Source organism: Mustelus asterias, chromosome 19 (genome assembly GCF_964213995.1).
Source record: "Mustelus asterias chromosome 19, sMusAst1.hap1.1, whole genome shotgun sequence".
Taxonomy (NCBI): Eukaryota; Metazoa; Chordata; class Chondrichthyes; order Carcharhiniformes; family Triakidae; genus Mustelus; species Mustelus asterias.
In genome coordinates, this window is record NC_135819.1 from 54,906,087 (window position 1) to 54,978,175 (window position 72,089).

The 72,089-nt window shown below is 43.6% G+C and overlaps 1 protein-coding gene across 1 annotated transcript; it reads right to left on the reverse strand.

Annotated features, from left to right (window-relative positions):
* Positions 1-5,547: 5,547 nt before the first annotated feature.
* Positions 5,548-43,649, reverse strand: LOC144507965 (traB domain-containing protein-like). The gene is made up of 9 exons (XM_078235575.1): positions 43,578-43,649; positions 36,659-36,701; positions 31,672-31,835; positions 26,743-26,883; positions 22,733-22,843; positions 19,284-19,432; positions 14,936-15,105; positions 11,621-11,732; positions 5,548-8,007 (listed from the first exon to the last, which is right to left on the reverse strand). Exons 1-9 carry the CDS (start codon positions 43,578-43,580, stop codon positions 7,887-7,889), a joined length of 1,014 nt encoding a protein of 337 aa, XP_078091701.1. The 5' UTR covers positions 43,581-43,649; the 3' UTR covers positions 5,548-7,886.
* Between the last annotated feature and the right edge of the window lie 28,440 nt (positions 43,650-72,089).

Sequence of the window (72,089 nt, forward strand, 5' to 3'; positions counted from 1 at the left end):
CAGAGAGTACGAATCTCATCTCCTTTACCTATAATCTGGAAACCACATTATTGTGCATTGCAATGTTTTATAATTCTTAATTCCATCAGAAGAAAATGAATGTTTTTGATAGGGAACAAGAACAAAAGAGGACAGCCATCACTGCTGCTCATAATAGAGGATGAATACTTAACAGAATTGCTTGACATTGGTCTGATTATTTTTTAATGTAAGGTCATTAATTGGTTTCTTTTATGTTTATCCTATCAACTTGTATTACTATGGATAGATTACCGCCAAAATTTTGTTTCAATTCACGCCGATGGGATCTTACAGTCCTGACGATGATGCAACTTTCCCAGCAGTGAGGGGTGCGTTCAACAGGAATCCCCATTGATAGCGGTGGGACTCTAAGATCCCACTGCCAGCCAGTCCGCGCACCCTCCTGCTGCTGTGAAACACACAGCAGAATAGGAGAAGAAATCCTACCCTATACATAACTTCATACTTATAGGCCACAATTTCCCCTGAATTGCGACTAAGTGTCAGTTACTAAGTATAGTTACACCACTGGCATCTACCCAGCAAGGAGGGAAACTGCCCAGGTAGGTGTTGTCAACAAAAAGCAGAACAAATCCAAGCCGGCAAATTACAACCCCATCAGTGTACTCTTGATTATCAGCAAAGTGATGGGAATTGTCAAGAATGCCATCAAGTGGCACATACTCAGCAATAACCTGCTCAGTTTGGGTTCCACCAGGGCCATACAACTCCTGACCCCATTACAGCCTTGGTCCAAACATGGACAAAAGAGCTGAACTCAAGAGTTGAGTTGAGAGTAACTGCCCTTGACATCAATGATTGAATGTGTGTTATATATTTTTAAAAGGGTGCTGGGTGTTTTCAGAATTGATCACATGAGTTGATGGTGATGTCATTTGGGTGTGTGCTTCGGGTTCTGTTCTACTTTCAGTTTTTATTCTGATGCAGTGCAAAGAACAGCTCTTCAATAAACCTATTGTGTGTTTATTTGAATGTACATGTGCAAACCACATCTTTTCCTTCGGTTAAAACCCACAACCCCTAACATAGTTGGAACATTACGGTGTGGCATCAAGAAGTCCATAAAAATTGTTTCTGTCAATCAGGATCGGGGGAAAGTTCTCTACTGGTTGGAGTTATACCCAGCAGAAGGGAAGATGGTTTCGTTGTTGGAAAGCAATCATCTCAGTCGCAAGATATCAATGCAAGAGTTCCTCAGGGTAGTGTCCTAGGCTCAACCATCTTCAGCTGATTCACCTTCCTGCCCATCATAGGGTCAATTGTGGAGATGTTCACTGATGATTGCACAATGTTCAGAACCACTTGCAACTCCAAAGATACTGAATCAGTCCGTGCCCATACGTGGCAAGACATGGGCAATATTCAGGTTTGGGCTGATAAGTGGCAAGTAACATTTGTGCCACACAAGTGCTAGGCAATGACTATCTCCCACAAGACAGAATCCAAATGTCTCTCCTTTAATATGTGCAATAGATTCTATAATTCTATGATTCTAATATTCAATAAGAAGTCTCACAACACCAGGTTAAAGTCCAACAGGTTTATTTGGAATCATGAGCTTTCGGAGCGTTGCTCCTTCATCAGGTGAGTCCATGTTGGACTTTAACCTGGTGTTGTGAGAGTTCTTACTGTGCCCACTCCAGTTCAATGCTGGCATTTCCACATCATGGCTAACATTCAATGGCATTACCATTGCTAAATCCACCACTATCAACATCCTGGGAGTTATCATTGACTAGAGGCTGAGCTGGACTAGCCATATAAATGCTGGAGCTACGAGAGCACATTAGAGGCTGGGGATTTGGCAGTGAGTGACTCGCCTCCTGATTCCCCAAAGTCTGTCCACCATCTACAAGGCACATGCCAGGAGTGTGATGGAATACTCTTCACTTGCCTAGATGGGTGCAGCTCCAACAACACCCAAGAAGCTCAACACCAATCAGGACAAAGAATCCCAATGATTGGCACCCCATCCACCACCTCCAACATCCACTCCCTTCACCACAGATGCACAGTGGTAGCAGGGTGTACAAGATGCACTGCAGCAACTCACCAAGGCTCCATCTACAGCAGCTCCCAAACCCAGAATCCCTACCACCCAGAAGACAAAGGCAGCAGATATCTGGGAATACAACCATCTGGAAATTCCTTTCCAAGGCACACACCATCCTGACTTAGAACTGTATCACCCATTCCTTCACTCTTGCTGGTTCAAAATCCTGGAAGTCCCTCCCAAACAGCAGTGTGGGTGTACCTACATTTTGGGGACTGCAGCGGTCAAGAAGGCAGCTCAGCGCCATCTTCTCAAAGGCAACTAGAGATGGGCAAAAAATGCTGGCCAGACAGTGAAGTCCACATGCCATAAATGATTTTTTTTTAAACACATACCACATCGACTGCAGCAGTTCAAGAAGATGGCTCACCACCACTTTCTCAAGAGCAATTAGAGATTGACAATTAAAATGCTGCCTACCCCACATATTTATAAAATAGTTGTTAAAAATTCAAGGGGAGTGGGTGGGACCTGGCCAGTTTTGTGGGTGGGGCTGGGTTCCAGCATAATGTTTTAAAATGAGCACAAAAGATAACAGAATCTAGACTTATGCTGAACGTAACTTACATTAAAAGTTCACAATTCTTTTGCATCGATATGTCCAATTTCAAATGAATTCTGCTGGAAATACCAGCAGAACATAATGGAAACTCTGCCCCCACAGTTCCTCCTAAACTAAAGGCAAACCCCTTCGTACAGCTGCAAATGTGAAAATTTTGTGTATGTGTAGGTGGTGATTTTATCAGAATGAGACAAGGAGTTTCTCCAAGTCAGGGAAAGTTCACATTGGGCAATGCCATTTGAAATTGCACTGCTGGCCTATACTTGGGGACTGACAGTTTAATATGTCCATAAACAAGCCAAATAAGTTTCAGCACGGTGGCACAGTGGTTAGCACTGCTGCCTCACAGCTCTAGGGACCTGGGTTCAATTCCGGCCTCGGGTCACTGTCTGTGTGGAATTTGCACATTCTTCCCATGTCTGCGTGGGTTTCATCCGGGTGCTCCAGTTTCCTCCCACAGTCCAAAGGTGTGTAGGTTAGGTTGATTGGCCATGCTAAATTGACCCTAGTGTCAGGGGGGTTAGCGGGGTAAATACATGGGGTTGCGGGAATAGGGCCGGGGTGGGATTGTGGTCAGTGCAGACTCGATAGGCCAAATGGCCTCCTTCTGCACTGTAGGGATTCTATGATTCTCCAAAGGATTGCCTAAATGCTTTTAAAATGTGGCATCACAACTTACTGCATTGATATAAATTTAACTTTTAGTCCTGGTTTCAGGTTCGTCTTTCCACTGTTTGCTGAAAAAGTCAGGTTGCGTACCTAATATTTCACTTGGGAGTCAATATAGTCCCAACGTCACTTTGCATCAATACCAGTGTACCAACATCAAAGTCCAAAATTATTCTCCAACACTGAAAATGCTTTGAAGGGAGAACTCACATGTTCCTTTCACATTCTCAGAGTGTGCTCCAATAACAATATGGATTACTTATTACTGTTTAATTACTGCTATACCTTACTGCTAATTTGCACACAGCGAAATGTGCTAGAAACAGCAATGAGATAAATGACTGGTGAACCTGTTTTTGGTGATGTTGGCGGAGAATGCTAACCTGAGCACCAGGAAATGGGTTTTGACAGATAGTATCTCACTTGTCACCTCCATAAATGCAGCATTTCCTCAATACTCCATTCTAATGTCGATTAAGTCCTCAAATTCTAAAATGATGCTTGAATCTACACTATTATGACTAAGAGGTGAAAGTGTCGGAAAGCAGTAAAACTATAATTTCACTCTTTAAACTCTCTGATTCCCCTTCCTTAGAAATTTGCAATATTACTTCTATTTTTTGTAATCTGCAACAGTAGCATGTTAATATGTTCCAACACTTAGAAGCATACCTTGTATTAACTAAAGAGCTCAAAATATATCCATATTTGCGTACCAGTGTCTAAACATATATAAGAACATAAGAACATAAGAAATAGGAGCAGGAGTAGGCCATCTAGCCCCTCGAGCCTGCCCCGCCATTCAATAAGATCATGGCTGATCTGACGTGGATCAGTACCACTTACCCGCCTGATCCCCATAACCCTTAATTCCCTTACCGATCAGGAATCCATCCATCCGCGCTTTAAACATATTCAGCGAGGTAGCCTCCACCACCTCAGTGGGCAGAGAATTCCAGAGATTCACCACCCTCTGGGAGAAGAAGTTCCTCCTCAACTCTGTCTTAAACCGACCCCCCTTTATTTTGAGGCTGTGTCCTCTAGTTTTAACTTCCTTACTAAGTGGAAAGAATCTCTCCGCCTCCACCCTATCCAGCCCCCGCATTATCTTATAAGTCTCCATAAGATCCCCCCTCATCCTTCTAAACTCCAACGAGTACAAACCCAATCTCCTCAGCCTCTCCTCATAATCCAAACCCCTCATCTCCGGTATCAACCTGGGACAACATTTTCTCAAAATGCCTTGTGACAACGGTAAGAAAAACGTGGTGAACTGCATCGATCTCTCAGGTGTGCTCCACATCACAATCTTTCAACATTCACTCACTTTTTTAGAGAGTGGTGAGTTTTGCGCTGGTACTGAGGGGGGGCAAGGCCTAAACACGCCAGCGAGCCGGCTGCAGAAAGCTCGGGTGCCATTTGCAAGGGCACCCCGATCTCACAGTGCACTGGAAGACCCCCTCACTGACATGGGGACCCCACCTCATCGGTGGGCAGCGTGTCCCCCACCCCTGACACGGGATTCCCACATCGGGACATCAGGAATCTCAGCACACCCCTGTCCTGACCACTTCCAAGATCCACCACTGCATGACCCCCCCTCGCATAACCCCACCACCCCCCTCCCCCCGGCACTGCCCCTGACACACTGCCAGTGCCCAACTAGCGCCGCCAGGATGTCAAGTGGCCACTGCTGGGTGGTGGACAGCTCCAGAGTGCCAAGTGGGCACTGCCCGGCCATGCCCCTGACCACTCAGGAGATCTCAATGACCTCCACGCATGAGCATCACACCAGGTCTGCGCTAGTGGAGGCCTGCCCCGATTTTTGCCATCGTGGCGCCCTGCCCAAAGGCCGGAAAATTCCTTCTGGTGTGTTTCGAATGGGCTATGCATATTTAAATGCTACTTTAAATATGCTGATCTGGGTGTGTAGCGATTCACACCGTTGGAAAAGGGTCGGGAACATGGAAAACCATTTGGCTCTGGGCGCCAATCCGATTTTTGTAGTTGGCCGCTAGTTTCCCAGCTCGCCGTGCTTTTTGCCGGGTGAGGTGAGATGGTAAAACAGCGCCTGTGATGTTAATCCTACTGATGTTAAAAGCAAGGTACCCCCAAATTCCAGAAGGGAAACCTGGAACATCAGTTCTGAACTGTTTATTTTTCAAGTTAGTATCATGAGGAACAGGATGAAAACCAGAGAGGAAAGTTCCAATCTTGTTATAACCATTGAAGTAAAAAGCATTTATTGCACTTTAAAACACACAAGAAAGGCAACAACACAGAACAAAAATTACGCTTAACTACCTTAATGGGTATACATGCATTATAATTAATTTAAGCCCATTCCAAATCTACCTACCAAGACTCTGAGAATATACCTTCCCCATAGATTTTGACACTATGAGCCAAGTCCAGCCATAATTACCACATGTGACTTGTATCTCTCCTTGGAAAACTTCCTTCTCGTTTAGAGTAACCCACCTAGAGTAACCCACCTAGGACTTAAAAGAGCTGACTTCAAGCAACAGCTTGTTTTGGGAGAGCCCAGCTTCCAGTTGAGTGTGGCTCTGATCTTGGTCATCAGTCAGCAATCCCCTCCAGTTAAGGACCACTGATATACTGTTTATTCCTTTTGATGTTGTTGGCCGGAATTCTCCGGCCGTTCACGCCGGCCTGCCGGCAGCACACCCCCTTCCACGGGTTTTCCGCCGGTGTGGGGTGACATCAATGGGAATTCGCATTGACAGTGGCAGGACCAGAAAATCTCGCCACTGGCAAACAACACACCACATCCCACCAGCAAGAAACACGCGGCTGGGAGGCCGGAGAATCTCGCCCTTCTTATGTAAACAACTTGACTTAGAGGTCACTCTTTTAACATTTAAGTGCCACATCCATTCCCTTTCTCCCTTTTAGGACCTGAAATTCTATGCCCTATTGTTCTCCGCCTCACTTAGGTAAATATCTGTTCACCTGATTACCAGGCCAATCCGCATATCATAAACCCTCAATGCAGCTGAATCCTTATCAATTTCCTTTTCTCCAATTCTTTAATCTTTATTTGATCCCAGGTTCTTAACAATGTCAAGAGGTGAGTGCAAGCCATAAACTCATTGTCCTTCTTTCCACCCTTTCTTGTCAGGAGCCTTCAACTACTGCCTTGCAAAACCCATTCCCCCTCCAAACAATACAATTAAAATCAGGAGCTGCATTCAGCATGCACAATTTCCTTCTACCATAGGTAAAGAGTGAATCAGTCCAAATATTCCTTCATGTTACGATTAAATCCTCCTCCAAAAACTTATCAAAGATGCCTTAATTGTTTAAAATAGTCACAAAAAAGTTTTCATTTTGATTTGATTCACCATTGGCAATTTTTCAATCAAGGAAAGGTAGATTACTTTAGAAAGCAGAGTAACAAGAAGTATTGCATAACCCATAATCATCTCGGAATAAAAATTACACATAATTACCAGCTGGAATTCTCGGGTTGTTCACGCCCTGCAGCCGCTGCCAGAGGAGATGGAGAATTTGCCACTCAGCCAAATCTCTATTCACTGCAGCAGGATGGGAGAATCCTGTTGGCGTGAATGGCTGGAGAATTCTGCCCACTGTCTTGCATCTAATACTTGAGAAAGTAAACCTTTTTTCTGCAATGCAAAATAATGTAATTTTGATCGGAGTTTCTCAACATTTTAAAAAATTCATTCATGGGACATAGGCGTTGCTGGCTGGCCAGCATTTATTGGCCATCCCTAGTTGCCCTTGAGAAGGTGGTGGTGAGCTGCCTTCTTGAATCACTGCAGTCCATGTGCTGTGGGTTGACCCACAATGCCGTTAGGGAGGGAATTCCAGGATTTTGTCCCAGCGACTGCGAAGGAACGGCGATATATTTCCAAGTCAGGCTGGTGAGTGGCTTGGAGAGGAACTTGCAGGTGGTGGTGTTCCCATGTATCTGCTGCCCTTGTTCTTCTAGATGGAAGTGGTCATGGGTTTGGAAGGTGCTGTCTAAGGATCTTTGGAGAATTGCTGCAGTGCATCTTGTAGATAGTACACACCGCTGCTACTGAGCGTCGGGGTGGTGGAGGGAGTGGATGTTTGTAGATGTGGTGCCAATCATTCAACATGTTAATGAACGTACCATGGTGCTCAGCATGCCCATGATTTCCTGGCCTATGTCAGTCAGAAGCCGAGAATCCGCATTGCTAACACGCATTGGTAAATCATTTTACTCAGTAGAAAAAAAGGGCATTGCAATGTTCACAGTTTAAGTCATGACAGAGTGCAATGTTGTCACTAATTTTCCTCTGCCCATGACTAGCTATAGCACTGATTTGTTCCTTGCTGAATCTACCATTATCTTGCTTCTAATAGAAAAGCCCAATCACTATGGCAAATTATATTCTCACTTAACAGGAGAAAGTCATATGGCATTACAAACTAGAGTGATAGATCAGCAATCAACTTTTCATACAGAGGGTTATAGCAACAAAAATCTCATTCTTCATAAGGTTATACATTTGCAATGAACTTTCCTTGAAATTAATCAATCATCTGTGTTTAATAAAATAACCACATCAATGTTTGTGCAATTCTGTAATAGAAGAAGGTCTTCAGGCCATAAAACAGAGCAATAAAAAAAATCTTGAGAACTCTTGTAGTCAGAGAAGGATTTGGCAACCTGTAAATGAAAAGAACAATTATTAGACAACATTGAGAATGATACAGTTGTGAAACTGGAATCTGTGTTTTTAATTGAGACAAACTGACTAAGAGTTTCTGCTTTAAGTTCAAATGGGGATCAGAGAGAATTTGTTCTCAGAACTGTGGTAATTTTTGCAAAGTTAATTTGTTGTTCAAGTCCATTCCAGCTCAATTACATAGCCCAAAATCAAAAATCTTTCATGGATCAATGCAATCAGGCAGTGCTTTAGGAAGTAATTGAAAAAAATTCCTAAATTAAAAAGCATTCATTGATGTATGAAAGAGTGGTAGCTTTTGCAGTTGCAACAATGGTGAAAATGTCCATGTTCACTGTCGTTGCAACTTTCAACCTGCAATATCTTCCAACATGCAGACATATACAGTAAAACTAGAAATCACTCTCAGTGGCTTCCTGCTCCTCCATAGGGTACACTATGGATAGCAATCTTTAGAAACGATTGAACTGACAATGATTATCATAGAATCATTGAATCTCTACAGTGCAGGAAGAGGCCATTCTGCCCATCGAGCCTGCACCAACAAGAATCCCACCCAGGCCCTATCCCCATACCCCATGTTTTTACCCTGCTAATCCCCCTGACACTAAGAGGCAATTTAGCATGGCCAATCAACCTAACCTGCACAGCTTTGGAGTGTGGGAAGAAGCTGGAGCACCCGGAGGAAACCAATGCAGACACAGGGAGAACGTGCAGACTCTGCACAGACAGTGACCCAAGCTGAGAATAGAACCCAGGTCCCTGGCGCTGTGAAACAGCAGTGCTGACCACTGTGCCACTGTGACACCCATGGTTACAATAGAAAAACATGATTCCCCTCGCTGTTCCCTGTGAGGAAGAAAATAAATTCACTTTTCTATTCTTGTTCAGTTTCCAACCATTGCCCCAGTGGTAAATTAAATACTAACCAAACAAAGGAAGTCATATTCCACTTTAACATTATAAACTAGATTGATAAATCAGTAACTAGCTTTCATATTGAGGGTTATACCATCAAAAATACTGCAGCTATCACATGATTCTCAAAATTCTACATTTGCATTAAACTATGCTAAAAATAAGTCAAACATTTAAGCGATGATCTAAACTAGTTTTTGCACAATTTTACACTGTAATATCATAATATAAAAACCCTGAGAATTACACCTTGTTAAGAAGATGTAACTGTTTTAACCACAGACCATGTTATAACTACTGCTGAACAACCTCTCTGATCCTGAAAGATTTATTTTATTTTTGTTTAATTTCAAATTTTTCCTTTATGACAAATACTATATAAAAAGACTTTAAAAACATGCCTATCATTGCCCTTGCAACTAAAAATAAAGCTTATTTTGATGAGCTTCTTTGAAGAGTGCAATGGAAACCCATAATAGAATCATAGAATCCCTACAGTGCAGGAGGAGGCCATTCGGCCCATCGAGTCTGCACTGACCACAATCCCACCCAGGCCCTATCCCGTAACCCCACATATGTGCCCTGCTAATCCCCCTGACACTAAGGGGCAATTTAGCATGGCCAATGCACTTAACCTGCACATCTTTGGACTGTGGGAGGAAACTGGAGCACCCGGAGGAAACCCACGCAGACACAGGGAGAATGTACAAACTCCATATAGACAGTGTCCCGAGGCCGGAATTGAACCCAGGTCCTTAGTGCTGTGAGGCAACAGTGTTAACCACTGTGCCACTGTGCCGCCCCATAATGGTGATGTATTCAATTCAAGCGGCAAGGCCAGTTTTTTGGGCTGGGCAAGTTTTGTGGATGGAGTGACTTCCAGCATGTCCTTTTTCAAACTTGTGCAAAAGTTCATGGTCTCATTGAAGTTTCTTTTTACTCCTGTTTCTCTATGGCTGTTCGGGTGACAGAAACAGGAACTATTGTGGACAGCCCCCAGCAATTGGAAAGATCAGGAATTAGTTAGGGCGTGAGGGCAACTTGGAGTGCAGCAGTAAGGAGGGGAAGAGGGAGAGTTTGAGGGAGTGTGCAGATGTCACAGGGAGGGAGAAGAGATCATAGGGAGAAACTGGATCACGGGGGCAATCGAGGGGTAAACATCAGATGGAGGGGAGAGATTGCATGGGGAGAGATCATGGTGGGACAGATTGGATTGCGGTGAAGGAAGATCAGGAGGGAGAGGTTGTTGGGAATAAAATGCACAACAAATTTACTTGGGGAGCCACAGGAAGCACTCCTACTCTTCCTTGCCTACAAGCAGTGCTGTAAAAGCACTTACCTAATGGGCATGATTGTTCCTATCTCTCCTTAGCTGCCAGGTTTTTCTGGGAAACCTGGCCTTCAGCTGTTAAATCAAAATGGCTCCCAAAATCTTAGGAACAGACTCGCATTCACATATTAATCATTGGCCCACTTCTCCAGCACAGTTTACTCAGCCATCCCAATGTCCATAGGGTTTAACTGCGATGTAAACATATTCATGACATGTTTACTCATCTAACAACCTCCCACACCTCTCCCCACCCCTCTTTGACATGATCCATTCCTGGCTGTTTTGATAGGAGTGGAGTGGAGTGAGGTGAGGGCAGTGCAGTTAAAATTTCCCCAAGTATCAGTGAGAAATTGACTGCATGGTTTACTACTAGGATATCCATTTTTCTTTACTTTTAAATGACTAAACAAAATGAATACCGAACTTCCTGACAAGAATTCCTGAATAACATCCATTAAACGTTGTAGGAAGGATATCAAATGGCTAAGTCATTCTGGGGAACTGCAGGCATCAAACTAGGGAAAGTGACTGGTTTCTAAGGTGAGCCGGTTGGCAGGGTCAGGCCTGGGGAAGCGGGGAAGGAAGAAATTCCAGGGCTGGTGGCCTCCAATGGTCAGTATTGGACTTTCTGTTCCTTTTGGACTGACCAGAAATAATCCTGAAAGCTTCTCGAGCTGTTACTTTGAACATTCTTCAGTGGGCTCTTTAAATAACTCAATGCCTCAGTGGAAACAACATGCCGGGGGGCACAGGTCGCATACCTGTACCTGAAAACTGCACCTGAGCCTCTCAGAGCTGACATAGCCCTCTCTTTTGCTGATCAAACAATCACTCACCTGTTTGAGGTGAACAGACTGCTAGGCTTTTAGCAAAACCTGGCTAAAACATGCATCAGGCATTAATGAAGCAGCTGAAGAGCTTCCCCGTGTCCCCAGTGGCCTCCCCCCCACCCACGTATTTTCAGTTGCTAGCCACCTGTTTATTTAGGTGAGAAGTAGGTTGAGGCTTACATTGAAAATTGGCCTCTACAGGTTTCACAGCACAACATCCTAATTGTAATAAGCTATCTCATTTGTCCCTCAGTGAGCAATGTCATGGGTGAACTGTATTACATATAATGTAGCTGATCTACCATTAAATACCATTGTCATACATAAAACCAAGGGAGATCAACCTGCAAAGTTTTGATGCACTTCTTAGCAAGTTGCACAAGCCTGACAGTGTAATAATCCATGGTGCATGGCATGTGAAGAAGAGAAGAGGGTAATTTACAAATAAAATAAAAATAAATGAGAAGACTTAAACTACAAAACTTCAGTGAACAGAAATGCAAAATATATTACTTCATCAATTCTTGGGTATCTATTTGCTTGTTCCAGTTCTTTGTTATTCCAGCTACATGACCAAGTCCAACCACTCCGACCACAACTGATGGGATAACTTTCTGAGGATGAGCTGTTAACAGAAATGATAAGTCAGATCTTAAATAATTGTCCCATTGGAAAACTGTATTTTAAAAATACAGGGCGGCACATTGGTACAGTGGTTAGCACCGCTGCCTCACAGTGCCAGGGACCCGGGTTCGATTCCTGCCTTGGGTGACTGTCTGTGTGCAGTTTGCACGTTCACCCCATGTCTGCGTGGGTTTCCTCCGGGTGCTCTGGTTTCCTCCCGCAGTGTAAAGATGTGCAGGTTAGGTGGATTGGCCATGCTAAATTGTCCCTTAGTGTCCAAAGATGCGTAGGTTAGGGGGATTAGCCATGGTAACTGCACAGGGTTACAGGAATAGGGCAGGAGAGAGGGCCTGGGTAAGACAATGTGAGAGACTCAGTGCAGACTCGATGGGCTGAATGGCCTCCTCCTACACTGTAGGGATTCTATGAAATATATATTTAGGATTTGACCAAATTACTTCAAAGAATGGACAAGTATTGTTCGCAGAATTTAATACTAAAAGGAACAATTTTGATACGGCCATGTCAATGGTTTAGCAGTTTTTGCATGCTTCCCACCATAGTCCCCCTCTTTCTAGGCACTTAGCTTGAATATTGCAGCTAGCTGTGTTACTTCAATAACTTAGTGGCCAGTTGTTAAAACTAAATTTAAATTTCCTGCTGTGAAAATTGAAAATAGCTGGTGCTAAATTTAGTTTAACAACTGGCCACTAAGTTATTTAAGTAACACAGCTCGCTGCAATATTCAAGCTAAATGCCTAGAAAGAGGAGGACTATGGTGGGAAGCCCGCAAAAGGCAGCAATGAATCCTATTGGGAGACAGGATGTGAGAGGGGCTAACATCTGTATTCTTATTACGTGATTACATTAACTATCCAGAAAAAATGAACAATAACTATTTACCTGTAACATACTGGCTCCCCAGCATTAGATTTGGGGGATACACCAAAGATATAGTGGGGAATCCCTCTGAGAGGTTCCCAGGTAAGGGTTTACATGGCAATTGTCCAGAAATGCTAATTTCTCCTAGACAACTGCACTGCCCTGTGAAGCATGTGACAAAGCAATTTATATCGCGAACTTCAGATGGCTCTGACAGTTTTATGCCAATAGTTGCTTTGAAAGAGTTAGAAGAAATAAAAGCGCTTCTCACTTCAGTGTAACTATTTTAAATACCCAGACTGATTCCTGCACGGGTCATCCCCTTCACATTCTCCCCCCACCGCAACTAAGCAGCCCACTCCCATGGTATTCATCCCACCAACACCTCCTCGACCTGACCCCTGACCTGACCGAACCTGACCCCCCCCCTCCCCTGTCCCCACAATCTCTGACCCTCTCCCCAATTTCAGAGTCCTCGAGGCCCCAAACCATCCCCACCCCTGCATACCACTAACTTACCTTAGACACTTGCGTTCTTTAAGTTTAAAGTTTATTTATTAGTGTCAAAGTAGGCTTAACACTGCAATGAAATTACTGGGAAAATCGCCACACTCTGGCACCTGTTCGGGTACACTGAGGGAGAATTTAGCATGGCCAATGCGCCAACCGGCACGTCTCTTAGACTGTGAGAGGAAACCAGAGCACCCAGAGGAAAGCCACGCAGACACGGAGAGAACGTGCAGACTCTGCACAGACAGTGACTCAAGCTGGGAATCAAACCCGGGTCCCAGGCGCTGTAAGGCAGCAGTGCTAACCACTGTGCCACCGTGCCACCCCTCCCTGGCCTATTATTTTCAGTAGGACCTTTAAACTCACCTGCTTTACAGCAACTAGTGCTGTAAAAAAGCTGGTGTGTCCTCTTTTGCTTCAATTCTTTTACACTTCGACCTGAGTCAGGAAGATTGGGCGAGACAGGCGCTTAAGAATTTTAGTACAGGTTGAGTCGGTATGGAGTGGCAATCTGCCACTGATCCCCGTTCCGAGGAAGTTATAGAAATTATAACCGAATGCTTTTGGTCATAGAAATTAATTCATGGGTCTTTTAAATTATGAGTAACTTGTCATGGCTTCCCATTTCAATGTAATACTGGATGAATGAATACGTATATTTTTCTTTCATTTTAACTGTACGAGGAAGGTAATCTGCTGTTACTTTCCATTTTTTACCCTCCCTCATCTAATCAAGAGTAGATAATGCTAAAATTGGGTTCATGGTTCTTTATCAAACAGAGAAACAACACTACAAGATATGAATATCCAAATAGAATAACAGCCATTCCAAAAAATGGATATGATGGACAAACGGAATTTAGGAGTTCTTTGCAATGCAATATTAAGGACAGATAAACTATGATTTGATGACTCCATAAGGCCCTTACTTTCACATCTGCCCTTTGAAGCAACATTGCTAAGATGTTGCTTCGTGATGAGTTCCTCATGGTTTGTGCCATGTTTTCCAGATGTTCCACTGGAGCTGCACCCACAGTGAGACCCAGATTACCCAAAAAAAGACCTGGGCTAGGATTTTCCACTCCCGTTTGCATCGGGTGGATTCAGTGCTTGGGCAGTGCCAGGACAGTGCCTGCATAATGCCCAGGCAATGCCAAGGGGAGTTTCAGGGTTAACTGGTTTTGTCTCTGTGCGCTGGGGGGGGGGGGGGCTTTAAAATTGGCACCCCCATCTTTGCATTTCTAAGTTGCTGACAGGGTAGGTGAATCAGAGGCCGCTTTGCCAGCAATACATCATGGTATCGTCCCTTGGAGTTTTTCTTTCTAAGTCCTAGACGATGTGTTGGAGAAAGTCGCCATTGCTGTCGACAGTTTCAACGCCACTTTCCCTGCCTGACATCCCTGCCGATATCCGGGAAGATCCCGGCCATGGTACCATATTGCTTACTGTAAAGGAACACTGATCCCTCTCCAAATGGCTGAATCCCGTCCAGATGGATGGATTTCTGAATCAATTGCCCTTTGTTTTCCTGTACCTTCTGCACAACCAGATATTCAGTCCAAACCATTATTTTGTGATTTATGTGCCTGTTTAATCATTTGAGAGATGCACAATGATTAATATTATATGCATGTCTTGCTTGGACAGGTTTCTGAAGCTAATTAAACCCTGCTGAATGATCAGCACATTTCAATTCGGGTTCCATTTAAATTAGAAGAGGAGAGGCTTTTTGCGAGAAATCCAGTAAATTAATCTTCACTCTCACAGAAGTAGAGCCTTATGGTAAACAACCAGAACAGCTCATATACTTACATTGTAAAATTTTAGGCAGTATGATAGGCTTTGCCGCTTGTTTCAGTGATTGAGTTAGATAGGCATCCCGCTCCGATACAAAAATACGATATAACTCAGGAAATTCCTGCATTGCCATCATGACTTCCTCCAACCCATCCTTCTTCTTCAACTGCTTCATGATCATTTTGCTAAAACGCAACAACACTTGCAATTAAAACCTCATTAACGGATATTTGAGTGAAAATTGCTGTCAAAAAAAGAAGCCACCGAATTTTCTCGAATAGTCACTCAGAAAAGATGTACCACACATATTGTGAAACAATGGCCGGAATTCTGCCGGCACGCCCGCCCCGATTGCAGGGGCGGGCGAGGCTCGGAGAACGGCATTCTCCATTGGCCTGGGGCAGGATCGTACAAACCTTGGGCGAATGTAAAATTCTGCCCAATGTGTCCCAGTCCAGAGGGCAGGCATCAAACTGGTTACTCTTACAAAATTATTACTTTACTTTTTCCACACGGACTAAGATTTTATCCTGACTAGGCATGACTCATACCAGAGTAATTTCCACCCTTCAGACAAACAGTAGAGACTCATCGGGCGCTATCTTACCAACTCTCCACACTGGTCATTCGGCTTGGTGAGCCGAGAAGATTACGTGCGAGGCCAAGGGCATGATCTTACCAGGCGCGGCGAGGCAGTAAGATTGTGTGAGAGACGAAAAATCAAGTTTGCGCCCAGTTTTTCGCTGCTCACTATCTTGCCAGTCCTGTTTTGCCGACAAAATCCCTTTGAGGACAGAGCCCTGAATCTGGTGGTGGAGGAGGAGGACAGGACCATGAGTGACAGCCAAGTCGGAGTGCCACCAGGAAGTGAGCATCAATAAAACCTTCACTCGTATGACATATCTCAAGTATGCGGATAAAGTGGTAAATGCGGGGTCACTTTTAACATTTAAGAAAAGCTTGGACGGGTTCATGGATGAGAGGGGTGTGGAGGGATATGGTCCAAGTGCAGGTCAGTGGGACTAGGCATAAAATGGTTCGGCACAGACAAGAAGGGCCAAAAGGCCTGTTTCTGAGCTGTAGTTTTCTATGGTCTATGGTTCTAAGTAAGTGACATGCTGCCCAGATACATGCCCCTCTCTTGCACTGAACCTTGTGTCCTCTGTTGCAGGAGACAACCCCAATGTACCCGGCCCAACAGACATTGCCGCCTCCCTCTGCTGCTCCCTCTGAGACGCCCCAAGACATGAGGGCATGGATAGGGTGGATAGGGAGCAGATGTTCCCCTTAGTTGAAGGGTCAGTTACAAGGGGACACAAGTTAAAAGTGAGGGTGGGATGTTTAGGGGGGATTTGAGGAAAAGCCTTTTTACCTAGAGGGTGGTGAGGGTCTGGAATGCGCTGCCTGGGAGGGTGGTGGAGATGGGATGCCTCACATCCTTTAAAAAGTACCTGGATGAGTACTTGGCACGCCATAACATTCAAGGCTATGGGCCAAGTGCTCGCAAGTGGGTTTAGGTGGGCAGGTCAGGGCCTTTCATGCGTCGGTGCAGACTCGATGGGCCACAGGGCCTCTTCTGCACTGTAGCATTCTGTGATTCTGTGACAGCTCAGAGGAACTCTCAGAGGAAGGCCCTGAGGAAACCTCCGAGGCCAGTACACAGTCTTCTACTACACCATCCACCAGCGTAGATATAATCACCTTGGTTGGACAAGTTCATGGTGGGGCTTCTAGGTCACTCTCTGATGCACACTGCGTAGCCGTTGATATGGAGTCCAAGCCCTCTGGCACGCAGAGGTCTGCAGGAGGCAAGGATTCAGCTCGCCCCAGGTCAGATGCTGTGCTACTGCGATTAGTTCTCCCTCAGTTGCTGGAGACGCAGCAACAGTGCCGGGGAATGCAGGAGGGGCTGTCAGCAACACTGCAGCAACTGCAAGGCTGTTGGGAGGAGTCCCACAGCATTCAGATGCAGGAGATGGTGCACTGCGTGGTACCCAGACCAAAACTGCAATGGTGGCGTCCATGGTGGAAAGCCTGGATCAGGAAATGGTCGCCATGGGTAGCAGAGCCCAAGCCAAGGCCAAGGCACAGTAGGCCATGGCTGAGTCACAGTGGGTCTTGGCTGAGAGGCTCGGGAGCATTCTCAAGACACAATGGGTCATGGCTGCAGCCCTCAAGAGCTTGGCCTAGTCACAGCGGGCTATCACTGAATGGCTGCAGATACTGTGGACATCGAGAGCTTGGCCCAGACTCACAGAGCCATTGGCGAGGCCTTGCACACTGTGGGGTGAACGCAATTGGGCCTCCAGGGCTCACAGAGCCAGTTGATACCGAGTCTTCTGGAGCTCCGTCCTGCTGCTCCACTGTCCCATGGAGTGACCCAGGGACCCAGGATGGATGAGGAAGGGTTGGAGCCTGCACTGGGGCCTTCCACATGGAAGACTCCAGACGTCGCTAGGTCTTCCTACTCCCTCTTCCTGACACTGGTGCATCTTAAGGGCAGCGGATGAACAGGGTGCCAGGTGGGAGCTGCCAGGGAGCCTGGTGGGTGGCAGGGTGCCAGATGGGCACTGTCCTGCCATGTCCTCGACCACCTGGGGGCTTCAATGGTATCTGAGCCCCCTAGCGTGGCCATAATGCCTACTCTCCACGAGCGGAAGCCAGTAGTGATTCGCGCTGGGCTCACGCAGCACCCGAGGGTCAGAAGAATCTGGGAGTTGGGAGAATCCGGCGTCGAATGGGCTGAACATATTTAAATGCCATTTTAAATATACTGATCGGCCTCATGCCCTAGGTTTTGCACCATTAGAAAGGGGCTGAGATGATTGCAAACTGTTGGCGCTGGGCGCAAAACCTATTTTTTAGGCCTGCACTCTATTTTATGGTTTTGGTGTGATCTGCGCTCGGCACATCAAGGCTGGAAAATCATCCTCGGTATATTAATAAAGGACAAAAAGGGGCCCAACTCCTCTATTTGGCATCTCGAAATTCCAGACCTGGGAATATACATCCTTTGTCAACAGCCAGTGAGAAGTATGTCACATGACTTCCCCCAAGCTGCTAGAACCTGCATGAAACTAAAGCCAGGCAGTCTACCGTTTTATCATCAAACAGGTAGCAGCAGAAAGAGCTCTGTCGAGATCTGGCCCTCATCCATACTGTGAACTATTGGAACATTGGAACCTTGGACTTCTGACTCTGAACTCTGGACTCACGTGAAACCACGGCTTTTATTTTTATCATGGTCTGGCCCTGTATCCCTACTTTCCCCTTATCTCTCCTTTATTGTATGAGTGTAAAAGTGACGAATGTTGTGAAACCCCTCTCTGTGTTTTGTGTGTGTGTGTAAAATAAACTAACCCTCTTCTTTTCCCTTAACTTGAGTTTACTGTGGAGTTATTAACAGATGATGGGGTCCTGACAAGCTGAAGAGTTGGGGAAAATAATTATAAAGAGGGAAATCAGAAACCAAAATTCCTTTCGGTTTATGGGTGGGTAATGAGAAGAGTAATCAGGGCTGTTTAAATTAACCCCCCTACCCTCCTATTTAACAAATGAATATGATCAACTTTAGACATTCATTGACCTGGTTCTTTCTTTGATCTTTGCAGAGAAGGTTCACAAGGATGTTGCCGGGACTTGAGAAGCTGAGTTACAGAGAGAGATTGAATAGGTTGGGACTTTATTCCCTGGAGCGTAGAAGATTGAGGGGAGATTTGATAGAGGTGTATAAGATTTTGATGGGTATAGATAGAGTGAATGCAAGCAGGCTTTTTCCGCTGAGGCTAGGGGAGAAAAAAACCAGAGGGCATGGGTTAAGGGTGAAAGGAGAAAAGTTTAAAGGGAATATTAGGGGGGGCTTCTTCACGCAGCGAGCGGTGGGAGTGTGGAATGAGCTGCCGGATAAATTGGTAAATGCGGGGTCACTTTTAACATTTAAGAGAAACTTGGACGGGTTCATGGATGAGAGGGATGTGGAGGGATATGGTCCAAGTGCAGGTCACTGGGACCAGGCAAAAAATGGTTCGGCACAGACAAGAAGGGCCAAAAGGCCTGTTTCTGAGCTGTAATTTTCTATGGTTCTATTTAAGCTTGACCAAGGAATGGGCAATAAATGTAGTATCGCCCGTGTTACTCAACTGGACAGCAAGTCCAGAAAATAAAGTTCATTTGATTTTCTTTCAAATTTATGCAGAACATTGACTCCTGTGGGCTCTTGGTCATATGAAGCTTTGGGCAACAATGTACTTCCTCTTGTGCTTTTTCAATGTGAGTGAAGTAAAATCACTGTCCAACAACAAGGTGCTAAATAACATCATCAAAGATGCAGCCAATATCTAACGAAACAGAGCTTTTTTCATACCCATATGGTTGAGGCTTGAATTTGATGTAAACAAGACCCGCAAATGCCATCAACAGGTTCCAGAAGGAAAGTGTGGAAGCACATCTTTTCAAAGTAATGAAGATTGGCTGATCCCCAAGGTAAATATTACAAAATGGCGTTTTCTGAGCCTAGAAGAGAATATTTCAAATACATAACAGCAGTAGAGTGGTGTTTATTAGTTATAACTATATATAGGCCGGAATTCTCCCATCCTGCCTGCCACTGGAATTCTAGCGGTCGGGGGGGTGGACCATGTAAAGGTCCATTGAAGTTGGGCAGGAATCTCTGATTTTCAGGCAAGCGTGGCCAGAGAATCCCACCCATAATATTTACATAGGTAAAACTAGATATAGATAGGTTACAATAAATTTCAAGAACAGCTTCTTGACTGTTTGGATGGACCTACCTTACATTAAGTTGATCTTTCTCTACACCCTAGCTATGACTGCAACATTACATTTTGCACCCCCTCCTTTCCTTCTCCCTTATGTACTCTATGAATGGTATGCTTTGTCTGTATAGCACGCAAGAAACAATACTTTTCACTGCATCCCAATACATGTGACAATAATAAATCAAATCAAATGTTTGAATTTTTGATTCTTCATGTTTGCTAGTTATTGTCAATGACAGTTACTGTGCATTATTGTTAAGTGTATAATTAGTTTATCATAAGCTTTGATTTTGTTTCAGGGATACACACAAATACATTTAAATCTATAAAATATGTTGCAACTTATGATATTAAAACAGTTTTTAAACTTCCTTCATATATTAAATTTAATAACGTCTGTGTAAATAAACAGGGGAGGTTAGTGATTTGTAAATACCAATATTAATTTGTGCCGCAGCCTAAGGCCTACTCCCCGTTTTAAAATTTGTTACTGAAAATGGGCAATAAGGAATAGCACAACAATGGACAGCTACAATAACCACAATGGGAAGCCAGGGATGACATCCCATTCTGGCATTTACATGTCTTTAGATTGGTAATCAGATCGAGAACAGTTTAGTGATGATTCGGAGACTGGGGGTGGAATTTTTCTGTCCTGCCCACTATGGGAATCACAGCAGGTGGGGGCAGACCATGCAAAGGTCTGTTGACCTCGGGCGGATTTTTCTGGCCTTGGGATGAGCACGGCCGGAAAATCCCACCCAGGGACTTTGAGAAGCTGATAAGAGGAGCTGAATTTTCAAAAGAGGAAAGAAGTCATATGCTGGGACCAAAAGCAGGTTTCTACCGACCCTTATCCCGCACACCATTGGCCAACTTCAGGACCTGGGTGACAATTTACTGTCAGTTTAAAGTTTATTTATTCGTGTCACAAGTAAGCTTATATTAACATTATAATGAAGTTACTGTGAAAATCCCCTAGTCACTACACTCTGGTGCCTGTTCGCGTATCTGAAGGAGAATTTAGCCAATCTACCCAACCAGCACATCTTATGGACTGTGGGAGGAAACTGGAACACCCGGAGGAAACCCACGCATGCATGGGGAGAACGTGCAGACTCCGCACAGACAGTGACCCAAGTCGGGAATTGAACACAGGTCCCTGGCGCTGTGAGGCAGCAGTGCTAACCACTGTGCCTCACCCGCCAGGGTCAATCCTGAGGCCATTTCCAGGCAGACTGTCCAATTGAGGACATTGCCTCCTCCTGGGTGGCACAGTGGCACAATACTTGGGTTCAATTCCGGCCTTGGGTTACTGCCTGTGTGGAGTTTGCATATTCTTCCCGTGTCTGCGTAGGTTTCTTCCGGGTGCTCCAGTTTCGTCCCACAGTCCAAAGATGTGCAATTTAGGTGGATTGGCCATACTGAATTACCCCTTAGTGTCCAAAGGTGTGCGGGTTAGGTTGAATGGCCATGGTAAATTGTCTCTTAGTGTCCAAAGATGTATAGATTAGAAGAATTAATGTGGTAAATACGTGGGGTTACAGGGATATGCCTAGGTAAGATGCTCAGTCAGAGAGTCAGTGCAGACTCAATGGGCTGAATGGCCTCCTTCTGCACTGTACAGATTCTATGATTCTATGAAAGCTGCTGTCCAAGCAGAGAACCAGCAGTCTAGCAGCCATGACTGCACCGCCATTAGAGGTGGCCATTGTTGAGGCTGCAGAGACAAGATAAGCTTGTTTTATGTACGCTGCTGGGCCAGTCAGGCAGGTCCCAGTAAATGGAGAGAGAAGCACCTCCTTGGGCATTTGAGTGGCATTAAGGAGGGCCCCTCTCCACCCACAAGAACCTGCTGAGTGGCCATCAAGGATTACCTGGTTGTCTCCCCACAAGGCAACAGGCTCCCTGGTGCTAGTAAAATGCCAGCTGGGGACAGGAGTTAGCCCTTAATTTGGCCATTAATTGGCACCAATATGCCGCTCAGGCTCCCGCTGCAGCTAAGATGCCTCAAGGACAGCGGGAAGATGAGAGATTCCCTCCCAATGCTTTCCACAACCATTTTAACCAATCTCCTGCCTACCAGCCAACCTCCAGAGGACTGGTAAATCCAGCTGAAGAATTAACCACAAGGTGATAAAGATATTTTGACACTGAAGCGATTGATTCTATCAATTTATGACCTTGCTCTTAAGTAATTAATAGCATGGATTGTTAAAAGGGTAAAACCTCCAGTCCAAAGGGATCATGTACTTGAACACAGAGTACACTGATATCTCGCACATTAAAACAGATTTTCCTAACACTTAGTTAAATCATTTCACTAGTTTTGAGTGCTTTGGCTAGCTCAACATTGGCTGAACAACATTGACACCATTCATAGAAACACAGAATTATAGAAACCCTACAGTGCAGAAGGAGGCCATTCGGCCCATCGAGTCCGCACCAATAACAATCCCACCTAGGCCTTATCCCCGTAACTCCACATATTTACCCCATTAATCCCTCTAACCTAAACATCCTGGGACACTAAGAAGCAATTTAGCATGGCCAATGCACCTAACCTGCACATCTTTGGACTGTGGGAGGAAACCAGAGCACCCGGAGGAAACCCATGCAGACACGGGGAGAACATGCAGACTCTACACAGACAGTGACCCAAGCAGGGAATTGAACCCAGGTTGCTGGAGCTGTGAGGCAGCAGTGCTAACCACTGTGCCACCATGCCGCCCATTAAATCATTCACTAATTGTTAATAAGTCTAAATTTAACATGATGGCGGGTTCGTTTTCTATTTTAACTCCATTTCATGTTGTAGGAAATATCCTATAGGATACTTCCATGCACCCACAACAGGATTTATAAAGGCTAAAATGGGGCTTACGCTGAAAAATAGCACTGAAATTTTAACAACAGCTATCAGCTTTATGGTCAGACAGCAGTGAATATTTTGGTGAAAGCAACTTGTAAGTCATGTGCATGGAAAGGATTTTTGAAAATCATGATGACAGCATAGTAAAGCGAGATTCCTTACCGCTCTGAAAGCTTCTCGGAATTCCCCACCTGGGAGGATGCCCAGCTGCTCAATCAGGTAAGCTGAGATCTTCAGGAACACCATTGACCACAATGCTTGCTTCACTCCTAACTACAAGAGGCAAACAAAAAATGCACAACAGTTTGAGTGCCGAGAAACGCATTATAGCTACCTTGGAGAAGGAATGTCTCCAGCCTAGAGTCAGGTCCCACAAAAGGAAAAGAGAAGGAGATGGAAGAGAGAGACAAAGGGCTGGATTTTGGCTTTGGGAGCTGGAAACAGGAATCGCCACTGCTCCCAGCTCCAGAACACACCACCAGGGGAAAACAGTCACCGATCCGGAATGGCATCCCTTACTTGACATGAAGCCATGAGTCCAATTAAAAATAACAGGAAGGCTCTTGAAGCTGGAAAGAGTATCAGAGGCCTTCCAGCCTCAGACAACCATGAGTCATCAGTCATGACTCCATTGAATGGCAGAGCAGACTCGATGTGTCGAACGTCCTACTTCTGCTGCTACAGTATATGGTCTTACAAGCACGGGGCTTGCAAATAACTGGGAGTGCACTTCAACATAAGGCCCTCCTAGTCACTTAGAAAATAGAAAAGCAGCCAGGTCACCACTGTGGGAAGGGGAGCCTCTCCATAGGGGAGCCTTTGACAACAACCAGGAAGGAAGGGAGTTCCAGTAGGCTGCCTGGAGCACTGACCATCCAAGCTGCCCGCAGCCGAATGCCTCCCTCCAGACAGCTAAGCTGCCCCCATTGCATCAGGAAACGAGGCAAACCAGTCGAGGCTTCCGCAAACTTGTTCTTATCAAGGTTCTTGATTCTAGACCCTGAACTGGTGCAGGCCAAAATACATCATATGCTCAAACAAACGACTGCAGTCCAGTTCATTGCCCGTCCAATGCAATTTTTAGTGACTGAATGGTTGAATAGTGACTGAATGGCAAGAGAAACAAAAAGAAATGAGGTGAAATTGAGAACAGCCAAAGAGAAATTGGAGCGGTTGGGTGAAGAGAACTTAAGGGTAAGAATGAGAGCAAAGAAAAACAGAGGCAGCAAGAGACAGGAATGAGAAACAAAGAAAAATATAGCAAGAAAATAGTAACTAACAGCCAATTGGTAGTACAGAACTCGAGTAATACTGAAAGAAAAGACATGTCGAAGCTTTTCATCTTGCACTCATCAGTACACCGTCGGGAAAAAGATACAAAAGTCTGAGGTCACGTACCAACTGACTCAAAAACAGCTTCTTCACATCTGCCATCAGACTTTTGAATGGACCTACCTCACATTAAGTTGATCTTTCTCTACACCCTAGCTATGACTAGGGGCGGCACGATAGCACAGTGGTTAGCACTGCTGCTTCACAGCTCCAGGGACCTGGATTCGATTCCCGGCTTGGGTCACTGTCTGTGTGGAGTTTGCACATTCTCCTCGTGTCTGTGTGGGTTTCCTCCGGGTGCTCTGGTTCCCTCCCACAGTCCAAACATGTGCGGGTTAGGTTGATTGGCTATGCTAAAAATTGCCCTTAGTGTCCTGAGATGTGTAGGTTAGAGGGATTAGTGGAAAATATGTAGGGATATGGGGCTAGGGCCTGGGTGGGATTGTGGTCGGTGCAGACTCGATGGGCCGAATGGCCTCTTTCTGTACTGTAGGGTTTCTATGATTTCTATGACTGTAACAGTACATTCTGCACTCTCTTCTTTCCGTCTCCATGAACGGTATGCTTTGTCTGTATAGCACGCAAGAACCAATACTTTTCACTGTATACTAATACATGTGACAATAATAAATCAAATCAAATCACAAGTCATAAGAATACCATTGTAAGAGGAAAACACCAATTTGTACTGTGTGCAAAGAGAATGCTGATTGCCAACCAATTCTTGAGAAGTGTCCTGATGAGTGTAAGATAAAAAGATTTGACATGTCTCTCTTTTCAGCAAAGAGTAACTACTCCAATACATTATTGTAACTTATAGATATCATTTTGGATTAAAACCTTTTCTACATTCTTTAAAGGAGGGATGAAAAACGGTTGGGTTGGGAATTTTCTTGGAGTTCACCAGAAGTGTTGTAAAAATCCACTTCGCCCACATAAATGTTGACAAAGTTACAGCTGCTGAGCAGGAGCAGATCTGAATAAATTCCCATCCTTAGCTGGTTAAATATTTTTTATTTTAGGATCACCTGCATTAGTAGAATGAACTATAGCTCCAGGCTGGTATGATGCCATGTTTAAAGATGCCCTGTTAATGTTTTGGGTCAAATATGACTCTTCTTCAGAATTACTCAGTTTGTCCCTGCACGGATGCTGCCAGACCTGTTGAGTAGAGCGCAGTGGCACACTGCTGCCTCACAGTGCCAGTGAGCCAGGTTCCATTCTAGCCTTGGGTTACAGTGCGGAGTTTGGACATTCTCCCCGTGCCTGTGTGGGTTTCCTCCGGGTGCTCCGATTTCCTCCCACAGTCCAAAGATGTGAAAGTAAGGTGGATTGGCCATGCTAAATTGCCCCTTAGTAGCTCAAGATGTGTAAGTTAGGGAGGTTAGAAGGGTAAATACCTCAGCTAATGGGAAAAGGGCCTGGGTGGGATGCTCTGTCAGAGAGCCATTGCAAACTTGATGGGCCAAATGGCCTTTTTCTGCTCAGCCGCAATTATATGACTATTTACTGAACTTGCTGTTTTTATTTCAGATTTCCTGCATCCGTAGTGTTTTGCTATAATTTAAAGATGTTCCATTAGATTTTCATGCCATTGCCAATGCTTGGTATTGAAACCTGGAAGCTTCACACGGATTTTCCAGCAGAAAGTTGGTGGAAATTGCCTTAATGATTATAAATATTTGTTTGGGTCATTTCTCTGGAGGTTCAGCTAATCTCTTTCTGAAGCTGTGGCAGGAGCTTGGCTGGATTGCCTGGAAGTTCAAGCCCTTGGTCCTTCCCATTATGAGGAATTTTAACTTCCAATCTGTCCTCTCCTAACATTAAAAGTGATGTGGAGATGCCGGTGTTGGACTGGTAAGTAGCCTCACAACACCAGGTTAAAGTCAACAGATTTATTTGGTAGCATGAGCTTTCGGAGCGCTGCTTCTTCATCACCTGATGAAGGAGCAGCGCTCTGAAAGCTCGTGCTACCAAATAAACCTGTTGGACTTTAACCTGGTGTTGTGAGACTACTTACTGAACATTAAAAGTATGGGAGAACAGAACACCGAATATGGGAGTAAGCACACATGCACAGAGCTCTTTCCTTATTGGGTAATTCCTAGATCCAAGGGGCACAGCCAGCGGTATTACTCAGGTTTTGCCAGTTGCCATTCACCCTCTATAACTACCAGTCTCAGACCAGTGGTGCAATGTAACTGTTTTCAAGTTTCAGTAACAACAATAGGCCTCCATGCTGGTTGGCATAAATGTACTGAAAATAATGCAACATTTCCTGCATCACTGACATTTTTAAATTGCTGGTGTAGCATTATTCTAATTATAAGTATACAAAGGGGAGGCAATGGCCTAGTGGTATTGTCGCCAGACTATTAATCCAGAAACTCAGCTAACGTTCTGGTGATCCACATTCGAATCCTGCCACATCAGATGGCCGATTGTCGGAAAAACCTATCTGATTCACCAATGTCCTTTGGGGAAGGAAATCTGCCATCCTAACCCGGTATGGCCTACATGTGACTCCAGAACCACAGCAATGTGGTTGACTCTCAGCTGTCCTCGGGCAGCTAGGGATGGGCAATAAATGCTGGCCAGCCAGCGACGCCTATGTCCCATGAATGAATTTTTAAAAAAACATAATTTGCATTGTCTGCTGTGAAATACAAACATGAGCAAAAATAACAGAAGACCAGCTGCACCGCTTGAAATTTCTGCATCACATTTAAAGTTTGTCCGGAAGGAAATAATCAATGAAAGAAAACAGGAGAGCAGCTCAGAACTTCCCGTGACAATGTAAAAATAAACAGTAATTAACAACTTGATGAAAATAGCTGCACCTGCTTTATTAACTGCGGTACTTCATGGAAGTCAAACGCCCTGGCTCCATTTAGCAATGCCTGTTTGTCTAATGTTAAAAGTGATTCTCGACTCTGGCAAAGTTCTAACACCACAGCATCTGGTTGCACTTTCTGGATTATCTAGGAGAAAAAAAATATTCATACGTATCAGTTCAACAAGTAATGGCATATTGTGTTAAACAGACCACTCAAAATGAAGATTCGCATTCGTAATTGAATCCCGGCTATATTATTTATAGAATCATAGGATTCCTACAGTGCTGAAGGAGGCCATTCAGCCTATTGAGTCTGCACCGACTCTTCAACAGAGCAACCAGGCCCAACCCAGATCCTACCCCCATAACCCCACGCAGTTACCCCACTAATCCTCCTAAACTACACATCTTGGGACACTAAGAGGCAATTTGGCATGGTCAATCCACGTAATCTGCACACCTTTGGACTGTGGGAGGAAACCAGAGCACGCGGAGCAAACCCATGCAGAGACGCAAGGCCGGAATTGAACGCGGGTCCCTGGTGCTGAGAGGCAGTAGTGCTAATCATTGTGCCACTGTGCCGCCCTATTCAGCTAAATTATTCTTTTTCTTGAAGTTTACAAAGAAATGTTGGGTTGAGTACATACAGAACATTTCAGCAGCATTTCATAAAGACTTATTAATGAGTTTGTCAGAAGTTTAGGTTTTTGTCTAACAGATTCTCTCAGATACAGCAGTGTTGGTTCTTTCTATAAGAGGGCCTAAGACAGTTATATCCAAATCTTTGCCCATACTGCCCAATATCTAACCATACAAACCACTAATCTAGTGGTGTAATCTATAAATCCCTATGGTCTGAACTAGTGTGTGTCCCTTTTTGCACATTGGCTCCTCCAATATTTTTGAAGGCAGTCTTGAGAAATCAGTTGATAAGAAAAGGTCAGGTGCAAATTGTTCAGCTGTTTTCTTTCAAAGCAAATCAATGTGTCAGATCCATTTTGTTGAATCAGTACAATTCGTCCTCACTTAACAATATAAAATAATTAATATGCCACACTGCTCTCCATCAGCGAGCCATCTGATTTGAAGTGAATAGAGTAACTATTAATAATCTTCTTGAATTCTCATTCTGAGCCTGGTCAAAACTTGACCTCATCACTGTCTTTCTACAACCCGACCAAATTTGCTGGATCCGATTAATTGCCTTTGTCTCTACTATTTATCTCATTCAGTACACAGCCAGCAATGTTATGTTGTGCTATTTATTATTTGCTTCCCTGAAATGGGAATGTATACTATCTTACACAACTCATGGTTAAAATCCATCTGCCACTCCAAACTCCATCTGCTTAACAGTTCTCATGGAATGCTAGTAAAGCTATTCTTGCTCATCATCGGAAGATGCAGATATATGTTGACAGGAAGTTTTATGTTAGGTCAACATAACCCCATAAAAAGAAATCCAAAACTTTATCCTTCTGTCATTTAAAAAAAAGACTTTCTGCTAAACCAGAAAGATGGCTGCTACAAGTCACATGATAACAGGCTTGGCCCTTTGTTGTGGAAGCTTCTGACAGCAATTAAAAGAACACTAGAATTCCTCTCCAGCCTGCGAAATCTTACACTTCATTGTACACACCCCTTGTAAACAGCAAAAGCAGAGGAAGTGAAGACAAACCGGTTCCCCAACTTGAACTTGAGAGAGATCGGAACACGCTATACGAGAAGAAATGCTAATAGCCACCTCATCTTTCACCTAAGGTGGGATTTGCAATTCTGGCCAGAAGAACAGAAACTGATTGTTAATTAACCAATAATGGGCCATGTCACATGACTGAAGCCTCTGGACTTTTGGACAGTTTTAACATTACTTATTTAGCCTCACACGCAGTCTGCTGTTTGACATTCAACTGGTAAACACCATCTTTGGCCTCACGGTCTGCTGTTTAACATCTGAACACCAAGAAGCAGAACTCTGGGCTGAACAATAGCTTGCTCCTCGAAGCCAATCTCTGCTGGAAGATTTCTTACCATCGCCTGCTGAACTGACCCAGTCTGTGTGCACCAATTTCAGCTTGCAGTATCAACACCAACTATAAAGCGAACTTTACAGCTTGGGTCCTCAGCCAGCTGAACTCCTTTGTGAAAGAACATCTCATTGGAATCTGAGTCTGGACCCTGGAAATCATGTGAACTAACATTCATTTCTGTGGATCTTGTCCTGTTACTATCAATGGTTGTTCTATCCTCCTCTTACTCTGGGCGGGATCCTGAGAACACATTCACATCCACGGGAATGATGGCATACGCTCAAAATGCAGAGGGTTCGGAAAGGCGTGATTCTCGCCACCGAGATCGGGTTTTCCAATTTTGAGCTACCTCGCCAGTGGAGTGACATGGAGTAGGGCGGGGAAGGGCACAAACCTAATTTAAATGCATCAACATATCATTAGCGAGCACCCACTCTGGATATTGAGGCCGCATCAAACATTCAGCTGGTGCCAGCGTGATGTCATGTCGGTGCCATTTACAACAGCTCTACATAGACGTGAACCGAACACCGTCACGTCCGAGGGGAATGTCGAGGTGAGCGCACAGGAGGCCATTATTTCTCAGGTAAGTCCAACATGCAAGAGGCACCAGGGAGAATGCTGTGGATGCACACAAGTGCAGCTCAAGGCCAGGGGTAAGGGTCACTGTCACCATCGGGGGGGGGGGGGCGTTGGCGGAGAGGGTTTGTGTGGGTTACTGTTCAAACAGTAGCTGAGTGGGTGCCACAACAGAGGGGCAGTACTGCATCTATGAGGTTCTGGGGTCCTTCTTTGGGAGAGGCTAGGCAGCTTGGGCAGGGTGGGAGTCGCAGTGCTGGGGAGCTACCCTCCTTCATGAGACATAAAGACCCTGTCCTCCATTGGGTGGGGGGGGGGGGCAGAGGGGTAGCGCCTTCCATGAATGGGGTCTCGGGAAGGGTGGGTAGGGTTGGCAGGGGGTTGGGCAGGAGGCAGAGGGGTGTAGTTGCCTGCAGCAAGGCTTCGTTATCCTGTTCTCAGTGCAGGAGAGGCATAGCACAACCATTAGTGACAGAAAAAGTTTTAACCAGGTCATCTCAGCCTTAATAAATCCATTAAGTTAACTTTTTGGTAGCAACAGGCTAAATGGATTTGATCTGCATCAGAAGTTGATAGTACTGACACAACATGAAGGCATTATTTTACAACTTTTAGAGATGCACCATAGAAAGCATTCTTTCTGGTTGTGTCACAGCTTGATATGGCTTCTGCTCTGTCCAAGACCGCAAGGGACTACAAAAGGTTATGAATGGAGCCCAATCCATCACGCAAACCAGCCTCCCATCCATTGACTCTGTCTACACTTCCCGCTGCCTCGGCAAAGCAGCCAGCATAATTAAGGACCCCACGCACCCCGGACATTCTCTCTTCTACCTTCTTCCTTCGGGGAAAAGATGCAAAAGTCTGAGGTCACGTACCAACCGACTCAAGAACAGCTTCTTCCCTGCTGCTGTCAGACTTTTGAATGGACTTACCTTGCATTAAGTTGATCTTTCTCTACACCCTAGCTATGACTAATACTATATTCTGCACTCTCTCGTTTCCTTCTCTATGAACGGTATGTTTTGTCTGTTTAGCGCGCAAGAAACAATACTTTTCACTGTTTGTTCATACATGTAACAATAATAAATCAAATCAAATATTTTAGAAAAAACACAGTAAATAAATGTATTTCTTTTATAATTAATTCATTCAGGAACTATTGGCATTAGCCAATTAGCCATAGTTTGTTCTCTAATAGTGACAATGTTGTGATTAGCAAGATAATTTGCAGTTAAAAATGTTTTTACATTGATGCGCGATATAACTCACGAGGCTAGAGGTACTCGGGGAAATAAAGGCTTTTATTGACTACAACAATAGAGCTACCATATATAATACACGATCCCAGACTAAAGGGTCCCAGACAGAGCAGTGACCTTTATACCTCTCCCAGGAGGCGGAGCCCGACTGGGATGTACCATAAGAACTATATTACAGGTAGAACAGCCCAACCCTAACTCCAACAGTAACATGTAGAACAGCCCAACCCTAACCCCAACAGTAACATATATACAGACTCATAGTACTGGCCAGACCCTGGCTCAGCACTACCTGGTGGGAACCAACAATGGTTCACCACATACATGTAATACTTTTCATGATTGTGAAAGCTGATAGTAGGAAACACTTAACAAAGTGCTATGTATAAGATGCATTTCAGGGACTCAGCAAAGGTCCTTCAACAGCACCTTCCAAACCCACCCCCTCTACAACCTAGAAGGACAAGGGCAGAAAATGCATGGGGCATCATCATCTCGAAGTTCCTCTCCAAGTCACACGCCATTCTGACTTGGAAATATATCACCATTCCTTTACTGTCCTTGAGTCAAAATTCTGAAAATCCCTCCCTAACAGCACTGTGGATGTATCTATGACACATAGACTGCAGCGGTTCAAGAAGGCAGCTCACCACCACCTTCTTGTGGGTAATTAGGGATGGCCAATAAATGCTGGCCTAGCCAGGATTGCCCACATCCCATGAATGAATTAATAAAAGAAATAGTAGTTCATCACATGAAAAGAATTTTGTTTGTTGCAGTTCATGACAAGTACTTATCTTTATATCATAACTAATGCAGAAAAACTGCAGGGCAACAATATACCTGGAAACTCCCCCTCACGTATCAAAGCATAAAAACAGTGATGTTGAACAAAAGTCAATAATGACTCAACAATAGGAGCTCATTTGTCCACAATGCTGCACTATCATCGAAACATGAATTGTAAGTGAACATGAATATGATTTCTTTCACTTTTGATTAATGTTTCTTTTAAATTTGCTGCAGATCTTGTCTGCAAGTCTTATGTCATGTTTATTTTACCTCTCGTACATCTTGTATGCTTTGCTTACTGAAGTGAATGGTGCCAACCAGGTAGACTTTGCAACCATCTTCAGTGACGAGTTCCTTTACAATGCTTTTTAGGTTCGGCATCTTCTGTCGCTTTGCAATCTTTCCACCCATAGTTCTATAAACTTCTTCATAAGCTGAAGGTAAATATATGTAAATAACTTACAATTTCCAAAATAAGGGGGTGCTGTATAATGTCTGCTCTTTAACATGGGTGAAGTCAAAAGATTAACTAGATTATTCGTAAATATCCAATTATTGCTAATCATTCATAACTTGTGAACAAGTTAATAATGCTAAACAGTTGACATTTTCACCAATGTTCTGATCCTCCGTAGCACTAGTACCACACTGTAATGTCTGCAGTGTGAATATATTATCCGTGATTCTGTTGTGAAATGCAAAATTTAGGACTGAGAAAGCTCTTAGATTAGTTAGGACTTCACCTGTGCACTAGTGATCACAAAATGGGATCATCTTTAAAGAGAGCAGTAAGAGAGAGCTTACGAGGCATTATAAAATAAGGATTATAAAAGTGGAATCCTCGTGATGAAAAATATGTCAGACAAATGTTTTATTAGTTATTTATGAACATGGAGCATAACAACTTGAATCACTGCACAAGCACATCAGATCACTTGCACGTGCCATAGTCAGGGTGGAAATAGATGTATTAGACAGAACAGTACAGCACAGGAACAGGCCCTTTGGCCCACAATGTTGTGCTGAACATGATGCCAAATTAAACTAATTCTGTTTTGCCTGCCCTTGGTCCATATCTCTCTATTGCTTGCATAACATGGCATCCCATGAGTTCAGAAGGAGGCCATTCGGCCATCGAGTCTGCAGCAACCACAATCCGACCCAGGCCCTATCCCCTTAGCCCCACATATTTACCCTGCTAATCCCCCTGATACCAGGGTCAATTTAGCACGGCCAATCAACCTAACCTGCACATCTTTGGATTGTGGGAGGAAACTGGAGTACCCGGAGGAAACCCACGCAGTCACTGGGAGAGTGTGCAAACTCCACACAGACAGTGACCTGAGGCTAGAAGTGAACACGGGTCCCTGGCGCTGTGAAGCAGCAGTGCTAACTACTGTGCCACCATGCTGCCCCGCTTTTCAAAAAGCCCCTTAAACACTCCTATCCTATTTGCCTGCACCACCACCCCTGGCAGCATGTTCCAGACACCAACCACTCTCTGTAAAAACTTGCCCCTCACATCTCCTTTGAACTTTCCCCCTCCCATCTTAAGTGCATGCCCCCTAGCATTAGACTAGGAAAAAGTTTCTGACTATCAATCCTATCTATGCCTCTCATAATTTTATAGAGTTCTAGCAGGTCTCCCTTCAGCATCTGCTGCTCCAGAGAAAACAACTCTAGTTTGTCCAGCCTCTCCATATAGCTCACACCCTCCAATCTAGGCACCATCCTGGTAAACCTCTCCTGCACCATATGCTTCCTGTAATACTGTCTCAATGATCTGGCTCTGCTTTTCACTTTTATGTTGTTTGCTTTTCCAAGGTCTATCCTTCCCTACAATAAAAACAGAAAATGCTGGAAAATCTCAGCAGGTCTGACAATATCTGTGGAGAGAGAACAGAGCCAACATTTCGAGTCAGTATTTTGCTTTTATTATCCTTCCCTGACTCCCTCTCTCATTCACTCTGAAAGAATGGCTTGCCAAACATTTTTCAGTGAAATGATCTCTCCTTTAATTTGCCATCCACGTTTGTGATGATTTAAATTAATGCTAACAAAGGGCCCGATTTTACCAAAACTTCACGCCCATTTTCGGGCGCGAAATCGCAGGAAAGTTGGGCGTCGGGCCTATACCGCGATCTGCACCCAATTCCGAGCAGATCGCGGCTTTACCGACACCCGATTCGGGCGCGGGTCCGGCCCGCGCCCGAATCAGGCGGCCCGACGATTTAAATGCATTAGCATGCATTTGAATTGACTTAATGAACTGCGCGCCCAACCCTACCGCCAAATCCCACTTTACCGTCTTCTAGCCCGTTCCGGATCTGCGCTTTTAGCGACCTGCAGAATAAAAGTTCGAAGCGGATTTCTATTCTGCAGGGGAACCTCCAAAGCCCTCTCTGCCCTTGTGAAGTCACCATCCTCCTCAGCCATACTTCGCGGACCCCCCCGCTAACCACCCCAGCAGACCCCTCCCCCCGGATCAGACCCCCCTGGGAGGCAGGCCCCCCCCGGCAGAGCACACCCCCAACCTACCTCGATCGCTGGTCTCCCTCCACCATCCTTCTGTTAGCAAGATGAGCTGTATGTTCCTCAGCTAGATCCACTTTGGTCAACACAAAGGCGGTCTTTCTGCCTTGTGGGTCCATCTAGCTCACCAAGTCAGTTACAATACTGCGTTCAGCATCTACTGAACCATCTTGGATACAAAGGATAATGAATGATACTGGTCGGTCTTCCTGGTGTTATCAGTACTGTAACATCAGGAATGGCTGCGACACCAAGGATATAATTTTTAGCATAAGCAAGGCTTACATGCAGAACCCTAATGCCATTATCCTTTGTATCCAAGATGGTTCAGTAGATGCTGAACGCAGTATTGTAACTGACTTGGTGAACCAGATGGACCCGTCACACTCCCTCTCCTCCTCCCCCCCCCACCCTCACACCCCCCCAAGAGGGTGATCTGGGTCCCACCCCCTCTCCTCCTCCCATCCCCCCCCACCCCCCGCAGAGGGTGATCTGGGTCCCGCCCCCTCTCTTCCTCTCTCCCCCCCCCCCCCCCCCCCCCCCCCGCCAGATGATCTGGGTCAGAGAGCCGCTCTCTCTGTTTTTTTCTTTCGCACCCGGGCGCGCTGCTTCAGATTTTTTTTCCAACTGCACATGCGCAGCTCAGAGCTCCGATCGGTCCAGCAGCGCTAAGCTCCGCCCACAGCGCAAATCGGACCGGAGCCGGCAAAAAGCGTATGGGCACGCTGGAAAGAGGATTCCAGGCTCGGATCTATTTGACGCCCAGATTCGGCACTTAGACTCAAAATGGTAAAATCAGGCCCAAAGAATTAAACTAAAAAGCAAAGTGCCGAGGATGGTGGAAATCTGAAATAAAAACAGAAAATGCTGGAAAGGTTCAGCAGATTTGGCAACATCTATGGAGAGAGAAATAGAGTTAATGCTTTGAGTTGAATATGACTGGAAATCTGGAAATGGAATTAAAGAATTAAAGTGATAATTTTGTTTTTAAGTGATCACAGCAATGTTGCATAAAGGGATAGGTAGCAGCAAATAGTGGAATTCACAGTCATTCTCTCACAATATGAACTTTCAAAACTGACAAAAGTGACAAAATTAGCTGTGAATTAATAGGACTTTCCAATGAGTGATTTTAATGAGTTCCGCCATTCATCCAAAGAGCTTACCACAGTTGCACACACATGATATAGCTACTGTCTTGTGCTGTTTATGACAGAGAAAACGTAATTAAATTTAATCCCACCTTTGGAATTTGTTGAGAGTTTATATTAAGGCATAGAAATAATTAAGTCTATCTTTCATAGATCATAGAATCCTACAGTGCAGAAGGAGGCCAGTCGGTCCATCGAGTCTGCACCAACCACAATCCCACCCAGTCCCTATCCCCATAACCCCATGCATTTACCCTAGCTAGTCCCCCAGATACTAAGGGGCAATTTAGCATGGCCAATCCACCTAACCCACACATTTTTCGGCTGTGGGAAGAAACTGGAGCACCCGGAGGAAAGCCATGCAGACACGGGAAGAAAGTGCAAACACAGACAGTGATCAGAGTGGGGAATCGAACACAGGTCCCTGGCATTGTGAAGCAGCAGTGCTAACCACTGTGCCACCGTGCCGCTTTCTTTCCTTCTAATATATAGTATCAGCTAGACCCATGTTCCCTCCCAATTCCTTATAGTCCTTCAAATTATTTTCTCTTCAGATATACAATTTCCTTATTAAAACCATGGTTGAATCTGCCTCCACCAGACACTCCTGCAGTGCATTCCAGACCCTAACCACTCGCTGTGTGAAAAAAGCTTTTCTTCATATTGATTTTTGCCATTTACCTCAAATCTGTATCCTCTGGTTCTCAAACCTTCTGCCAATGTAAGTAATTTCTCCCGATGTACTCTGTATCGGCCCCTCATGATTTTGAGAACTGCCACCAAATTTCCTCTCAACTTTCTCATCTTTAAGGAGGACAACCCCAGCCTCTCCAGTCCATCCACGTGACTGATCTGATGTTGTTCATCCCTGCAACCAATCTCATGAATCATTTCTGCACTCACTCTCTCAAGCCTTCACATCCTTCCTGACCCCTTGTACCCAGGACTGAACACAACGGGCAGGATTCTCAGATCTCATCCATACCCGCCCCGTTGCCAGCGAGAATGGAGAATCTGGTGCTCAGCCAAAACTCCATTCTCTGCAGCAGCACTGGAGAATCCTAGCTGTGGATTAAGTCAGAGGTTTTTGGCAAATATTTCCAATTGAGACCAAACCTGTGTTTTGGAAAGGTTCCCCACGACTTCCTTGATTTCCTACATTAAGCACAGGATTGAATATGTCTTTTAAATTGCATTCCCAACCTGCCTTTTCCACCTTCAACAATTTGTGCACACATATCCACAAGTCTCCCATTGTTCCATTCCCTTTGGGATTGTATCTTTTATTTTACATTGCTACTCTTCATTCTTCCATTCAAAGTGTATCACTTAACATTGCTCTGCATTCATTTTCATCTGCCTGGTGTCCTCCCATTCCACCAGCCTGGTTATGTCTTACTGAAGTCCATTATGATGTTCCTCACTGTTCAGGATACTTCCAAGTTTTGTGTCACCTGAAAGTTTTGAAATTGTACCCAGAATGCAGGTCATGAACATATATCAAGAAAAGCAGTGATCCTAGTACTAGCCCCTGTCGATTTAGTTTGTGGAGGCATAGCTTATACAAAACTTACATAAGTTCCTCCAATCATAATTCAGCGCCTGTCCAGCATTCGCCTGTAAAAACAAATACATGTGTATTTATATTAATATTAAACAACTATGCTTACATGTTCATCATCAATGGCCCAAAGATTCATGTAATTTTCTCATCCCAATGCTTAGAGAACACACATCGGGAGGCCCAAAGTAGAGGCATGCAGGCCCACAATTTAAAGTTTATTTATTAGTCACAAGTAAGGCTTACATTAACACTGCAATGAAGTTACTGTGAGATTCCCCTAGTCGCCACAGTCCGGCGCCTGTTCAGGTCAATGCACCTAACCAGCAGTCTTTCAGAATGTGGGAGGAAACCGGAGCACCCGAAGGAAACACACGCAGACGCGGGGAGAATGTACAAACTCCACACAGACAGTGACCCAAGCCGGGAATCGAACCTGGGTCCCTGGCGCTATGAAGCAGCAGTGCTAACCACTGTGCTACTGTGCCGCCAATTTTTAAACTTACCTTTCAATTCCTAATAGATACCATTTTCCCCAGGGTGCAAAATGTGGCTGCTCACAGCCTGGGGCCCACATAAAGTAATGCCAGAGTCTCAATTTAAATGTTTGCTGCAAATTCAATTTTTCCTGACACTGGTGGAAGTGGATTCCTGAATGATGTGGGAACCATACTAGGTAAGTTGGGGGAAGCCTGCCATAGCATTGTGAACCCCTTGACAGATAAGTTTAAAAGGTTTTGCCAACTTCATATGTGATAATGGTGTGTTGATGTTTTAGGAATGTTTTCGATGGAATGATTGACCAGAGGTCTCTATCCATAAAAGAAAAATGTCAATTAAATTGATGAGTATTGTGCAACTGTTTGCATGCATTATGGTCCTTCATCCAGTGGATACGGTCCTCTTCTGCATTCAACTACATTAAAAATGTGATGTAAATGGGTCATCTGGTAAATTCAGCACAATTGCTTAATCTCCAAAATTCCATTCAAACTTGGTAGAACTGAACAGTTGCAAGACTTCTCTGATTGAAACTCCATTGCCCTTTAAAAATAATGGAGCAGATGAGTGAAAGTCTGGTCAGGCAACTTCAAGGAGTCTGTTGTACTGAACTCTGCATAAAGTAATCTCATTATTATTGCTTGGCAGAGTTCCAACTTCCACTAATGGATCTGTCTCAATGGGAGTTGTTTACACGGCTATGAGAGGATTGTGTGCCTTGTTTGAGTGACAATTTTATGAGGAGGAAATAGTATAAATGTTTTCTTATGCCTTTTATAACAGCCTTCTCCACTAGTTCTGACATCTTCAAGGGCTGCCTTTGGTGTCCTTCTTACACCCTTTGTGGAAATGTTTCTACTCTGTACTTGAACTATCACCCCATTCAAGAGCCATTTTGCTTAGTTACTATCAATCTTTTTATTCCAACGCTCCTTGAATCTGAACCCCTCCCTCCTACACCATTGGTCGAGCCACATGGTAAACTATTTTATCACACATCTTCTACATTCACAGACAAACAGTACTCAAATTATTACAGGGATTACTATCTTTGAAGTCTTTCTCTTTTACTCCATCTGAAGGGCTTCAACCCTTTACAGGCTTTACCCCAGCTCCAGGGAGGCAACACACAAAGCAAGATAGATGTCAGCAGTTGCAGAAACAGCCGGCTATCCCGTAACTATTGCATCCCCAATGAATGCTGCATTTCTGCTCTTTGTTGTGCTCCTGTGTGGTCATTTACCCCAAAGTTGTGCTCTAAACTACACTCATCGCCCTGACTGGATATTCAGCACTGAAAACTGGTTCAAGGATGTCACATTCCCAAAAGATTCTTGCGTGCCATGTTTCCACATTCCTTGCTAAATGGTCACCCACCCACTATCCTCCTGAAATCTCCGTTGCTGCAGTATACCAATCTCCGACATTCCGGGAACTTACACCCAAAGAAATTCTCGGTCTTCCTTATGCAGTGCAGCAGCGCTTTTTAATTCATTCTCAGGGTGCAGGCATCGCTGGCTGGGCCAGCATTTATCGTCTATCTGAAATTGCCCTTGAGAAGTGGTGGTGAGCTGCCTTCTTGAACCGCTGCAGTCTATTCTGCTGCTCAAGCGCAGAATCCCTGAATTTGAGTTTGAGCAACTGGAGGGATGAAGCATCCTGCAGTTCCCACTAAGGCATTGGCATTGAAAGCAATAGCTCTCAGCTCTCCCTACAGTATGCCTACATAGAAAGCATTCTTTCCAGATACATCACAGCTTGATATGACTCCTGCTCCGACCAAAACCACAAGAAACTACAAAGGGTTGTGAACATAGCCCAGTCCATCATGCAAACCAGTCTCCCATCCACTGACTCCATATACACTTCCCGCTGCCTCGGAAAAGCAGCCAACGTAATCAAGGATCCCACGCACCATGGACATACTCTCTTCCACCTTCTTCCATTGGGAAAAAGATATAAAAGTCTGAGATCACATACTAACTGCCTCAAGAACAGCTTCCCTGCTGCCATCAGACTTTTGAATGCCTTTTGAATCCCTTATATTAAGCTGATCTTTCTCTACACCCTAACTAAGGCTGTAACATTATATTCTGCACCCTCTCCTTTCCTTCTCCCCTATATACTCTATCAAAAGTATGTCTTGTCTGTATAGCGCACAAGAAACAATACTTTTTACAGTATCTCAATATATGTGGCAATAATAAATCAAATCAAATATTTATGTCTTTAGTTTATTATTGCTTTATTCCTATTTCTTATTTATTTATTATTTATGTCTGCCAGATTTTATATGATTTAATTCAGATCCCTTCAATGTTGGTAACTTCTATTTTGTGAATTTAATTTTATCCGATTGAATCTGATTAATTATTTGGGTTCGTTTTTATATTTACTCTGTTGTCCTTTGCTTTAATTATTTAGCATCCCCTTTCCCCCTTGGCACCAAATTCCCATCTTCACTTAGTTCAGCGAGCTGGCTTGTTCAGCAGATTCACCCAACTCTCACCAAGTCCTGTGCTTAAACCTCCTGTTCTCGGAATTTTGTTTTTAGTCACTTTTATTTAGAAGGAAGTTTTTAGTATTGTCTGTCTTTCATTGCAATGCAATCACATGATAAACAATAACTCACAATATCCACAGAGATGTTGGTTTCACATTCAGATCCAGTTAAAATTCTGGGTAATTTAAGGTACTTCCCTGAACAAACCTATTCTGGATTCATAGATCCCAGTAAGAGTTTTAACAACACCAGGTTAAAGTCCAACAGGTTTATTCGGTAGCAAATACCATTAGCTTTCAGAGCGCTGCTCCTTCATCAGATGGTGTTGTTAAAACTCTTACTGTGTTCACCCCAGTCCAACGCCGGCATCTCCACTTCATAGATCCCTACAGTGCAGAAGGAGGCCATTCGGCCCATTGAGCCTGCACTGACAACAATCCCACCCAGGCCCTATACCCTTAACCCCATGTATTTACCCTGCTAGTCCTCTGATGCTAAGGGGCAATTTATCATGACCAATCAATCTAACCTGCACATCTTTGGACTGTGGGAGGAAATCAGAACACCCGAAGGAAACCCACGCAGACACAGGGAGAATGTTCAAATTCCACCCAGAAAGTCACCCAAGGCTGGAATTGAACCCGGGTCCCTGGCGCTGTGAGGCAGCAGTACTAACCACTGTGCCGCCCCCCTCCAAGAGCTTCATCAGTTCCAAGAAGTAGAAGAACTTTAAACATTTATCTGTGGGAAAGTATAGGCTTAATTCTCAGGAGTAACCACTGTTTGACACCACATGAGCACATCAACCACAACACTTTTGTTTCAGTTTGCTGCTGTCCTCTTCAGAAAGCACTGATCCATATGGGCTGGCAGCTCTTTCATACGTCAATCAGCTTCATCTGAGCCTAGGCTATTACCAGTTATTCTACTGTGGATTCATCACCGAATATACTCTGATTCAATGTCTGCACATGCACTTCAGCAGATCTCACTGCCTTAAGAAGAAAGAATCCTGAGTCATTTCCCAGGCCATACCCAAGCTAATTGTTGCCTTGTAAATATTGCTTCAATTTCGACTTCGGGGTAGCTAACAAGACACAAATTCAGGATTTTTAGGCTAAATATTGAACCTACTGATTGAGCTAATATGTTACTGATTCCTTAATGATCTTGAGAAACTGAGTCTGAGAGAACTATTATTTTAAAACATGCTTCAACATGTTATTAAGAGTCTATCTGAGAACAGATTTCTGGGTCTTGGAAGCCTCAAGGAACATTGATATCCAAAACCAGGATAGTCGCAGTCTAACCGCCCACTGCAGCAACCAGATGTTGGGTGGCTACTGTTTGTGCTATCATGGGAGCTCAGCTATGTCATGGTTAGTTCAACAACTGTGTTGATGGTTGACCACTTGCTCTATTTATTGTAAAGGGTGGACTCCGAGACCTGTGGAAAACACAATCCTAAATTGGTCCATGATTTTTGACATTGAATGTCGGTTTTTCCGGCACATTTTCCAAAGCACCAACATTTGGTGTGTATGCACATCATCCTTTTCCTGTAGCCTGACCCGCTAGTCCTCCTTTGATTCCTCTACAGTGGAAACAGTGTGCGATCTCGCCCTCTGGCTAGCTGGCACCCAGCACCCTGCCTTTGCTCTTGTTCTTATATATTTGTGCCTAGTGTCTCATTAATTAACTAGAAAGAATGCAGAAAAGATTTACTAGGATGCTACCGGGACTTGATAGTTTGAGTTATAAGGAGAGGCTGGATAGACTGGGACTTTTTTCTCTGGAGCATAGGAGACTTAGGAGTGATCTTATAGGGGTCTATAAAACAATGAAGGGTTCAGATCAGTTAGATCAGTGGTTCCCAAAGGGTGTCGCGCGCCACACTGGTGCGGCGAAGGAGGATGGCAAATGTGGCGGGAAGATTCAAGGACAATCAAAGAAACATTTAAACATGGTTTGAACAAGCATTGTTTTATACTTTCTGGATGTTCCATGATCATATTATAAAGTAGTTGTGTTCTATGTTATGAATCAAGCACTGCTCGGAGTTGTTTTTTTTTGTTTTTGAATGTATTTCTTATCAATAAAAAATTTGGTGTGGCACAAGCAAATTTTTATTCCGAAAGTGCAGCCCAGTGAAAAAAGTTTGGGAACCACTGAGTTAGATAGTTAATATCTTTCCCCAAAGGTAGAGGAGTCTAAAACTAGAGGGCATAGGTTTAAGGTGAGAGGGGAGAGATACAAAAGGGTCCAGAGGGGCAATTTTTTCACACCGAGGGTGGTGAGTGTCTGGAATAGGTTGCCAGAGGTAGTAGTAGAGGCAGGTACAATTTTGTCTTTTAAAAAGCGTTTAGATAGTTACATGGGTAAGATGGGTATTGAGGGATATGGGCCAAACGCGGACAATTGGGATTAGCTTAGTGGTTAAAAAAAAGGGGGGCGTGGACAAGTTGGGTTGAAGGGCCTGTTTCCATGCTGTAAACCTCTATGATTCGATGACTCTAAGCGTGAATTCTGCCTCTAAACTAACCACTCAGTAACACACGGTGTCAGTATCTGAGATGGTGTACAAAGTAAGCTGCATAGAAAAAGTCTTATTTTAATTTAATACATTGAAGTAGGGCAAGAGGACACCAGTTCAAATTAGTAACAGATAACAAGTGATCTTAAGAAATACATCAGATAGATTGATCAATGCTTGGAATGGACTACCAAATACAGTGGTGATGGTGAAAAACATTTAAGAAACAACAGCAGCAGTGAGAGAATTGTAGAGTTTACTGGGATGTACTGTCGGGACATATTTTGTGATCTTGTAAACTAGTTCAATAAATCTGTTAAGTGCAGACTGGCTATATCTGCATTGATATATTGCCGGCGTAACAGCATTGCTCACAATTTTCATACTAATTTAAAAGTCCTCTGTTTTCTCTGCACAGCTGTTTCCAGGTCACAGCCTTCCTGCAGTCAAGAGACTGAGTTGAGTTGTTCAAGGCTCCATCAACATGAATTTTCTGTTTTCTGCCAGAGGAACATTGGCCCACCAACAACCTTTGGTTACTCTACCCCCAGTTTACTTTCCCTTCACTTGTGGAGAAGCCTATCTTCTGATTAAGAATGCAGATGAGAAAGCCATAAGGACTCCACTCACTTTATCATAGAATCATTGAATCAACAATGCAGAAGGACGCCATTTGGCCCATCAAGTCCACACCAACTCTTCGACAGGACATCTTACCCAGGCTCTATCCCCATAACCGCTAATCCCCAACAAACACATCCTGGGACATTCCGGGGCAATTTAGCATGGCCAATCCACCTTAGCTGCACATCTTTGGAGTATGGGGAGAAACCGGAGCACCCGGAGGAAACCCACACTGCCACGGGGAGAACGTGTGCAGACTCCGCACAGACAGTCACCCAAGGCGGGAATTGAACCCGGGTCTCTGGCGCTGTGAGACAGCAGTGCTAACCACCTTGCCACCATGGCAACAAATGTCAATACTCCATTTTGTTTCACCACTTGCATTGTTTACAGCATTAATTTTAGAATAAAAATCTATAAATAAGTAAACACGAAAAAACTGCTTTGTGACAATAAATAGCTTCAATGATTTAATGGTGAAAGGTTAAGTTGTAGGCCGCATCCACAGACAGCCTGTAAAACAGAAAGAGGCATATACAAAATATCCTGATACCAAGACAGAAGAATTCAAAAAAATACAGTCAGTAAAACACTCAGAAAAATGCAGGTAATGATATGTAATAATGCAGAGATACACCCGAGATGGGTGCCTGTCACAGCACATAAATTACAGGGTTTCAAATTTAAGCTCTTACACTTCTATAATTAGCTGATTCAATTTATAAAAAGAGTCATTCCGATAAAAATGTAATGAAAGCTCATGTTACTCACCATTGTATCCGTTTTTGCCCTGAAAAATAACACCCCAACAAAGAGCAGCAAGCGTTCCCTGTGTCCCTGGACAAAGTGAAACTAAGAAAAGCCCCTTCCAAATGTATTGCTCTCACAGTTCTCATTGTTATATCTCTTTCACTTTCAGTAGTTTCTCCAGTCTTTCAGTTTCTTTACATCTAATCAGTTAATGGCTGGTTTGTTAGCAAGTTTTACAGCATGCCGTGTCATAGAATACCTACAGCGCAGAAGAGGCCATTCGGCCCATTCTCTCTGACAGAGTAAATTACCCAGGCTCTCTCCCCTGCCCTATCTCTGTAACCCACACATTTACTATCTAACCTACAGGGTCAATTTACCAAGGCCAATCCACCTAACCTGCGCATCCTTGGTAAAAGCAAAATACTGTAGATGCTGGAATCTGAAACAAAAACAGAAAATGCTGGAAAGTCTCACCAGGCCTGACAGCATCTGTGGGGAGAGAATAGAGCCAACGTTTCGAGTCTAGATCACCCTTCGTGACTCGAAACGTTGGCTATATTCTCTCCCCACAGATGCTGTCAGGCCTGCTGAGATTTTCCAGCACTTTCTGTTTTTGCTGCACATCTTTGGACTGTGGAAGGAAACCGGAGCATCCGGAGGAAGCCCAGGAAACCCACTCAGACACAGGGAGAATGTGCAGACTCCACAGACGGTTACCCAAGGCCGGAATCAAACCCAGGTCCCTGGAACTGTGAGGCAGCTGTGCCACTGTGCCGCCATCATCAAATTCCGAATGTGAAATTATTTTCTGTAAATTGCTGTTTAGTGGATCATATCTAACAAATTATGAGGTTTTTCTTTCTCTGAGAACAGCATGGACACATTAAGAGATTTGCTTATTCATTCAACCTGCAGACACCCAGCGAGTTCACACTGGGGAGAGGCCATTCACTTTCTCTGAGTGTTTGAAAGGTTTTACTCATTCATCTAACTTGCTGACACACCAGCGAGTTCACATCGACTAGAGACCGTTTAGATGCTCTGACTATGAGTGTTAATTGTAATTGAGTTTAAGTATATACAGATGGAGGGCGTTGATTGGATAATTATATAGGTGTGTATGAAGAAAGTGTATGTAAACAGTTAGGAGGTACATACTTGTCATGTTTCACTCTGCAAATAAATGTATTCCAAGCAAATAAACATTAAGAGCATGCGGTTTTTTTTTCCCCCTGGGACCCAACCCATTAAAATGTACGGTGCTATAAAAAGGCCTACCTGAAGACTTGTCATTCACATTAGCTTTCCACAGCATTGTTATGATGAACTCAGTGTCTCATAATCACCATTGAAAGGTTCCAACAATTACACTCATTTTCCATTTTCTGTATGGTTTTGTTTTCTATTTCAGTGGCAATAAATTGGAATTCTGCTGAATGGGATTGTTCCATAGGATTTAATGCAACTTCCAATGTTGGTGGGGGATGTGGGAGGAGATCTCCCTGTTCAGCAGGAGATCGGGGCGCCCTACGTGATTGCGCTGAAGCATTCGGAAGCCAGCTTCCCCTGCGTACTTGGTCTGCGCCCCATTATCATGAAATTCACCTTTTTGTTTGCAGTATAATTTGGATTTTTACTCATATTTAAATTATGTTGGTTTGGATTTGTGTTAAAGTAGAAATTTTTTTTAAATGAAACATTTTTGGTCCTTCCTTCATTGGCCCGATGGGGAAATCCTAATACAATACAGATTCAATGTATTGAATGAGGGCGGCACGGTAGCACAGTGGTTAGCACTGCTGCTTCACAGCTCCAGGGACCTGGGTTCGATTCCCGGCTTGGGTCACTGTCTGTGTGGAGTTTGCACATTCTCCTCGTGTCTGCGTGGGTTTCCTTCGGGTGCTCCGGTTTCCTCCCACAGTCCTAAGATGTGCGGGTTAGGTTGATTGGCCATGCTAAAAATTGCCCTTAGTGTCCTGAGATGCGCAGGTTAGAGGGATTAGTGGGTGGATATGGGGATAGGGCCTGGGTGGGATAGTGGTCGGTGAAGACTTGATGGGCCGAATGGCCTCTTTCTGTACCGTAGAGTTTCTATGATTTCAATAGGACTGTTGCCAAGCAAGTATTTGATTCTTTTTAGTATAAAAACAATGTGCAACGGCAAACAGGAGCAGCTAAAATTGATTGAGCTGAATATCCCAATGGAAGTGATGACCTGATGTATTTGTACATGGTTTCAATTGAAATATTGCATATCTGGCTATTTGCTAAATGGAAACTGCAGCAATGGCTCTGTGAAGAGTGATATGAGTAGGTTTATCTTTGAATTGCAACTCATAAAAATCACACCACTGACATCAGGGAGAAATATTGCGTGAGCAAAAATTCTAATCATAGTACATCCCAACCTTAGATTGCACAGCTTGGAAGGAATTGAACACAAAAGTTTCCTGCACCACCTATTGTTATGGCTCTCTGAGTGAATCTGTCAATATGTTGACAGTTTTGTACTGTGGGCGCATGTCAAATAGTAACTAGGTTTGTACTCAAACATATTTTATAATGCAACTTTCCCATCAGTCTGATCTGAACTCAAGCTATAGGCCTGTGCAAACTCACTGCATTACCTAGAACTCCATTTTTTGTCTTCTACCCATGCAACTATTACAGATTGTATTATATCATAAAATCCCTACATTTCAGGAGGAGGCCATTTGGCCCCTTGAGCCTGCACCAACAACAATCCATCCTGGCCCTATCCCCATAACCTCATATATTTACCCTGCCAATCCCCCTGACACACACTAAGGGCAATTTGTTATGGCCAATCAACCTAACTTGCACATCTTTGGACTGTGGGAGGAAATGGAGCACCCGAAGGAAACCCACGCAGACACAGGGAGAATGTGCAAACTCCACACAGACAGTGACCCAAGGCTGGAATTGAACCGGGGTCCCTGACGCTGTGAGGCAGCAGTGCTAACCACTGTACCGCCCATTACAGATCTGAACTAGTTCAGTTTATCAAGGTAGTGTAAATATTTTATACCATTTGCTGTAAATAACTTCATTATGCTAAATGTATGCAATCCCAAAGTTTGCAGACTTTAGGTCTACATTAGTCTAGTTTTTTCCATGTAAATGGTAAGCGAATTGATTAAATATGCAAATATTTATCCCATAAACTTTAGATATTATGTTACTTTTTATAATGGCCTTCAGAGCAAGGTAAACAAGTCACACCAAATATGCGGCTGAATTTCATGAACATACTGCAGAGAGCCAGTGACAACCCTGCTTTGGCCACTTTCTGGAGCCCTGACATGATTAAATCCTATTCAGACATTTACCTGCCTGCTGTTGGGGTTCCCAACCTTTGGAAGTAAAGATTCAGCCTCCAATCAGAAAGGCAGCAGCTCTTTAGACCCAGCAGCAGCAGCACCCCTCCCCCCCCCCCCATCCCCCACCCCCGCAACAGCGGGAAAGAGGCCTTTAAGTGGACTGTGAAGAGCTTCAACTGGTCGAAGGATGCGAACGGACATCTTAACTTTTCCCACTCTAATTTTATCTGGGGTGGAGAGGGTGAGTCAGGAAGGCTGTCCACCCCACACCTTCCCCACATTTAACCCCACAGTCAATTCCACCCATGAACTGCACATTTAGGTTTTAATATTTGGATAGAACAAAAGCAAAAACACCTTACACATTATCCTATTGACATTTCAAAATCACAAATAATTTATTCCTTCAATTAGTTTCTGCACTTCTGTCATTTGCAACCAATCCATAGTTCCACCTATTATCAGGTCAGTGTTAACCCCACACTATTTTGAACCCTGGAGGTAGACCTCTGTTACAACTGTGAATATGTCACTTGCGTGTGAAAATCTAACATGTTGCACTGACAGTAATATATTAATTAACAAATCAAACACTTTGAAAATGAATTGTATACAATGGCTTGCAAATTTCCAAAGGTTTAGGATTTCTCAGTTGAACCGAAGAGAACATAAGGATTAGGAACAGGATAGACAATTCAGCCCTTCAAGCCTGCTCCACCATTCAATATGATCGTGGCTGACCTCATCTTGGCCTCAACTCCACTTTCCTGCCCTTTCTCCATAACCCTTCAACCCACTACTAATTAAAAATCTGTCTATCTCCTCCTTAAATTTACTCAATGTCCCAGCATCCACCACAGTCCGGGGTAGTGAATTCCACAGATTCACCACCCTTTGAGAGACAGTATGAAGTCTCACAACACCGGATTACTCACCTGATGAACGAACAGCGCTCTGAAAGCTTGTGATACCAAATAACTTGGACTTTAACCTGGTGTTGTGAGACTTCTTACTGTGCCCACCCCAGTCCAACGCCGGCATCTCCGCATCATGACCCTTTGAGAGAAGTAGTTTCTCCTCATCTTTGTTTTAAAGGATAAGATAGTAAATGGTTCAAGTTAAATCCAAACTATTACATTAAATTAAATAGTGGGAATAATGAGATTGAAAGCCCTGAAATTATTTAAGAATTAATCAGATGCTGCAATGAGAGGCTTCTGAATAAATGAACTACTGCGGATCAAAGTTCTTCTTTGCTTGTAATGAGATGTTCAAAGAAGTAATGCCACGTATCGGGCTGGAATCTAATTTTTCTTCATGGTGTCATGGTTACAAGAATGATGAGCAATTAATTTTTTATTAGATCTAAAATGGACTTGCATCAAAATCCAGTTCTTAATTCTTTTTATTGGCCATTTTCCTTGATAATTAATATCTTGATTAAACGCTACTCAATATAAAATAGGCTCGCAAGTGTCTAGAGAACTCATTAATATTTACAATGGCTAAAATGGAAACCTTTTACTGAGTTTCAGAGCTTCGAGACAAAAATCAATGTTTCCAAGATTTAAATTGAGAGACCAATGGTCATTAGTTTATCACGCCTGTGGAGTTGACTCACATATCACTGAAGCTGACCTATCATATGTGAGATTTTTCCTATGGGATCTTCTGATGTTTTTTTCATTCATTTGTGGGATATGGGCATCACTGGCTGGCTGGCATTTATTGCCCATCCCTAGTTTGCCCTTCTTCAGAGGGCAGTTGAGAGTCAACAATATTGCTGTGGCTCTGGAGTCACATGTAGGTGAGACCAAGTAAAGACGGCAGATTTCCTTCCCTAAAGGACATCAGTGAACCAGCTGGATTTTTCTGACAATCGACAATGGTTCCATGGTCATTGTTAGATTCTTAATTCCAGATTTTTTTAAATGGAATTCAAATTCCACCATCTCTCCATACCACCACCACCACCCCGCACCCCCCACCCCCCACCCCCCCCCCCCCCCCCCCCCCCCCCCCACATCCCCAGAATATTACCTGAGTTTTTGGATTAAGAGTCCAATGATAACATTGAACACCTGACTGCTGGATGTAAGTAGTTATAGCATTTGATAGTGTGTTACTTGTCCCATCTTGAGAATTCTGGGTGATGCTAAAGTGTCAGTATAAAGTAATAATAGAAACAGTGATGCACACTTTGACATTTTCTCAATGGCGCACCGAATATCTGATTGTACTATTTAAACATTAGCTGTCAACAGCTAATAGAAAGGGTGTCATAATATTTGCTGAATCTCAGCCTATCTTATCACATTCAGAAAATAAACCACTTTCAAAATCAATACTTATCATTTTTAGCTAGAATTATATGTCACTGTGGCTTTTATTTACATTGCTGTAGAATACAGTTTTACCAGAAAGCTGAAAGATAAAAAGGATAGCATACAAGGCAATTCAGGATTTGTGCAATCTAATATAGTTAATACAGGATCATTTTAATATTGTATAGATTTTGAAAACAAGCTACTTTTGTTTGAATTGGCAATATTTTGTTTCTTTATATGAACAAGACTCCTGATTTTTAGGTGTTCATCTTTTCCTGAATTCATAGAATCATAGAATCCTACAGTGCAGAAGGAAGCCATTCGGCCCATCGAGCCTGCACCAACCACAATCCCTCCCAGGCCCTATCCCCACAACCCCATGAATTTATCCTGCTAGTCCCCCTGACACTAAAGGGCAATTTAGCATGGCCAATCCACCTAACCAGCACATCTTTGCGTTTTATCTGAAAATATTCAGGTAAAATAGTCAAATTAGTTTCATGCAATGAATTGTTACTGCAGGAGTAGGCCCCTCGAGCCTGCTCTGTCATTCAATAAGATCCTGGCTGTTCTGAATGTAAACTCAACCCCACATTCCTACCTATCCTGACAACCTTTCACCATCTTGTGAATCAAAAATCCATCTAGCTATGCCTTAAAAGCTTCTGCATCCACTGCCTTTTGAGGAAGAGAGTTCTAGAGACTCATGACCCTCTGAGAGGAAACATTTCCCTTCATCTCCATCTTAAATGAGCAGCCCCTTATTTTTAAACAGTGGCCCCAGTTCTAAACCCTTCAACAAGAGGAAACATACTCTCCACATCCATCCTGTCAATACCTCTCAAGATCTTAAAGGTTTTGATCAAGTCACCTCTTATTCTTCTAAACTCTAGTGGATACAACCCTAACCTCACTGACCTTTCCTCATAAGACAACCCATCCATTCCAAGTATTAGTCCAGTAAATCATCTCTGAACACAGTTTAAGTATGAATCTAACAAAATGAAGCAGGTTAACTTTTGACAGTTGCGCAATAATTTAAAAATGAAATGAATTAACTCTAATTACTAACTTATCACTATTTCAGTTCCAAGTTAGCAACATTCCTTTAGACTTAAATGCCACTTTAAATACAGTTAGCAATCCCAGGCATACTTGCTACAAATTATATTAACAGCCTTGAAGCTTTCAGAGAGATTTTGATTTTCAGAGCAGCTTGCAGACTTCTGTCTTTGAGCAACCCTAGCAAGAAACTGAAAACTGTTTCTCTGCCACAAACTTGGCTCCTGCAATTTACCATATTGGGCCTTCTTGTGTGCAAAGCCAATTTCGCTGGCGAAACAGGGCCAGTACGATCAGGGGAAGTGAGAAAACGGGCAAGTTTCTGATTTTTCACCTCTTACCTGATCGTACCACTTCGCCCAATAACAAGTGGGACGAGGTCGTAAGATCATGACCATATAAGCAAATCTAGCTGAGACATAAAGTAACCACTTGCTGGAATTCTTATTTGTATTAGACTGGACCAATATGTCCAGAAAGAATGGAATGTCGCACCATCGAAGGAATATTTGCAATGCAAAAACTGAACTGTAATCTCCTGTAGAGATGATGGAGGCTGATTAGGTTAGCGGGTTTCTGCAATGGGTATTCATGTGACCAATTCTTGAACCACAGACCTTTGTGTACATGGACCAGGGCATCCCATGAGGGAGAGACATCTGGAGTGTAGGGTTTGTTTCCTTTCCTTCCTTTCACTGCTGCTGCTCTGCCTCACCATTAAGACATTGGGACTCAAAACACGATCCAGCTTGATGGACTAAGTGCCACCATTCTGAATGATTGCTAGCAAGCTTCTCCCAATCATTTATGTCAGGGCTACCCACAAGTTCCCACAATGGGGTCCAGAAAGCAATGTGGAAGAGACAAACAATTAAAGATCACCTCCGGAAGTCCTAAGAAATTAAAGATAGCTGGCAGGAGAGCTGTAGAATGTATTTTAAGCATTTTTCTTTGTCTTCCCCTGGAATGCTGGTCATTGGAGAGATGAGAAAACAGGGCTTTGAAGACAAACAGTGTGTCTAATCCATCAGAGTTGATTTTGCAGGAGGTTTACTTTAATGCTTGTGGAGCTGACTTTGAGGAGGATACTCAGCATTTGTTTGATGGTTCTGCCATTGAGTCCAGAGCATGTGGCAGAGACATTGATAATGGAATTTCACTGGTGCTCTAATGTGCCACTGAGACATGGTCTAAGTCTCACTGCAGGAGAGGGATTGAGGTGAGAATAACTGCTCTGTAAACTGGGACATTCGCTGACCGGCAGAATGTTGTCAAACAGACGCTACCATAGTTGGAAGAAGTGCTGTACTTGTGCAGCTGAGTCGATGTACAATCGTTTGGTTTGAAATGATTTTGTTTTGGCAGTATTCAAGGACAGACCATGTTTCTTGTATGCAGACTTGAAGAGATCGAGAATGGCTTGCAAGTCTGGTGCAGATTGGACAATAACACTGCAGTTTCTTTTGGAAGAAAATGGACTAGTTAATGACAGGCAGCATAGTTTTGTACAGGGAAGGTCATGTCTCACCAACTTGCTTGAGTTTTTTGAAGAGGTGACAAAAATAATTGATGAGGGAAGGGCTGTGGATGTAGTTTGTATGGATTTTAGTAAGGCATCCACCAGGACCCACCTGACAGACTGGTATAAAAACTAAAATCACATGAGATTTGGGGTGGACTGGCTAGATGGATACAGAACTGGCTTGGTTATAGAATAAGTCAGTGGCTTTTGCTACCAAATAAACCTGTTGGACTTTAACCTGGTGTTGTTAGACTTCTTACTGTGTTTACCCCAGTCCAATGCCGGCATCTCCACATCTTGGTTATAGAAGACAGAGAGTAGCGGTGGAAGGGTGTTTTTCAGAATGGAGATCTGTACCTAGAGGTGTTCCACAGGAATCAGTGCTGGGACCTCTGTTGTTTGTAGTATATATAAGTGATCTGGAGGAAAATGTGGGAGGTCTGATTAGTAAGTTTGCAGATGACATAAAGATTGGCAGAGTGGCTGATAGTGCCCAGGATTGTCAGAGGATACAACAGAATATAGACAAATTGGAGACTTGGGCGCAGAAATGACAGATGGAGTTTAATCCAGACAAATGTGAGGTGATGCATTTTGGAGGATCAAATTTAGGTTTGAATGATACTGTTAATGGCAGAACTCTTAGGAACATTAACATACAGAGGGATCTGAGAGTGCAGATCCACAGTTCCCTAAAATTGACAACACAGGTGGCCAAGGTGATTAAGGAGGCATGTGGCATGCTTGCCTTCATCAGCCGGGGCATTGAGTACAGGAGTTGGGAAATCATGTTGCAGCTATATAAAACCTGGGTTAGGCCGCATTTGGAGTATTGCATGCAGTCCTGGTTACCACACTACCAGAAGAATGTGGAAGCTTTGGAGAGAGTTCAAAAAAGGTTCACAAGAATGTTGCCTGGTCTCGAGGGTGTTGGCTATGAGGAGAGGCCGAATAAACTAGGATTGTTTTCACAGGAAAGACAGAGACAGACGGGAGACTTAATAGAGGTCTACAAAATTATGAGAGGCATAGACAGGGTGGATAGTCAGAGGCTTTTTCCCATGGATGGAAGTGTCAATTACAAGGGGGCACATAGGTTCAAGGTGAGAGGGGGAAAGTTTAAGGGAGATGTGCAGGGGATGTTTTTCACGCAGAGAGTGGTGCGTGCTTGGAATGCGCTGCTAAATGAGGTGGTGGAAGCAGATACATTAGCAACATTTAAGGGGCATCTGGATGGGTACATAAATAGGGAGGGAATAGAGGGATACAGACCGAGTAAGGGCATAAGTTTCTTTTAGTTTAGTTAGGGCATCATGATCGGCACAGGCTTGGAGGGCCGAAGGGCCTGTTCCTGTGCTGTACTTCTCTTCTTTGTTCGTTGTTCTATCTTTAAACTGTAGATCGTGTATGTGGTGGTCAGTTTAGTTTTGATATGGAGGCAATGGAGGTTAGAGTTTTCCAACGAGACTGACAAAAGAGGCCTGTTGATCTTTGAGATGAATGGACACTGTCAGGTAGTTTGTAAATAGTATGAGGCCTTGCTTGAAACAAAGAAACATAGATAATAGAACCAGGAGGTGGTCATTCAGCCCTTCGGCCTGCCCTGCCATTCATTATGATCATGGCTGATCACCAAATTCAATATCCTGATCCCACCTCCCCCCACATCCCTCGATTCCTTTAGCGCCAAGAGCTGTGTTTAATTTCTTCTTGAAATCACGCAATGTTTTGCTTTCAACTACTTTCTGTGGTAGTGAATTCCACAGATTCACCACTCTCTGGGTGAAGAAATTTCTCCTCACCTGAGTCCTAATCTTCAAACTATGACCCCTAGTTCTGGACTACCCCACCATCGGAATATTCTTTCTAAATCTATCCTGTCTAACCCTGTTGAATTTTATAATATTCCATGAGATTCCTTCTCACTCTTCTAAACTCCAATTAATGCAATCCTACCCAATTTTTCCTCTCATATGACAGACCTGCCATCCCAGGAATCAGCCTGGTAAATCTTTGCTGCATTCCCTCTATAGCAAGGACATCCTTCCTCAGAGAAGGACAACAAAACTGCCCACAATACTCCAGGTATGGCCTTACCATTGCCCTGTACAACTGAGGTAAAACATCCCTATTCCTGTACTCAAATCCTCTGGCTACAAAGGCCAACATACCATTTGCCTTCTTTACTGTCTGCTGTCCTGCGTGCTTGCTTTCAGCGACTGATGCACAAGGATACCAAGATCTCACTGAGTATCCACCTCTCTCAATTTACACCCATTCAAATAATAATCTGCCTTCCTATTTTAGCTACTGAAGTGGATAACCTCACAGCTTGATGCCAGTCAGATTTTGAAGGCGTCTGTTTCAGATCTCCCACTCAAGACAGTTACAGTCACATCATCATGAAGCAGTGCTCTGGTGGGGAGGAGGCTGTCCAATCAGCAGCTCCACCACCAGAGGTTGCTGCTCCTGAGGTATGTAGGGTGGCTTGAGAGTGCCCATCGTTCCTGCCTGCCAGTCCCGATAAGAGGGCCGGAATGGTCAGGGCTGTCAGACACGAGAAGGAATGCCCTCTGCAAGCTACGGTTGCAGCTAATCTTTGGAGCAGTGCCTTCCACATTGAATGGAATTGCTGGCTTTGGTGTCTATCCAGCCTGCTAGCAGGAGGCTGCCATCATTCCATAGCTGGCCTCCTGGTGCGAAAGGTTTCCCTTGCAATGGCTGCTGTAAGGTCAAAGGGCTTAATCAGTTACCCATCACAGCCATATGGATAATCATTCACACTGTCACCCTACTCCTGCATTGTGCAGGTGGGAAGATGTCATGGGATCAGCCTGACAGGATTTCCCTCTCGTTATGGGCACCCACCCACCCCCCCCCCAGACTCACCTCCATAGACTATTGAGAAATCAGTCCATGGTTTTCATTGAGTGTGGAGGATTGTGATGAGAGTGAGCCAAGCAGTCAAATAATGTAAACTTTTATTCTTTCATTTTGCTTTTGATTATTACCCAGAGTGGGGATTTCCAGACAGAATTTCTTATAAGGGTTTGTTTATTCAGGAAATCCCCGACTGAACAATGACATCCTTTTCCCTGCAAGATACTCACAATTTGAGGGGAATTTTATAAACTTAATATTAATTACTCAATGAGTGTCATTCGCCAAGTGATAATCTTGATGATTGAAGTAATAAATAGTTCAGTTACAAAAAAAAGATACCTTTCAGAAGTGCTACTCTTTAAAAGTTTATTAACTCACTCATGGCAGCTGAATTTTGCTCTTTTAAGAAGTAATCTTAAAATAGCAAAGGAGTCGAGTCAGAAAATCTCTTCAAATTCAACCAGGATAGATGTCACATATTTGTGAGCCATGAGTTTCTGATCAGCTTCATATAGAGAAAGCAATGCTTTCAATTCTTGCACAACTTGAAACACCTTCAATAAAACAATTGTGCAGAAACCTAGATCAAGGGCAAAAATCCATATTTCATGGACCGCATAAGATCGAAGAGAATAAACAGAATGTGAGGTAACAAGAGAATAAGCCCAGCGGTGACTTTGAAAGCAGGAAGGTCATTGTTGAAAAGAAAGGCTGAGGGGGGTGCACAGCTTGATCATTTCAAGGTCTTGAGATGAACGAGTTGAAGCATGATGAATCTTCCTGCAGCACAAGCAGAAGGAAGGGCATTATATGATCTACAGTAAAATTCCTGTTATCCAGCATTCAACCGACAAAAATGCTCCATTGAGGGGAATTTCTTAAATGTTACCCCCAAAGCAAATCCTCACTTTACCAATTGGAAACCGTTCACAAGTTATTCAGAACCCAAAGAGTTCCCAGTGCTGTCCGGTCATCTCAGCCAAGCTTCCAGCAGAGGCACCTTCTTGTTGGTAACCACCACTCTCATCAATTACGGCATCCAACAAACAAGAGAAAGGCCGGACTGAGAAGTGCAAAAGAGCTGCATTGACAGAAAATGCAGAAAGGCAAATAGACAAGAAGGCAAATAAGCAAGCTGACATCAGTAATTCATTCAAGAAAGCATCGAGAGCTTGTACCAGGGTACAATCTCTTGCATCTTTTACGTCGATAAGGACAATTGTAAAAGATGTTAAGGGTCCTGACACACATACACTTCAACCTGGAGCCGTTGCTTTATATTTAAATATGCACCTGCTGAGGTTTAACTAATGATTTTCATAGAAACCCTACAGTGCAGAAAGAGGCCATTTGGCCCATCGAGTCTGCACCGACCACAATCCCAACCAGGCTGTACCCCCATATCCCTACATATTTACCCACTAATCCCTAATTTCCTACCTATCTCAGGACACTAAGGGGCAATTTTAGCATGGCCAATCAACCTAACCCGCACATCTTTGGACTGTGGGAGGAAACCGGAGCACCCAGAGGAAACCCACGCAGACACGAGGAGAATGTGCAAACTCCACACAGACAGTGACCCAAGCCGGGAATTGAACCCAGGTCCCTGGAGCTGTGAAGCAGCAGTGCTAACCACTGTGCTACCGTGCCGCCCATTAATGATAAAACTCAACCCGGGCATGCTTAAAAACAAACCAGCTCCAGACAGGCGCATATACATGGAACACTGTACAAAGCTCAATGGCAATTTACTGTCCTCCTGAGGATTTCCCCAACACTCTTAGGTCATTGGGGTCTGTCTACTTCACTCAGGTGATTGATAACAGGACTTTGCAGCTGAGATCTGCAGCTGTTTTATACAATACCACGTTTTAAACACAGGTTTGGACACTTCTATTTAAACACTACTTCTTCAACATTATATTTTAAACAGGCTTTTCTATGCACACACTCACCCCCAGTCACCAGTGACGTATAACTTTAACTTTGATCTCTCAATGCTTTCAATACACTATTCCCCTCATTTTAGAATCATAGAATCCCTGCAGTGCAGAAAAAGGCCATTCGGCCCATTATGCCTGCACCAACAATAATCCCATCCAGGCCCTATCCCCGTAACCCTATACATCTACCCTACTAATCTCCCTGACACGAAGGGACAATTTACCGTAGCCAATCAACCTAACCTCTATTGATTATCCGCATATAATTCCACTGTCCCAGCAGTTTTCCCTCCAGTGCTTAGGGAGTAGCCTGTGTTTTGTCATTGTCTTTGATTCTTGTTTCACTCCTGATTCTCATCAAAATATTGTTTGTAGGAGGCATTATTCTTTAGTATAGGATTCATTTTCATACATATGGTGGCTTTCAGCAACTTTACCTTTTCATCACCACTATCCTTGACCATGAAGCTGTTCGACAAACTCTATGTCATGGATGATCCGAAACCTCTTGCAGCTCAAGGTCTGAACCATTCTATTTAAGCTCCAACAGACACTCTAGACATTATCCCCTGATCCAAACCCACTTTTCCGGATGTGTAATCAAGAACAACCTTAGTGACTCACACAACTCTGAGCAGAGCTGCAAGCCTCACATCCTATTCCCCACCAGGACTGCCTGCATTTACCTCCAAGACATTACCTACCTCCATTCCTTTAGCACAGTTGAAACTATCACGCACATAATTGATCTCGTGGGAGTGTTTTTTGAATGGCTCCCTCTAAAGTGCCACCTCCCATATTTTACAAATAATTTTTCATCTTGCCATCCTTTCTGAAGTACAATCCCCAGAATTGGACACAATTTTTTTTTTATACTTTTCCAATTCAATCAAATCAAATCCAATTCAGAGTCTCAACAAGTTGAGACATTTCCGATCCAGGCTGACAGGACAGGGCGAGCGACCAAATCACCCTGTCCTGGGCCTGATCTACATGAGCCAAGCTGATTGGAGAAGGGGGAGGTTCCTCCTCCAAGACTTGAACTCATTTGCATCTTAGCCAAAAGGCCGAGATGCCGCCCCAAAAAATTGCTTCATATGAAACATATGAAGCTTCAGTGTAACCTAATGACCTCAACCAAGCGCAGCCGACCATGGGCAGCCGACCATACTACACTTGATCCTAGCCAAAAGACCGAGACACAATACTCTAGTTGAGGCCTATAACCAGTGTTTTATAAAGATTTGGAATAATTGTCTTGTTTTTATATACTACGTCCCTATTAATAAAGCTAAGGATGCCATTTGTTTTCTTAATTGCTTTTTCGACTTGTCCTGCTACCGTTAGGTTTTTGTACATCTATCTCCATGTAGCTCTATTCCTGTCATACCCTTTAAAATTATTATGTTTATATTGTCTCTCCTCATTCGTCTTACCAAGATGTATCACTTTACACTTTGCTGCACTAAATATCAGCTTATCATGTGATGCCCATTTTACTAGCCAATCCTCCTGAAGTATCTGTGACAATCTCCTAATCGGCACGCTCTGGCACCTGTTTGGGTACACTGAGGGAGAATTTAGCATGGCCAATGCACCTAACCAGCATGTTTTTAGGACTGTGGGAGGAAACCTGAGCACCCGGAGGAAACCCACACAGACACGGGGAGAATGTGCAGACTCCACACAGACAGTGACCCAAGCGGGAATAGAACCCGGGTCCCTGGCGCTGTGGGGCAGCAGTGCTAACCACTGTGCCACCATGCCACCTGCTGTATACTTAATTCAAACCTGAAGAGCAACTGTTCACCACTATTCTTTGCTTTCAGTTGCTTAGTCAATTTTGTATCAAAACTGCCACTGCTCCTTTAATCCCATGGGTTTCAATTTTGGAAACAAGTCTATTATGTGACACATTGTCCACCACTTTTTAAAAAATCTATATACTCAACATTGACCCTAATACCCTGAACATTCTGTTACATCGTGAAAGAATTGGATGTTCCCAAATTCAGTTACCTCCTCTGCTTGTTTTCAGGTTAACTGTCCTTGAAGGTCTGGTTAATGCGAGTATGAAAACTGGGGTTACCAATACATGTCCTACTATTCACTGATGTGGTATATCAGTGCTACAACACATAAGAACCAAAGCACCTCCCTTCTTACCATTTCTTAATTACAATTTATATGAGTAACTCAATATAAAGGCTCAATCAAACTAAGCTCTCACTTATTTAAATTCACCATGTTCCATTTTCCCTAAACAGGAATTGGACTGAGTTGAATTTGACTTAATAACAAGAAGAGCAACAGCTGAGACAAGGGAAAACATTTCCTCTCCATGCTGTTATGAAAACATCTTTACAACTTTGCTCCTCTTGATCCACAGATGAAATCTTCCCCTGGCTCACTTCCTTTTTGCCTTCTTGCCTTCAAAGGCACTTCTTGCCTTCAAACAACCACGCAACCTCAAACAGACAATTGTCCGCAGCAAACTACCCAGCCTTCAGGAGAACAGTGACCATGACACCACACAACCCTGCCACAGCAACCTCTGCAAGACATGCCGGATCATCGACACGGATGCCATCATCTCACGTGAGAACACCATCTACCAGGTACACGGTACATACTCTTGCAACTCGGCCAACGTTGTCTACCTGATACGCTGCAGGAAAGGATGTCCCGAGGCATGGTACATTGGGGAAACCATGCAGACGCTACGACAATGGATGAATGAACACCGCTCGACAATCACCAGGCAAGACTGTTCTCTTCCTGTGGGGGAGCACTTCAGCAGTCACGGGCATTCAGCCTTGGATCTTCAGGTAAGCGTTCTCCAAGGTGGCCTTCACGACACACGACAGCGCAGAGTCGCTGAGCAGAAACTGATAGCCAAGTTCCGCACACATGAGGACGGCCTAAACCGGGATGTTGGATTTATGTCACATTATCAGTAACCCCCACAGCTTGCCTCCTGATCTTGCAGAATCTTACTAGCTGTTCTGTCTGGAGACAATACACATCTCTTTAACCTGTGTTTAATGTTCCCTCCACCCACTTTATCTTTAAGACCTGGCTGGCTGTAGAGATTTGCATTCTAATTAGTATTCTGTAACTTGATGTTGTGTCTCTGTGCACTGTTGAAGAACAGATTTTCACTCCATCTGACGAAGGGGCAGCGCTCCAAAAGCTTATGGTATTTGCTACCAAATAAACCTGTTGGACTTTAACCTGGTGTTGTGAGACTTCTTACTGTGCTTACCCCAGTCCAACGCCGGCATCTCCACATCATCACTTCCTTTTACCACATTATCCACTAAAGACTAATAAAGTGTTACACATGTATTTTCTGAGCCTTCCTCCAAGAGTTCCTTGTTAACACAGCAGGTTTAGGAAGCGAGGAAATTTAATTTACATAAAGACAAAAATATCGCAGTTTCAATCTCCAGAATTAGTTGATCTAAGCGGAGGTAGAGTAGGAGTGTTTCAATTGACCTCAAGCTCTTCAAGTAGGGAAATAAAATTCAGTTACGATTCGTGTGACTGATCGTTAAGTGACCTGTGCTGAAAGGGCATGTGAGGAGAGGATTCCACTTGAATGTGATTTCTCTTTGGTTGGGCAATTTGCAAATATCAATCTGAAAACTCGCACATAAATAACAACTACTTGAGTTAGGTGCTAAAGGCTGTCCTGGCAATGAACAGCAGGAGGTCGACACCTTCAGGAGAGGTGTAAAACAACTGGGTAAATGCAACCTCCTCCTATAAAATTGGCAATATCTACAATCGTTTAGCTGAATTTTGATTCAGTTGCTGATCAAATATTAGATATCCTTTATTGATAGTTAACATTTGTGGGCTAATTTATTTTCTACTGAAAATGAACTATGCAAGATGTCTGCAGAGTTTGAAAAGAAAACAGTATAGTGAAATTTGTAGGGAGTGAGAACATAATGGGGGTGATTTCCCCAGCCCACTGCGCTGCTCTAGCAGCATAATAGGCTGGGAGACATCAGTGGAGGCCATTTAGTGGGCTCCCAGCTGGGTGCCCGGGCTTCTGCAGCAAAGTTGTTTGGAGTCAAATCCCCATTTGCAGCCCATTAGCGGGCCCGGGACTGAAGTCTCTGCCCCCGCACCCCCCCTCCCCCCCATTTGCAGCCCGTTAGCGGGCCCAGGACTGAAGTCTCTGCCCCTGCACAGCCCCCCCCCACCCCACCCCCCGCCATGCCCCCAATAGTTTAAAGATGGCATGCATCAGGTGAGGTTGTTCAACGTTTGGGTCTGAGGTGAGGTTTTGTCTTTTTCTAACTCAGCAACACAGGATTACTCGCCAAGGAAGGTAATGGATGGAAGGAGGCGAGAGTGGAGAAGGTATTGCTTGGGTCCTCAAATATCACAGCGGCTAAAAAAGATGGTGGACCTTGTGCTCAGGTCCTGGAGTGGCAGCACAGCAAGGCACGGGCAGGTTTGGGGGCAGGTTGAGAAGGGAAGAGCTGTCTGAAGAGAAGCAGGCCTAGAGGGCAGGTCTGTCATTGCAATGGCCTCATCCTATGTGCCCAAGTGAGACAGCAGCATATGAACTGTCAGGGAAGGGAGTTTGAGTTTGAAGCAGGAAAGATCCAGCTGCAAGTTCACAGTGTTAGCATCTATCAACTTGGCTGCTAAGAAAGTTGTACCTTGCTGGAGGTTCAGGTGTTCAGGTACTGTGAGGAAATTCTTACCTCGTCGGAGATTAGATTGTTCTGGGTTGTTCTGGGGCTGGGGGGATGGGGGTGGGGCAGTTCTGGATGTCTCTGGAAACGGGATCTTGGGTTCATGTCACACTATCTGTAACCCCCACAACTTGCCTGGGCTTGCAAAATCTTACTAACTGTCATGACTTGAGACAATTCACAGGTCTTTAACCTGTGCCTAACCCTCTCTCCACTCACATTGTCTGCACTTGTAAAGACTTGATTACCTGTTAAGACACGCATTCTAACCATTATCTTGTAAATTGAGTCTGTCTCTATATATGCCCTGTTTGTGAACCCAATTCTTCATTCACCTGATGAAAGGGCAGCACTCCGAAAGCTCGTGCTTCTCGGCCTTTTGGCTAAGATCAAGTGTAGTATGGTCGGCAGCCCATGGTCGGCCACACTTGGTTGAGGTCATTAGGTTACACTGAAGCTTCATATGTTTCATATGAAGCAATTTTTTGGGGCGGCATCTCGGCCTTTTGGCTAAGATGCAAATGAGCTTAAGTCTTGGAGGAGGAACCTCCCCCTTCTCCAATCAGCTTGGCTCATGTAGATCAGGCCCAGGACAGGGTGGTTTGGTCGCTCGCCCTGTCTTGTCAGCCTGGATCGGAAATGTCTCAACTTGTTGAGACTCTGAATTGGATTTGATTGAATTGGAAAAGTATAAAAAAATAAACCTGTTGTGAGACTTCTTACTGTGCCCACCCCAGTCCAACGCCGGCATCCCCACATCATTCAAGGCATCGGGAGGGCATTATGAGCATTCCTGTCATGTGCTCTACAACTGTGCTTTTGATCAGTGTGCAGTGTTGTAATGCTCCACCACAGGGCTTTTGGGGATGATGTGTCTCGAGCCCCATTCTGAGACCCAGATCCAACTCTGCACTTGAGCAGGGGCCTCCAATAGCTGTGGCAGCTCGGAGTTCCTTAAGAGCATGCATCATGGGAACATCCTGGGAAACGAGCGCACACTGCATAATTCTTTGCTGGAGGTCACAGATAACCTAAACGTTAAGGGAGTGAAGCCTCTTCCGATTTACAAATGCAGCTGACTGTTCCCAGGGAGCTTTAATGGCCACTTGTGTGAGGTTGATTGTACACTGTACCTGTGGACACCATGTGATAGCCTCTGATGCCAACTGCTCTAGTGTCCTGGCTGTCATCATCTGCTCAGAATCTGATGTATTTGTTGGCCTTTCTATACAGGGAATTTTTCACCTCTCAAATGCACCTATATATTGCAGCCTGGGAAAAACTACACACGAGTGGTGAGTTTGTGGAATTCATTACTACAGGAAGTAGTTAATGCCAAAACGTTGAATGTACCCAAGAGGCAGCTAGATATAGCACTTGGGGCGAATGGGATCAAAGGTTATGGGGAGAAAGCAGGATTAGGCTATTGAGTTGGACGATCAGCCATGATCGTGATGAATGGCGGAGCAGGCTCGAAAAGCCAAATGGCCTCCTCCTGCTCCAATCTTCTATGTTTCTATGAACCCTTGTGAAGGCCTGAAATTGGGTTCCCTGCAAACCCAGCGGGCTGCTGGTCTTGTTGTAGGAGCACTGACAGGTCAGTAAACCTCTCTTAAGAAAACTTTACCCACCTCCAACTTTGCCTGTCAGACAACTGGAGGTAATTGGTTCATGCTCTGAACACCCACTGATGAGCCACCACTACTTAGCAAGATGAGAATGTACCAACACAATGGCCAACCGAATAACTATATTATAATATCTATATACGTGCTGAGAACAATCCCCCACTATGTGATTGCATGGGGAACACATTCCCATTGCACACATTTAAAATTTGCATTTTGATTGTGTGTGTTGTAACTCCCGATGCTTAGGTGGAAGTGGCATCCATTTCCTGTCCCACTGTCAGGAGCCAGGCTCTTCTTGTTAAATCCCATCCTTCGAGTGAGAATTTTGCCACATGCCATGTCGTTGGGGTAGGTTTTGGGTGGCTAACATGTTCCAATGTGAGGCAAGACCTCCCTGCTATATTGTCAGGACACAGCAATTAAGAGTCGGTGGGAATGAGAGCTGGTCAATTAAAGTTGGCAGTCGGACCTTCAGTGCCATCGTCCCAATCAGAGGTTCGGCAGCTCTGGAGCCTTAGCAGGACCACTGACAGAGATGGATTCTACTGAGGCTATAGGGGAGTCGCACTGTCGGGGAGCTGTGAATTAAATTAACTTTTATTTGGGCCACACAGGCAGGGTCTGAAGGAGGAGGGGAAACTCCTACAGCAGCAGCACTGGGGCCACTGGAGGGTCACTTGCTGCTGGTGGCCATCCCCTCCCTGTGCTCTGGAGCCTCCAGCTACCCCCCCCCCCCCCCCCCCCCCCCCACGCAAACACCCCAGAAACAGCGGGAGGCTGCCTCTGAGCAGCTGGTGGCCTCCCCTTTGCAGCAAGGGGTACGCTCCATCACTGGCAAAATGCTAGCTGTCTGGAAAACCGCCATTCATTGGGCCATTAATTTTTTCAATTGGCTGCCTTCATCTGTTTGGCAGGGAGCCAAGTTGTTGCTGTTCCCGCTACTGGGAACCCTCCCAGATGGTGGGACTGAATCAGGAGGATGTCCTGGTGTTGCTCCCTGGCATTTTATTAATTCCCCCGTCTACCCACCACTTACATAGGGGTGAGTACTTCCCATCACATAGGGATGAGTAAAATTATCCCATGATCACACATAGATATGTATTCAATACAACAGCCACAAAACACGTCCACATTCACTGAAAGTACTCTAAGGCTTTTAGCTCTAATTTCTTAATAATGCAGGTATTATTTCATAACCATGGTTTAAGCATTTTGATGAAAACAATAAATAAATACATAGGTTAAATTGCAAGGTGAATAACAGCCTGTATTTTCTGAATCTCCAACAGTCACTAATCCTATAATAACTTCTTCCTAACTTTAGTATATTTGGCACGGTTCATTGATTCCTCACACCCATCTATCATTACTGCCTGTTTCAAAAAATAAGAGATGTTTAAATTTTACTTTGTTGTTTAGATATCATATGATACATAAGACTTAAAAAATGCCAACTTAGGAACCACATTCTCATTACAGTTAAAATAAAATCGCCATGTTTTCAAACTAGCTGATGGCGCTGGGACTAATAACTTCAACGAGGTTGAATCATAACTGAGAAGTTGGAAGTAATATTTCAAAAGCCAGCACTTTAGTTACGCGTTCAATGAAGTGAACTGGGGCATTATTGTTGCCCCACCAGCATGAGGCTAGTAACCTTCTGCTGCCTCCTCCAGCTCTGGACTCACTTGAGAAACCACCGTTCACCACAGACTGCCATTCCCTCAGCAGAATGGAGCAGCACTCCAGCTGCCTGGAACCAACCCTCCTCTTCATCTTTTTTAAAATTCATTTGTGGAACAGAGGCATCACTGGCTGGCCAGCATTTATTGCCCATCCCTAATTGCCTTGGCCTTGAGAATTAACCACATTGCTGTGACTCTGGAGCCACATGTAGACCAGACCAGGTAAGGACGGCAGATTTCCTTCCCTTAAGGAGGGAACCAGATAGGTTTTTTTCTGACAATTGGCAATGGTTTCATGGTCATCAGTAGATTCTTAATTCCAGATTTTTTTCTTTTACTGAATTAAATTCCACCATCTGCCACGGCGGGAATCAAACTCAGGTCTCCAGAACATTAGCAGAGTTTCTGGATTAATAGTCTAGCGATAATACCACTAGGCCATCGCCTTCCCTTTCTGCTAGTTATGAGCTGATGTTCACTCTGGCCTTTGAAGTGATCAGTGGGACATGTTAATATTGCCAATAAAGGTTCCAACCCTACTCTAAGTCAGAATTGAATGTATCAACCCTTGGTGCATTCTATAGCTTAAATGTTACAATCTACAGGCAACCATAGGTCATGACCTCCACAGGTGCTAACTTACACAACACACAGACAACAATTCAAATATATAGATTCCTGCACAACATTAACAAAATAAATTAAATCTATCCAAAAGTATGGAGATATGACTAATAGGTACAATAAATGTCAATTTTATAAATACCAGCATATCACCCATATCATTGTTTCATATTCCTGGAATCTGTCACAATTTCCCTATTTGTCTGCCCCAGAACCTGGGAATCACGCCTCTTCCCCAACAGCAGTCTCACTGTTCAAATGTTCCAGGATCTCCCTCAGACAACCCAAAACTCGCAATAACTCACACTCCAGCAGTTCTCTCAGATCAAGTAATCTCCTTTCCCAATGTCTCCAGGGCTTGCATCCCTCCGTAAACAATCCTAGATCATGGGACCTCATTCCCCAGTGTTTCCTCACTCAGCGATCCTTTCAGATGCTTCCGCAGCCTAGGACCCCTCTCTTGTTCTCCATGAATCCCATTGGTCCATTCTCCCAAGACTTCTTCCCACTCCTCGCAATCCTGTTCTCAGTTGTCACAAACACAAGGATCTGTTTTTTCCAGGACTCCCGTATCCTGTAACCATTCTCCTGCTTCTGCCAGATTCATGTTGGCTCCAACATCCATAGTCCCATTTCCCAGTATTACACACCACCACATTCTCTAATATTACCACATAAGAACATAAGAACTAGGAGCAGGAGTAGGTCATCTGGCCCCTCGAGCCTGCTCCACCATTCAATAGGATCATGGCTGATCTTTTCATGGACTCAGCTCCACTCACCCACCAGTTCACCACAACCCTTAATTCCTTTACTGTTCAAACATTTATCTATCCTTGCCTTAAAAACATTCAATGAGGTAGCCTCAACTGCTTCACTTAGCAGGGAATTCCACAGATTCACAACCCTTTGGGTGAAGAAGTTCCTCCTCAACACAATTCTAATCACATCACAGACATTGGGTGTGGTTTCACCGGTTCGCCATATCGAGTGACTGGCGTGGAGAGTCAGTAAGATAGTCTGAGAGGTGTAAAAATCGGGTTTGCATCCAGCTTCTCGCCTCTCATGATCTTACTGGCCCCATTTTGCCGGCAAAATCAGTCTCGTACCTAGTAACAGTGCGAGGTTGATTTCAACATTAATGACATGTTTAACATGGCCAGTACCATGGCATAACAACTGTTAATTATCTTCAAGATATAATGCAGTGTTCTGTCATGAAGCACAACATATTTTTACAGCCATTTTATAATATTTTTCTATCACTTGTGTTACGAACCACACTAATATTAAATGCAAAAACATCCAAAACCCAGAAGATCACTTGAAACACCGGTTCATAGTGGTGTATGTGTTTTATTTGGTATCATGTGAGGAATGATGTACAATCCAAGTGAGGAAACAGTCCAGTCATTGTGTGAACAATTCATAAACAATATTTATTAACTTAAAAGTAAAACAAAAGCACACACAGCAAGGAAGACTATAATACTCTACGACGTTTAAGAATACTAATGGCTATACACACATAATGTTACATGACATTATCGCTTGGTTCCCAAAACTACCTACATTTTACTTGAACTCTAAGACATCCCTTTTCCAAAACAACATCCAATATTAAGTAACCCTATGAGCTAAATCCAGCAAATAATTACCACAACCATGTTAATGTAGCCACAAGTAAAGTAGTCTTCCGATTCAGTGAAGGTGGGATATGGCTACTTCTCTCAGGAGACTATCGCTGCAACTTGTTGCAGTTCTGATGATGGCTGACTCTTTCATTTTTTCTTGTTAGTGTTCTACAGTTATACCATTTCTCTCCCTTTGATTTTATCCCCCTACAGAGTCAGGTGTTGGCAGGTACCTGTCAATTTCCTTATCTCTCCACTTTGAAGTTCCCACTTTTATAGCCCCATTGTTTTCTCTAGTCACAAATGAAAAATATTTACTTTCCACCAATGGCTGGAGAATTGCATCTCATCATTTCTCCAGCCATCTGCCTCTAGCCAACTCCTAATTTTTCTTGGTTTTTTTCATCTTAATTTTCCCCAACTCTTAACATGTCCCTCTTTTTAAAAATTAAACGTCTTTATTTAAAAAGACTATTTCATTTCTCAACCATTTATTGGTTCTACCTTATTAACCATTACAAAGATTTAAGAGCACATATTAACATAAAATATACCCCAGGGTATTTACACCCAATGTTCCCAATTGTCTCTTTTACACTTGTGATAAAGCATCTTCAATGATGTTCTCGCTCCTGGCCACATGAATGACTTCTAAATTAATTGGCTGTTGTAACAAACTCCATTGAAATAACTAAGTTTTCCTGTCACAAAATTTCTCCAGAAACTTTAGGTAATTATAGTCTGCATATACAATTGTCTCTGAAGGAATGCCGGCAACATAAATCTCAAAATGTAGCAATTACCAAACTTAAAGTCTCTTTTTCAAGGTTAGAATACTTTTGTTGGTGACAATTTCGTTTCCTTGAGAAATACGCCACAGGCTTCTCAAGTCCAAGTTCACCTTCTTGTAACAACACAGTTCCCACACGAATGACAGTAGCATGCACAGCCAGTTTCAACTGTTTGTCATGATTTGGTGTGGCTAACACTGGCTTTGTTGTCAACATGGTTTTGAAATGTCAGAATGCAGTTTGGCAGTTCTCCATCCAGTTGTTCTTCCTCAAGCGTTCTGCTAGCAGTGCTGCCACACTGCTCAAGGTCAGCAGTAACTTACAATGAAATCCGCTCATTCCCAGAAACCTTAAAATCTCTTTTTTTGTTGTAGGTTCTGGAAAATACCAAATGGCCCGTATTTTCACATCCCGTGGGGGCTATTTGGCCATGTCCCACACACAATATGTCCTAAATATGAAATTTGAGCTTTAGCAAACTCACTTTTTACCATAATGAGATTAGACTATTTTAAACATTCAAACAGTTCTTTCAAGTGCTGCAGATGTGCATCCCACCTTGAACTAAACACTACTAAGTCGTCAATGTATGCTGCACAGTCCTTAAATAACTTTGGTGATTAGTCTCTGAAATATCGTGGGTGCGTTCTTCTTCCCGAACGGAATAATTTTAAACTGATAAAGTCCATTGGTGTCAAGCATGCAGGGATTGCCTTTGCCCTCCCAGGCAAAGGTGCTTGCCAATAGCCCTTTAGCAAGTCTATTTTTGTGATGAATTTAGACTGCCCAACTTTTTCAATGCTATCCTACAATTGTGGTATAGGAAGCAAATCCCTCCTGGTGTCCGCATTCACTTTCTGTAGTCTACACAAAGTATTTGTCTTCCATTCGGCTTTGACACCATTACGATAGGGATGCTCCAATCACTGCCTCAATTTAATAATGTCACATTGGAGCATATATTCAATTTCCTTCTATACTTGTGATAACTTTGCTGGATTTAACCTATACAGATATGGCTTTACTAGAACTGTGTCCCCACATCTACATCATGCATCGCTATCTCCGTTCTACCTAGTTTATTCCTATAAATACATTTATAAGACTGCAGTAACTCTTCCAATTCGCCTCGGCTCTTATCTGGAAGATAACTTAACCAGTTGTTTAAATTTTTCAGTGCTTCCTCTTTACCCAAATGAATTAGAGGGAAGTCACTATCACAATTTAACCCATCTTCTTCCTGTTTTATTATTATCAAGACCTCATGTTTGACCTCATCTCCTCTTTCCCAATACCTCTTAAGCATGTTAACATAGCACACTCTGTGGGATTTATGTCTCTCTGGTGTATGTACCAGGTAATTAACTTCACTCAGTTTTCTTTTGAATTGATATGGCCCAATAAATCTAGCTTTTAGTGGTCAGCCCAACACAGGTAACACTTTCTTCCCTGCTTCAAAACTACGAGGCTGTGCTTTCCTATCAGCTGTTGCTTTCATTCCCTGCTGTGCTATCTTTAAATGCTTCCTGACCACCTCACAAGTCCCGTTCAGTTTTTCTCTGAAAGTGTAGTCTCTGACTTCTTACTTGATAACTGTTCAGTGGTACTCGAAGTTCATGTCCATTGACCAATTGAAAAGGACTAATTCTGGTAGAATCATTTGCTGCATCCCTAATAAAAATGGAATCCCTTTGTCCCAATCATGAGGGGAATCTTGACTTTATGCACTCTTTTATGCACTTTATGCATTCTTTTCAGAGTTTGATGCCACCTCTCTAAGGCTCCCTGTGACTGGGTGATACACCAGTGATTTATACTGTTTTATTTCCAGGCTATTCATGACCTCTTTAACTAATCCTGACATGAAATTTGACCCATGATCTGATTGTACCTCTTTCGGTAAACCATATCTAGTAAAGAACTTGGTTCATTCCTCTATTCCTCACCAGCTCAATGGGCCGAATGGCCTCCTTCTGCACTGTAGGGATTCTATGATTCTATCATTATCTTGCCTGTAATGGTTCTTAATGGTATGGCTTCAGGAAATCTAGTGGATATTTCCATAAAAGTTAACAAGCATTGATTTCCACATCACCCTTTCGACAATGGTTCTACACAGTGGACTCCTGTAAAAAGTTATTTGAAAGCTGGAGTAGTGATCAAAGGTGCTGGTTTTATTGCAGCTTGTGGTTTTCCTATTACTTGACATGTGTGACAGGTTTGACAAAATTTAGCTACATCTTTATGTAGTCCTGGCCAATAAAACTGTTTCTGTAACTTCGCTCATGTTTTTTTTATTCCTAGATGTCCCCCTACTAGATTTTCATAAGTTATCCTTAGAATTTCTTTCCTATACTCAGAAGGTAATACAATTTGATGTATTTCTGCTGACTTGTCATCTGCACTAACGTGTGTGGGCATTTTCTCATTAAGTTGTGACCCTTTACATAATAACATTTAGGAAAACACAGAACTTCTGAGTAAGAATTCTGAGTAAGCCGTTTGATAGATTTGCTTTAATTTGGAATCACTCTGCTGTAATTCTATCAGTCTCTTTGAACTAAACACATGTGTTTATTTCGCTTTGTCTGGTCAATCTTCATTCAGCTTACTAAAGATCATGTCAGATAACCTTATCTCAGTCAGCTCATCCTGTGCTCTTAACTCCTCCCTCACTTGTCTTACCCTATGTGCCTGTGACCTTATTACTACACAATTGGGAAACACACCAGGATGGTCCAAAGCTGGATTTTCTACCAGCTGTTAGACCACAATAGGCATCACTACTATCTGTGATCCAGCTATATAATTTCCTAGAATGAATTGAATCTCTACAATGGGCAGCGTTTTTACTACTCCTACATCTACTTCTCCTGTCTTCAAGCTACTCTTTAAGATTATTTTCACCAAAGTATTTTTTCTTGTTTTGCCATGGATTGTTTTGCTATTCCTTCTGGACAACAAATATCCTTTTCCCACAATGTTAGGGATTGACTGGCTTCTGTATCTCTTAAAATTTTAATAGCTTTCCGCATGTCATTTCTCCCACATGGAGAGACTTTTCCTTCATGTCCAAAATTCCTCAATGCATCAGCCACCTGCTGGTCACTTTGCCCCTGTACAATTGGTGCACACATTTTCACCCCTATAGTTTGGTCTTCTCTGTGTACAAACCCTATTGGTTTCTCTTGTTCTCCAGATTTAATATTTCCTTTTTAAAGATTTATAACTCCAAACAGCTTTCCATGTAACCCGCAGCATAATGATTTTATGTGGCCAGTTTATTACAATGAAAGTATCTGCTTTCCTCGTTTCTCTCATTCCTTCAGTGCCATCTTTTTTAATTTGAGGTGAAGTCTCCATGGAATTTTCAACCACTCCCTCTCTTGTTTGACTGTCGTTTCTCTCACCTTCCCACTTTCTATCTTTCTCAGATTCAAAAGTGTGTCAAAAAAAGGCCCTGACCTTTGAACCAATTCAAAGTTATCAGCAAGCCCTGTGGCTTGTTTAGCAGTTTTAAATCTTTGTTCCTCCACACAAGTTCTTCCAACAGAATTACTTCTCTAAGGGCCTCATAGGTTTCTTCTATCTTAATGCTGTCACCCAGCTTTCAAAATTGCTTTCACTATGTAAAATTCAATATAAGTCTGTCTATTGTCTTACATTTCAAACCTTTTGCCTGTCAGCCTCTGGTACTAACTCATAAACACTGAATATAGAGTTCTTTACTGTGCTGTACTCCCCAGACCTTTCCTCTGACAAAGATGCATAGACTTCACTAGCCCCATCTACAAGTTTACTCTGTAAGAGCAATGTCCAAATATCTTGTGAACATTTCATTTGTCTGGCTATCTTCTCATAGGAGTTCAAAAAATCTCAATGTCCTTTGTGTCAAATTTAGGAAGTGCCTGCACAAATCTAAGCATCTTTTCATTAGGTTAACGGCGAGAACAACTTCCTTCCTCCAACTGTTCTGGTCTCTCTTTTCCCACTGCCCGCATTTGAAGTTGAAATTCTCTCTTTCTCTCCTTTTCTCTCTCCGCCATTGCTAACTTTTGCATTTCAAGTTCTTACATCTCTATTTCTTTCTCCTTTTCTATTTTTCCTGCATTTCTATTTTTTATTTTCATTTCTAATTGTATTTTAATTTTAGCTAATTCAATTTCCTCACTTGTCAAAATACTTGGTCTGTCTGGCCACTTTTTTACATTTACATGCTTCACTATTTCTGCAATTACCTCAGCTTTCTTAAACTCTGTAGATAATCCTAATTGTAATATATTCACCAATTCCATCTGTTTAGTTTTAGATTCACTTTTCAACCTTTCCAAGATTATATTGTCTACTCCCAAACAAGTCTTGGCCA

Coding starts and splice junctions, on each gene's coding strand:
- LOC144507965 (XM_078235575.1), bottom strand. Junction 19,433..22,732: donor TCCGAGAAGCTTTCAGAGCG/GTAAGGAATCTC, acceptor ATTCTCTTCTAG/GCTCAGAAAACGCCATTTTG. Junction 15,106..19,283: donor TTCAAGCCTCAACCATATGG/GTATGAAAAAAG, acceptor GTTGCGTTTTAG/CAAAATGATCATGAAGCAGT.